General features: G+C 34.8%; 3 protein-coding genes across 3 annotated transcripts; 1 reads left to right on the top strand and 2 right to left on the bottom strand.

Moving 5' to 3' along the window:
- Window positions 1–10620: 10620 nt before the first annotated feature.
- LOC123685957 lies at window positions 10621–12711 on the bottom strand. The gene has a single exon (XM_045625857.1). The coding sequence runs from the start codon at window positions 12481–12483 to the stop codon at window positions 11581–11583; it is 903 nt and encodes a 300-aa protein (XP_045481813.1). The 5' UTR covers window positions 12484–12711; the 3' UTR covers window positions 10621–11580.
- Window positions 12712–19858: 7147 nt separating this feature from the next.
- LOC123686216 (secreted RxLR effector protein 161-like) lies at window positions 19859–20338 on the bottom strand. Its single transcript, XM_045626231.1, has one exon. The coding sequence runs from the start codon at window positions 20336–20338 to the stop codon at window positions 19859–19861; it is 480 nt and encodes a 159-aa protein (XP_045482187.1).
- A 7475-nt stretch (window positions 20339–27813) lies between these two features.
- Window positions 27814–28800, top strand: LOC123686218. Its single transcript, XM_045626234.1, has one exon. It carries the CDS (start codon window positions 27814–27816, stop codon window positions 28798–28800), a length of 987 nt encoding a protein of 328 aa, XP_045482190.1.
- Window positions 28801–72089: the final 43289 nt, after the last annotated feature.

Raw genomic sequence — 72089 nt, forward strand, 5'->3', positions numbered from 1 at the left:
TGAGAGGTGTAGCATAAGTGGGAGATGGAAACATCAACAGTGAAATACCACTCAGCGTGACCAGATTGAAATATGGTGAATCTACTAAACTTTCCGCAGAAATCTACTAAAAATCTACCAACACCGTTCAGAAATCTACTAAAAATCTACTAACACATTTGTTGACAAAATTTCACAGATGGTACTGCATTAGATTTCAACATTATTCAGAATACACTTTATTCTAATATCTCTTATGGTTGAATTTTACTTCATGAATAGGATAGATAGTACAGATGAGGAAAAAAGGAAAAAAAACGAACAAATACAAATAGGATCAAAATAGCAAATATGAACAAACAAATTTATATATTCATATAAACAAAAGGATATAAATAGAAATAAAAACTAAAATCTTTCAGATAAAGATAACATTAGATGAAAAAATGAAATACTACAGTTGAACATAAAAAAAATAATTGAAAAATCAGTATCATTCTACCTACATCAGTCAAATCATCTTCTTTAACATATCTGTATAAATTTTCACTATCCATCGCATCGAGCATATTTTTTGTAGGTTTAAAACGACAACAATCACCTATCTCTTTAATTCCTTCTTTAGCATGTAATTATAATGCTATATTTTTATTTAGAAATCTGTTCCTATCTTTTGTTTTTATGCGGTTAATAGCCGAAAATATTTGGCATTTGAAAGGGGTAGGCACAATAGTTTTTTTGCGAATGCAGAAATATTGGGATATTTTGGCCGATTTTCGCAATTCATTACTTTACCCACAACTACCCAGAACTGTTCCACACCAATCAAATCAGTCTCATCGTTTTCTGATTTCAATAAATTTAAAACTTCTGAATCCAACTTCAAAGTTCTAAATTCATCGTCGATAAACTGTGGACTGAGGTGAGAAATTATACTTGGGAACTTCTCGAATAAGGGACAAAGCGAACTAAATTCATGGTAATAAGCTACCTGCGGATCTAAGAAAGATAGAAATTTGAATAAATCATCTGTCGGTAGTCTTGACATCAATTGTTGACAGAGCTCAATGAGAAATAATTGACATTTACCCAAAAAATCCTTTTCCATTTCTAACGTTACCTTGCCATCGTCTTTTAAACTCTTCAAATGTTGAAAAACATTTATTCCCAAATATAATTTCTCAATTGGTAGCATGAACAAATTATTTTTAGGGTAAATTTCATAAATAGATGTTGAATTGATATAGGATACTTTCATATAACAGCCTAATAATGATTTTAATAAATCTGTAATATCTCTGTGGACTCTATGTATAACCGGATAATCTCCTTGAAAAATCAAATTGAATTTATCGGTTATGGGTAATATAAAATCGAGAAAATAAAAATATAATTTTAAATATTCATCACTAAAACAATTGAATAAAAATTCAGAAGACACTTTTTGCCGTTTGTCTTCTAAATACTGACCCTGAAAAAATAATTTTAAAGCAGGCCATTGTTCTAGTATCCTATTCACACAACTATATAACGAGAGCCAACGAATGTCATAATGTCTCAAAATTTTATGTTTCTCTAGATCCATAAAATTTTGAAATTCCATGAATTCTCTCTGTCTTTTGGAACTCTGTGAAAAATAATTGTGAACATCCCTAACCAACTGATCAATACTTCTGGGAAAAATTTTGCAAGCATAACTCACAGATAGAGCAATTGAATGGCATACACATTTTATAAAAATGCAGTTTTTATTGTGTGTACGTATTTTGCTGATAACGCCAGCTTTTTCCCCAAACATAACATTTGTGGTGTCGGCAGCAAAACCAATCATATCTTCAAAATCAATATTCCTTTCAACAAGTGCAGACTGCAAAGCATCAAAAAGATTTTGTGCTGACTCACCCTGTATATCAATGGCACATAGAAATTTCGTTTGCAACGATTGATGCTTCTCAGAGAAATATTTAATGGCTATAGCAAGAATTTTTTTCATGGTTATATCAGTACTCTCGTCTATAATTATGGAATAGGCTGTATTACCATTAGATGATGATCTTATATCCTCCAACATCTGTTTTTCGAAGTGATGGCCAATTACATTATACGAAACTGCAGCCGATTTCGTTCTTTTACATGAGAAATTTTTGGCTATTTCCGAATCATGAAAAACCTCTTTCAAAAGATCACTTAGATGATACATTACTCGAAAAGGAATATTGTGCTCCAAAAGGAAAGCTGCTAGTTTGATTTCAGATTTCTTGATCTCTTGCGAAAATGTGGATTGCTTAAAATATTTATCTATCTGAAAAAAATTGCGATTAACACTAATTTCCACATTATAAAGATTACATTGAAAAATTGTGATTTTTAGAACTTCCTCTTGAAGACCCTCCAGAAACACTTAAATTTTTCAGATGTTTTTTTGCTACTGAATGTTCCATAATGGAAGCCAATCTTGGAAGCAAGTTGCAATTACAAAACTTGCAAAAGGCGATGTCCTCATCTTGATTTCCTTTCTTTCGACAAAGCCAGGATGAAAACTGAGGGATCTGTTCCCATTCAGACCGATAAGTCTGTTTATATCTTTTGTCAGTGTTATTCATTTTGATCCTTTTTAACAGCGAAATTCGAATGAATTTAAACTTTTATAAGAGAAAACTATGGCAAAAAACTAAGAACGCGCAACAACAATAACTTATCAGAAAATGAAGATTTCAAAAATGGCCAGGAGTATTTATAGGTATTCAGGTACAAAAAGGTGATAAGAAAACTTAAAAAGGGCTATAAAATGTGTCAAAGAAGGACCAAATATTTTTGACCATGTCTGGAATTTCGGGCATAACTTGAGCAAGTTGAATGTTCAAAAATTCTAATTTCTATATATTTTCGGTTCACTATCTTATAAATTTCGATGAATTATAAATAGTTGAGTCTCCTGCCTTTTGATTTCACATGTACAATTTTCATGTTGTCAATTGTAGGAAAAAGGTGATTATTATTTATACAATATGTATTGCAAAGGTGAAAAATCGCTTATTTGTGGTGCAATCCATTCGATGTTCATTAAATCTGATTTTAAATGATCATCCTGTCCAACCTGTTATGTATTGCAGAATGCAGGAAGTTAATTCAAAACTAGATTTAGGTAATGAGCATCGGAATCGAGTGGATTTCACCAAAAATAAGCGATCTTCCAGCTGCGATCGCACAAAAACTCCTGACTTCATGACAGTGCTTTTATAATTTTTGACATTTATTTGCGCCATCTCTTATATAATATATAGCATTCGTTTTTAAGGAAATCGTGAAAGAATCGTCAAAGATCAACAAGAAACCCAATAAAAAATAACCAAATACAAAATTCTTTGAACAGGAGTGTTCGAGGTACTAGATAAAAGATACGTTCCGAAATTGAATCTGAAATACTAACAAAAAAATACGTTTTTTTAATTCAAAGATACTTTAATTCAATGATATAAATAATATATAAGATTAAATGAAGTACGATTTCAAATAACAACAATTATTTTGATAATTTTATTTGACTCCAATAGTATCTGAATTAGATTTAACCAATTCGATTCATGATTAATTGCGTATCTGCAAAAATCACTTTTGGGATATTTGACTTTAAGTTTAAATACTTTCATTTGTGCCATCCACAGATTAAACCGAATTAACATATACATGTGGGATCCAAATTCTTAACACCCGACTGAATGATACGCTACTGACTTTACGGAACGAGAACTACACGATCGACCCTAAAAGGTTGCACCATGCAGATTTATCGATATAGGGAGACGTAAGGGGAAGAGGTACTTGAGACTTAAAACGGAGACTGAAGTACCATACAGACCAACGAGGGAAGAATTCGACGTAAGAGAGTAGACGGACATAGTTAGGATTCGACGTTACAGATTAGACAGGAAAAGGTTGAAGAATTCGACGTGATAGACGCATTTGATTCGACGTAAAATATATGAGACGCAGCTAGTTAGATAATTCGATAATTAGACTATTAACAATTAGACGGAATAAAATAGCTTCGATAGTTCCATAGACGAAAGTTCAGTGGCTGTACATTCAATTGAAGTTGAATTGTAAATTGTGTAAATAAACATTAGTTAAGTTCCGGCGGCCTTTTTTATATAAACCCCTAGACAACGATATAAAAACCCTACATTTTGGGGGCTCGTCCGGGATAAAAGTGGAAAAACCTTTTCATCGACGGGATAAAAGAAGATGTACCCCTACATCGTCCGGGATATAAGAAGAAGGAAACCCTCACCTCGTCCGGGATCGAAGAAGAAGGAAGCCCTATCTACATTGTCCGGGATAAAAGTGAAAAAAAGTTTTCATCGACGGGATAGAAGAAGAAAACCCCTACATTGTCCGAGATAGAAGAAGAGAACCAAATATTTTGAAGAATCATTTGGAGAAGACATCGAAATCGACGTAGAAGTGTCCAGAATTGGCGACGAGAAAGAATTGCCTGTGATACATGTCAACAATTGGGAATACGGAAGAAGCCAGTACCAGAGGTGTAGACGAGAGAGTTTTGATCCAGTAGACGAAAGGACCGAAACGAGATCAATTTTCCGAAGTAATCAGAGGATGAATGGTAAAATTGTATGCAGACTTTCAAGGTAGGACGTTTATCTTTCCAATTTCCATATTGAGAGGCTTGTTGAAGAAGACGACCAAAGAAGAGACTTTATATTTGTTTTTTTTGATATTTTTGAATTTTGAAATTGCATTTGAACATTGTCGATATTTGTGATTATCGATTTGATTTATTCTGTGAGAATATACAGCCATTTTACGTTCGCTATTAGTTCGAATTTTTGATAATTTCAAGTTGAGATAGCATGGTCGAATTAGTATTGATTTTAGAGTTTACTGTTTTAATTTGGCGGTTTTCGTTCATTTGAATTTTCAGTTTTTCGTTGAATATTGACTGAGTACTTTTATTGAAAATGTCAACTTTGGGCGATATTACAATTATTGAGAATCAAATATCTAATGCTAAATTATCCGCTGTCAAAGCATTGCATTTTATTTGTTACGGCGAACCGCATAAGGTCCGTAGAGCGCAACGTAAATTTTCGGGTTTTGTGTGGGACAGAAACTCAGACCAACACTTGACGAAAGTACAAGACGTTCATAAACAACTAAGACTCCCAGACCTGATAACCGTTTCCAATATGCTTGGCTTGGATTATAGTGGAACTGATGACGTAATTATCGATCGTGTATGCTCATTCTTAATAAAATTCGAATATGGCTTTGAACAAAATGATGACGAAGTAGATGACGGAAATTTAGAAGAGGATTCCAACGAATCAGAGAGAGATGACGAAAATGACGACGAGACGGAAAACAGTGACGTCGAGAAATATTCTTTGAGACATGATGAATTGAATAGACGGAAAAGTATGAAAAAGAAAACTTTTTCATTGACCTTTCGAGACGTAGAGGATAGTATTAAGTCATTTGACGGAAAAGACGATTATCCGATAGAAAGGTGGATCGAGGATTTCGAAGAAATTGCAGAAGTGACGGGATGGAATGACTTGCAAAAGTTGACATTTGCAAAGAAATCTTTGAAAGGTCTCGCGAAACTATTCATACAATCTCAAAAAGGTATTAGAACTTGGAGTATTTTGAAGAGAAGATTGATTCAAGAGTTTGAAGTCAATGTAAACAGTGCACAAATTCATAAAATTTTGATGTTTAGAAAGAAAAGATATGACGAGAATGTGCAAGAATATGTATTGATCATGAGGGAAATAGCTAGTCGAGCCAATATAGAAAATGAAGTTGTAATACAATACATCATAGGCGGGATACAAGACGAATCATCAAATAAAATTATATTGTATGGTGCCAGAAACTTTCAAGAATTCAAAGAAAAAGTGAAACTCTATGAAACTATTTCCAAGAAACAACCTGTAAGAATTATCAAACCTTTCAAAACGATAAGAGACGATATGAGACCCGAGAAAAAACATGAATTTAAGAAGGAATATAGAGATAAAATTAGTTATCAAAATAGAAGTTATAAGCAAGAACTATGTTATAATTGTGGAAGCCACGGTCATAAATCGAAAGACTGTCCAGACAAAAGTAAAGGCGTGAAATGTTTTAGTTGTAAGAAATTTGGTCATTTATCATCGAACTGTTCTGACAAAATTTCACAACAAACTCATACTTCTACTAATGTAAATACTATGAATATAGTACCGCGAAATGCAATAACATTGACGTTTGACGAAATTAAATTATTAGCATTATTTGATACCGGCAGTGACATAAGCGCGATTAGACAAGACGTGTACGAATTATATTTCAGAGACGATTTGCTTTCGAAGGATAATATCTTAGTTAAAGGAAAAGGATCAAATCGAGTCAAAACATTAGGTTCAATCAGGAAAAATGTTGAAATAGACGGCGAAGAATTTGATATATTGTTTTATATTTTACCCAAACAGACGATGGATTTCCAAGTTATAGTTGGAAATAATTTATTGAAGCAAGCAGAAGTACTCATAAGAGAAGAAGGAATAGTTGTACACAAAATAGAAGAAATATTTTTGATGAGTATCAGAGTTGATGACGATGATATTGATTTGACGCACGTAGACGACAAGTTAGACAGAAAGTTAAAGGAACAAATTATTGGGGATGTTAAGCCAAAAAAGACGATGTCTACCAATTTTGAAGTATGCAAAGATGAAGAACCGATATGCATAACACCGGAAAAGGAACAAGAACAAAAACCACTTGACGAAAATGGATTGTTAGGGAGAGTGAAAATAACTCAAAGGAATAAGATCAGAAAAAAGAAAGATATTGTGTTATCCGATCTTATAGAAGAAAAAGTGAAGAAACAGTTTGACGAAGCCAGAGAAAATTTGAGAGGAGAATTTCATAAGCAGCACTTAATGAAAGTCGAAAATAAAAATCGGAAAAATTTTAACGGAAAAAGGAGTAAAGCCGTATTTTTCAAAGAGGATGACCTAGTTTCGATTAGAAGAACTGAATTTCGAGCAGGATTAAAAGTGCATAAGACATTTTTAGGACCATACGAAGTGATCAACGTGAAGAGAAATGATAGATATGACGTAGTTAAGATAGGAAACCACGAAGGACCCATCCGAACATCGACTTGTTCGGAGTATATGAAGCCTTGGATACAGTATGAATCCGAGTCGGATTCTCAGTAGGATGGCCGAGTGTGGGATCCAAATTCTTAACACCCGACTGAATGATACGCTACTGACTTTACGGAACGAGAACTACACGATCGACCCTAAAAGGTTGCACCATGCAGATTTATCGATATAGGGAGACGTAAGGGGAAGAGGTACTTGAGACTTAAAACGGAGACTGAAGTACCATACAGACCAACGAGGAAAGAATTCGACGTAAGAGAGTAGACGGACATAGTTAGGATTCGACGTTACAGATTAGACGGGAAAAGGTTGAAGAATTTGACGTGATAGACGCATATGATTCGACGTAAAATATATTTCCAAGAACAAATAGCATGCCCACTCTCTTTCTTTCACTGGACGGACTTCAAACAGCTGCTATGCTGCGTCCTCATTCGCAGCAATATTCAACTTTTTAGAATTCGACAACCGGGATTCTGGACTGATTTTTCGCAGGCAACCCTATACCACAGTGTTCATAATAAAATAATCTTTAATCATATGGATTTTGATTAAATAGTCAGACCGTTGCAAAATGCTAGTATAGATTGACCTGTTTATACCTGGCAACCGAGAGTTGTGACCGGAAAAAAATAGGCAACCTAACGTTTGAACATTCTATGGGCTTCATACTTTCGATTGGTATAGAATTTATCTAATAAGCAAACCGGTGAAATGTTCGAAAAAAAATTTTTTTTAATTATTAATTAAACCTAATCTGGACTGAAATTTGTTAGGCAACCCATATGTGATATATTCATTGACATGTTAAATTGAATATAAAATACGTTTTATCAAATAAGCATCTCGGTGAAGGTCGTTCTATATCGGGATCTTAGACTATAGTTAGATAATTCGATAATTAGACTATTAACAATTAGACGGAATAAAATAGCTTCGATAGTTCCATAGACGAAAGTTCAGTGGCTGTACATTCAATTGAAGTTGAATTGTACATTGTGTAAATAAACATTAGTCAAGTTCCGGCGGCCTTTTTTATATAAACCCCTAGACAACGATATAAAAACCCTACATACATTGTCATGTATTTCTTTCTCATATTAATTCAATTGAATCTGTGAATGAAGTGAAAGTCTTCAAAGACAAATACATATCTTTGATGAGCTTTTTTGCAGATACGCCCTTTTTCAATTGAAACGGCAGTATATTTTTGAAGGTCTTTTTTATTTGCTTTCATTAAATTCAATTGAACATTTGCTCATAGCCACGTATTATAAAATAATATGAATCTGAATAATTGAATTGATTGGAAATACAAAAATTTATCATCGTAAAAATTTTATATAATATTGAATAAAGGTCATCAAAAAAATGATTTTGTTATGTGAAATGAATATATTTAAATCTGAAATATCCAGCCACCCGAATTTGTCGATGAAATTCCAGTTAGACATATTTTTTTCCACTAAATAGAATACCAAATGTGAGATAATGGTACCTATATTTTCAAGGGAAGTTTACACACCATCTGTTTTTAATGAGGCACCCTTCGCATTCTTTGTATTCATTCTCAGCCGACAACCACCAAAGAAGTTTTATGATTTTATTATGTTTAAGTAGGTACATCCTTCTAGAATCACGTAGAACTTAGAACCTCAATGAGAATGAACAATGAATTGATTCATAGGAACAGTCTAGACATCCGAATTCCCATATTCTCAACCGTCTCGGTTAGATTTTTTGAAACTTCCAAAATCTACCAAAACCTACTAAAAATTACTGAAATCTACTAAAATCTACCAAAGGATTTCTTCCTACTAAAAACTCCATGAAAATGCGAAAAATCTACTAAACAAGTAGATTTCTACTAAATCTGGTCACACTGATTACCACTACTTCATCGTTTCTTTACTTACTCGGTGAAGCGGAACGCGTGCGTCGTCTGCTCTAGTGGCTGCGACTGTCACGGTTAGTGTTGCCAATGGCCTTCCGACAAAAAATCCGAAATATTGGTCAAAAACTCCGAAAAAATCCGAAATATTTGTCAAAAACTACGAAAAAATTCGAAAAAAATCCGATCTCTCTTCTATTGACAGAACGCTGACAGACCACAGAAAAACATGTTATTCTGTGGCTAGACCACAATAAAAAAAAGGGTTATTCTGTGGCTAGACCGCCTAACGAACATCAATTAGGATCATAGAACTATTATTCTATTGTTATGATCACAGAAACCATAGTTATATGAGGTAAAATGTTCTAAGATATGTGGTAATCTTAGAACATAGAACTAGTATTCTTTATTCAAACGTGGTAATGCGCAGATTACAGAACAGTACGCTTGAATTTTATGGTAAAAAAATTCAAATTTTACCGGAATTTCTACTGTGATGCCATCGGGCGGCAATGAAAAGTACTAAGTTTCGTTAACAGAGGCTACATTATATAGTGTCCTACAATTTATTCTATCTCATTTTCTGGGGATTTACATTATTTTGGTGGTGGGAAAATCAAAAATGCCGCCAATTTCGAATTGGGTAGGATATCGTTTATGCAGAACTGTTTTGAAAACCAAACTACCAAGTATAATAATGTTCATAGTATATTACAAAAACATAACAATAAAACCAGAATTTTCAACAAAAAAACTAGACTAAACAATGAATAATTCAACATGGTTACATGTTATGCAGTCTCTTCATTTCGAATAAAATACATGACGCTAAATAGATTTGCTCTCAACATAATATAAAATGAAAATGCTCACATGCCATATGAAGAAGTAACTAGAAAAAACAATAATAATAAAAATAAAAAATAGGGGTGTTTTCAACTCGACACAAAATTATGCGACACGAAATCCACATTTCAGTCTATATAAATATATGAATAGAGATAAATATATAAATAGGCCACAACCATTTTAAAGTGTAGAGGAACAACATGAAATGAAAAAGAAGAAAAATAAATAAATATAAGATAAAGGAAATAACAATTCACTTACTTCACAGACTATACAGAAACGTCTGGATAAAAATTGTAATAAATATATAAATAAGACACAACCATTTCAAAGTGTAGATACATTTGAAAAACAACATGAAATGAAAATGTATAAATAAAAATAAAACCACTAATCAACTTCTCAGTCCATGTGAAAGTCTTGGTGAAAATAAAAATAGTAGTGAATAAATACAACACAATCATTTTTGAGTTCATCTCCAAGAATAAAAGTCAGGCAAAAACAGAAATGTAAAATATAAATAATAAAAGTGTAAATAAATGAAATTGCAACATGAAAGGTTTAAAAAAAATTATTAAAAGTAATAACGCGATTTGGCTACAAGGATTGAAATATAAAATTTATAGGAACAACAAAATCAATCAATATTCTTCTTCCATATATTGGCTTCCAACATATCTTTAGTTGGAGTGAAATTCCTTCATTCTTTTTAATTCCGTCCGCTTTTGCCAAAAGACCTCTAATTGTATCCGTGGATAACAGATTTCTCTTATCCGTTTTGATATTGAAAAGGTCACTGAAGACTCTTTCAACACTGGCATTTGAAAACGGTAGAACAAAGAGTAACGAGAAAGTATTTTTTAAATTTGGAAATAAATCAACTCCTGCTTCATTTTTTAGACTGAAAATTTTGGACCAATATTTTTCAATATCATGATATGCCTGAAGGCCGAAAGAATCAAAATCCAAAAGAGCATGAGCCCTCCACTCATTATCCAAATCTTGTAGATTTACGTACTTCTTAAGTACAGGAAATCTTTCCAAGATAGGATAAAGTGATTGTGTTTCGAAGGACTGTGCCACTTTTGGTTCCATTATATCAATTAAATTGAAAATTGGATCACTAAAATTGAACCTTCCTTTGATGTCGCCAATTAACTTTAAATAAAATGATAATATATTGTTCACCACAGATTCCCAGTCTTTCTTATCAATGGACTTACTTTTAATTTCTGCTAATGTTTGGCTAACAGCAACACCTAAATATATTTTGTATAATGGCACAAAAAAATCAGGATTCACATGATTCAATTTCAAAATGTCTTTTCCATATTGCCTTATTATAGGCATTTTCATATAATAAGAGCTTAATGTCTTGACTAGTTTTTCAGTCTCAGGCTTGACTTTGTATAACAGCGGTTTTTCTGACTGAAATACCAGGTTAAACTCAGTCATCAGGCCAAGAACATGAGACATGAATTCTAAATATAATTTGGTGAAACTATTTGACAAAGTGTCCAGAATACTGTCAGTTATGTATGATAGATCATCAAAAGAATTTTCTCTGAAATAGGCTGATAAAGGCTCGTATTGTTCGAGTACTCGATCAACACAAGCCTTTACCGAGAGCCACCGGGTATTTGATGGAGAAAGAATTTTGTGTATATCCACCTTGAAAAATTATTGGAACTCTTCAAACTTTTGTCTACGGGAAGAGCTCCTGCTGAAATGGCTACCTATGTTTCTAAGCAGATCTTCAACATGTTTAGGTAATACCAAACATGCCTTTGAGGCTGCTAGATGGGCCATATGACATGAACACTTCACGCAAACAATATTTGGCAATTCTTTTCGCAACAGCGCAAATACAGATTGGTGCTCTCCAACCATCACATTTGCGGTGTCTGATGAAAAGCCAACCAAATTTTCAAGGGGGATATTTCGCGATAGCAGGCTACTTTTCAAGACATTAAACAAATCATATGCCGTGGAACCTTTGGTTTCAACTAAATCAAAGAATTGAGTTTTTGTGCACTTATTTTCTGTATCATAAAATATGACAGTGAACGCACACTGCTTTTTAACAGATATGTCCGTGGTTTCATCCAAAATTAGGGAAAAATATGTTCCGGGAGTTTTCAACTGATTATTCAATTTGTCCAAAAATATTTTTCCCAAACTTTCTGAAACTAAAGCAGTGGCCTTACTCCTTTTTAATTTTAGATTTTGTGCTATTTTAGAATCAGGAAAGATTCTTTTTATAACAGGAACTAAAGTGTCCATGAATAAGAAAGAAAGATTGTTTGTGGCTAACATACCAGATAATATTAATTCCGCCTCCTTCACAGCATTATCATGAGGTGTTGAATTTTGGAAGATCTGATTGATTTTAAAATTTTCCGAAACTTTTTTAAAATTTAATTTGTGTTTGTTGGTCTGTTCATGATTTAATAACAGACTCTTATAACCTACAATTTCACACTGACACACCTTGCAGTATGCATAATTACCATTTTTTTTCGACCTTTCAAGCCACAATTTGAATCTCCTGTCTTCAAGCCATAACTCTTGAAACTTGCTCATTTTTTTGGATTTATTCTGCTCCGATACAGAGCATTCAGTTCTCTTCCTCTTCCTGTCATTTGTTGTCGACGCTGTTGTGGATGACGAAGAGAGTGTATTGGAAGTGCTTACGAGAACCTAGAAATAAAAAAAAAAAAAATTAAATCAGAATCCGTTGAAATTCGCAGTTTCTGACCAGAAATTATACTCTGATTAATCTAGATGAACAAAGTATTGAAAATTTGAAAGTTTCCCAGCAATCTTTGAGGTATACAATTCTTTTCAAAATATTCAAATAATGAGCTGAATTTTTATGAACAAATTGCGAGTCTATCGTTAAATTTCCAAGAAAATTAGAGTACTTTGAAGGTACTCGAATTCAAGCGAACTGAAAATAAAGTTCATTTTGACCCCAATACATTCATACGTAATACGATATGTGGAACATGAAGCTGCGTATATTATAAAATAAATTAATCCATTAGGTGCGTACATATACAGGCTGTCCCACTATGTTCCATACAGCCAATATCTCAGCTCTCAGACAAGGTAGAAAGTTCAAACAAAAAGTATGTTAAATGATAAAAACAGCAAATGCATATCATATGCAGATGATACAGTCGTTTTGGTAAACGGAAGGACTTGGGAGGAACTAAAAATTAATATGCAGAGATCTATGAAAATCATAAAAAACTGGTTCGATATCAACCTTCTAACACTCAACTTGGAGAAAACGAAATGTTTGCCATTTTTCATAGACAGCCGTACAAAGCCAAATTTTAAAGAAATAATCTTATACAATAATTATTGCATTGGCGATATGGATCCAATATGTAGTTGTGCATCAAAAATAGAAGTAGTTGAAGAAATTAAATACTTAGGAATCATCTTGGATGCGGGTATGCGATTTGATAAACACATAAAAAATAACTGCATCCAAGCTTCGAAGTAGTATATTCATCTTGCGAAAATTGCGAAATTTCATGAACAAATCAGACTTGAAAATTGTATATCATGCTTTATTTGAATCCATCATGCAGTACGGTATATTAGCGTGGGGTAGTGGGTAGTAGCTATCAGAACACAATTAATCCGTTGGATATTTTACAGAAAAGGGCTATAAAACTTATACTACAGAACACTCAAAGATATTCTTCTCAACAATTGTACCAAGATCTTCATGTCCTTCGATTGAGGAAATTGTACGCATACAAAGTCCTTTTGAACATTTCCAAAGATCGAAATTCAATACAGTCTGTACGTACGGAAAAATATAACACTAGACAAATTTCACAATGCATAGGAGAGATTCCTAAAAAGTGCAAAAGAATTTCCCAGAAATGTATTTCCTATGTAGCACCCAAAATATTCAACTTACTCCCTCTACACATAAAAACAGAAAATTTCAAAAATGCACGATTCAAAAAGGAATGCAAGAAATGGCTTTTCTCTAATTCTGTGGTTATTCCGTTCATTCTTCCACATCTTGTAGAACAAAATTGTGCGAGAATATATCAGAAACGCACAGTTTTCATGGTTATATTTCATTATTATATGTTGGTACTCCGAACTTTCCGCCACGGCTTTATCTGTCAAATCATCAATCGGCCTTAAATAAATCAGTTCTGCCAACCAATATTTTTCAATGCAAAAATTACTAATTGATATTTATGGAAATAATTCATTAATTTCAATAAAAATGCAACGAATTAGAGAAAATAATGTATAATACTCGTACAGAAAGCTCATTCTACCACTCGTTCATTCGAAAACTCGCCACTTCGTGGCTCGTTTTCGAATTTTGAACTCGTAGAAGAATATCAATGCCTTCTGCACTTGTATTATAAATAACTATTCGCACTAGATATCTCGATATTAAACTGAGTTTTTATTTGATATTCAATCTACACAGTTCAGTACAGAATAGGAAGAAAACTCAAAATCAAATCCAACATTATTATTATATTTACCTGATACTGTATTCTAATTGAAATTTTAATGTCATTTTGATATGTATGTTATGTGTCACATCTCTATAGGTTAGGGTTGTCATTCATAACACGATTAGTGGAAGACTGCTTTATTGAACATATTCTATTTATCAGTCCATGTGCAGGTACACTCCATATAAGAAACATATAATATAGTCAAAGCAGCTAAGTTATTCTAAGAACAAATACAACTTCATAATATCTCCCTTTTTTTTTAATTAAAACATAAATCTAAATCTTCAAATGTATCATCAGCACAAAAATGAGAACCATCATCTCCCCTTTCAACAGGAAAAATATTTTCATTTTCAGAGGAGTTTGGTAATGTTTCAATAAACCTACGATTTCTAGTAATCGTTGAACCATTTGATTTCTGCAAGATGTATGATCTCTCTCTTGGTTTATCTATGACTTTACCAAACTGCCATTTAGTTTTAAATTTATCCTGATATCTGACATTTTATTGATTTCAATAGGTTTTAGAATTTCACAATTTTTATCATAATTTACTTTCTGTTTCTGCTGATCAAGTTTTATTTTGTCATCAAATTTTTTGAACTTTACATTTTTAGGCTTCAGATAGTTGTCAGTGGTGGGTATTATAACTCTCAAATTGCGGGACATCAATAATTGTGCTGGTGAAAAACCACATTCTAAAAGACTATTTCTATACATAAGCAAAACTAAGTTTAAATCTTGTTTTTCATCTAAAGCTTTGTACAACAATTTTTTTACCGTTTGTTTTTGTCTCACTACCATTCCGTTTGATTGAGGGTAGTTAGGACTAGAAGTTATATGTGTGATTGTGTGAAATCATATACCTCCGCAAAATTCTTGAATTCCAGACAATTGAACTGAGGTCCATTATCTGATATTAATATTGCCGGAATACCCAAGCTACCAAAAATTGATTTTAAATTTTTAACAACTGTTTTTGAATGTGCATTATTTTCTAACAATACCAATTCAACCCATTTCGTGTAGAAATCAGTTACAAGTAAATACATAGTATGACCTAAATATAATATGTCACATCCAATTTTGTACCAGGGTATTTTTGGTATATCATGGTATATTAAGGGTTGCCTTTGTTGAGACACCCGGTGTGTTAAACAAATTCGACAATTAAGAATAGTATCTTCTATTTGTTTACACATGCCTGGCCAATAAAAACAATCTTTTGCCCTACTCTTACATTTTTGTATGCCAAAATGTCCAAGATGAATTTTTTGTATGATATCCCTCCTCAATTTGTTAGGAATAATCAACTGCTGCCCCTTGAATAATAAGCCGTTTCTTTCGATAATTTCACCCCTGAATTTAAAATAATTTTTTATTTCTGAAGGAATTTTAGAAATTTTTAAAGGCCATCTGTCCTTGATCACATTTTTTAATTTCATTACTTCTGAATCTTTCATGTTTCTCCGATCAACTCCTTAAATTTTTTATTTGACATTGAAAAACTCATATTTATAGCACAAACTTCTAAATCATTGACAATATTTTTTTCCTCGCCAGTATTCAAAAATGCTCTAGACAATGCATCAGAAATGAAAAGATCTTTACCCGGTTTGAAAATTATTTCAAAATCGTATTTCTGTAATTGGATCATTATTTTCTGAAGTCTCGAGGGACATAAAGTAAGAGACTTTTTAAAAACACCTAGCAAAGGCTTGTGATCACTTTCGACAACAAATTTACGACCAAAAACATACTCATTGAATCTTTCACATCCAAACAAAATAGCATAAAGCTCTTTTTCAATTTGAGCCCAATTTTTCTGTGTTTCTGTGAGTGCCCTAGATGCGTATGCACAAGGAAGATTGTTTTGCAAGATACAAGCACCAACACCATCTTTCGAGGCATCCACAGAAACAATTACAGGTTTGTTCACATCATAGAACTGTAACACTGGAGCTTTAATCAACAAATTTTTTAACTCATTAAATGATCTCATGTGCTGCTCGTTCCATTCAAAGATCACGTCTTTTTTAACAATTCACGAAGAGGGTAATTCTTGTTTGACAAGTTAGGGATGAAACGACCAACATATGTTATCATACCTAGAAATCTCTGAACATCATTTTTATTTTGTGGAATAGGAAAATTTTTAATAGCTGAAATTTTATTTTCGTCTGGAAAGAATCCATTACTGGTAATTTTATGTCCAAGAAATTTAATCTCGTTCAAACCAAATCTACATTTTTCTTTATTGAAAGTTATATTATTTTCTCTTGCAATTTCAAAAATTTTATTCAAACGTTTATCATGTTCTTCCTGTGTACTCCCCCACACTATTATATCATCTACGTATCAATCAACACCTTCTATGTCAAAGATATTTTTGAATCGTTTATGAAAAACCTCAGGAGCTGAGCGAATTCCATAAGGAAGTCTCAAGAAACAGTATCTTCCATATGGGGTTGAGAACGTACACAATTTTGAACTTTCCTCATCTAATGGTACTTGCCAAAATCCAGAATTTGCGTCTAATGTGCTAAAAATACAAGCACCAGTCATTTTCGAAATTATTTGATCAATTGTCGGCAACGGAAAATATTCCCTTTTTATTGCCCGATTCAAATCAGCTGGATCCAAGCAAATACGTAATGAACCATTACTTTTTCTCACAACCACTACCGAATTCACCCAATCGGTGGGTTCTTCGATTTTTCTAATAATATTCTTTTTTTCTAAGTCAATCAAAGTTTCTCTGAATTTATTAAGTATTGGAATAGGTATTCTCCTCGGAGGATGTACTACAGGAATCGCGTTTTCATTTAATTTAATGTGATATTGTTGTTTGAGACAACCCAATCCCAAAAAGAGATCTAAATTTTTATATACAATTTTTCTGTAATATATTGGATTATTTATTTCAGTATTATCATTCAAAACATCTATACGTTTCTACAAATTCAAATTCATACATGTATCCAAACCGAGAATACAAGGAAAATCTTCCTCCACCACAAAAAATTCTAATTTATGAATGTTTTCTTTATACCGACAATTCAAGAAACACTTTCCCAAAATCCCCAAATTATCATTTGTATATGATTTAAGAATTTTATCATTTTTCAATATGAGCTCGGAACGAAAATTAATTAGTTTCAATATTTTCATTGATATTAAATTAGCTTGTGCTCCAGTGTCAAGTTTGAATTTTACAATTTCATTATTTATTTGCAGCAAAACATACCATGAATTATCATTTTTATCATCACCAATTTTTCCTTTGTATAAGCAATCATCATTTTCGTTTGGGTCACTTTGACTTAAATTCACTGTATTTACCTTTTTCTGTTGACACATTCTAGAAAAATGATTTAATTTTCCGCACATGTTGCACTTTTTTCCGAACGATGGACACTGGTTTTTCATATGTACTCCACCACATCGATAACAAATTCCATTATTTTTGCTGAGTCTGTGTCCTTTACCAGAAGAATTCGTTATATTCTGTTCTCTGGATTTTTGCCGCTGTTCATCAATAGGGTTGGTGTATTTTCCTAGCCGTTTATTGACGTGTTGATAGTTATTTGATTTTCTTACTGATTTGACTTCCAATGATAACGAAGAACTGGTCTCTTGTGTGATGACACTAGCCTGTCGTTTAGAATTTTCAATCGTTACACAAAATTTAATTGCTCCATCTAAATCTATTTGATCATCCTGTAGTAACTTTTCACGAAGTGTTTGATTTTGTAATCCACAAGTGAAGATATCTTTTATGAGGCTATTTTTCAAATCACCGAATTCACAGGAACGTGCTCTGTTTTTCAGATCAGTTGCATATTGTTCGATGTTTTCATTTGTCAATTGTTTTCTCGTGAAAAATCGGTATCGTTCGAATGACAAGTTTTTCTTCGGCAAAAAATGACATTCAAACTTGTTTATGATGGTTTTTATTTTGTTTTTTTCATCATCATTGGCAAAGGTGAAAGTATTGTAAATTACGAAACCTTCCTCACCTATATAATGCAGTAATTGTGCAATTTGAATCTTTTCATCTTTTTTGCCTACTTCCGTAGCAACCAAATAATTTTCGAACTTCTGTCTCCATATTCTCCAATTCTCTGAAATATTTCCGGAGAAGTCCATTGCGGGTAAACCTCTATAATCACCCATATTTCAATTTATTTTGATATTATACCACAAACTATTATTCAATTCCTTAATACCGACTCTATCTCTTGGTTAGGGTTGTCATTCATAACACGATTAGTGGAAGACTGCTTTATTGAACATATTATTCTATTTATCAGTCCATGCGCAGGTACACTCCATATAAGAAACATATAATATAGTCAAACATTTAAGAAGATTATATTGATTAGTTTGAATTCTTCGTATTGCCCAAGTAAATACAGCTGTTTTTTTTTCTTTCGACACTTTTTTAACTTCATTTAACCTTGTTTGTGAGCACGTTTGATAAGGTGCCTGCGTAGTATCTTACCTCTTTTCAATGAGTATAGATAGTCCCGGTGTGCCCCCCCGGGTTTTTGATTTGCTATCTCCACGATCTCAACAAGCTGTCGATCGTATTCTAAATCAATCTTCGAACAATAGGTTAGAATTATTTAGTATCAAGGACGATGTTAAAAATATAATTAATAGAGCCTCTGTTAATGATTCTGTTCTGGCTGAACAAGGTAACTTTTTTATGGATAATATTCAAAGGAGGTTTGAAATTAACCTGGATAAGAGACTTTCATGCAATGAATAAAAGATAACAGATAGAAGTCCTTTTCTTGTTCATGTTGAATCCAGGGACAAGAATATAGGAAATCTGAATCCAATTACTTTAGGTGAGCTTTTGTATACATTTCCCAACTATCATAACTTTAAAATAGTGAAAATATGCAGAAAGGGATTGAAGAGGGTTGGTGTTTACTTTGATTGCCCTAATAATGCAAATTTTTTTTTGTTGAAAATGTTAGGGTTTATGTTTTGTGGAAGCAAAGTAATATTTTAAGATATTTATTATTAACAAACTGAAGACTTATTACAACGCTACGTCATTACATTACTGAACCTCCATCTTGTTGTTGTGTCAATTGTCAACAGTGTCAACCATAGAAAAATATATATCACTGAATTGTCTCTTCTTCTAACACTCCCCCTCGATTTAAACACTTTTCTCAACAAAAGTTTTACAATCGTACCTAGTATTCTATGATATTTAACAATTTGCATATGTTTACAAATTTTTCTTTACATAAGGGTTTTGTCAGAATATCTGCAAAGTTATCATTTGTGTTCACATATTCTATTTTGATTATCCCTTTAATAGTCAAGTCCTTAATGAAATGTTCTTTAATGTCTATGTGTTTAGCCCGTTTTGAATTTTCGTAAGTTTGCGCCATTGAAACCGCACTCAGATTGTCCATTTTCAATGTCGCTCACTTCCCTTCACTGAACTCGGAGAGAACACCCTTCAGGTTGACCAATTCTTGAGCACTGACTGCGGCTGCAACGTATTCAGCTTCTGCTGTTGAAAGTGCAACGCAAGTCTGCTTCTTGGAGAACCAGCTGATTGGATTTCCCCCATACAGTATTAGTGATCCACTAGTGCTCTTTCTATCACTTCGATCACCTGCCCAATCTGCATCCGAATAGGCTTCCAGTTTTTCTGGTCCCTTTTTGTATACAAGTCCTTTGTCTGCTGTAGATTTTAAATATCTCAATATTCTTTTCCCAGCCGTAACCAACTCTTTGTTGGGCTTATCCAAATATCTACTAAGATATGATACTGAGTACATAATGTCAGGTCTTGATGTACAGGCTAAATACATCAAAGATCCGACTAACTTTCTGTAGGGAAAATTTGTCGATTCTGTATCAGGAGCACTTGAAGGATCTATATTGAATCCTGTAACCATTGGTGTGGATACACCTTTCTTCAGAGTTCTTCAGCTGTTTTAGTTATTTCCATTCCAAGAAATCTTTTAACTTGTCCCATATCCTTAGCATTCAATAAACTCTTCAAAGATTTTACTGTCTTCTCAATTTCTACATCTTTTCCGGTTATAATTAGGTCATCAACGAATACAATTAACCAGCAATCCTTCTTGCAGTACATGCAAAAATCGAAATTTGATCTTTGAAAGTCCAAGTCCTTCATAATTTTGTCGAATTGATTATTCCAACATCTTGGACTCTCCCTCAATCCATATAGAGCTCTGTTTAGTTTGAGTACTTTGGATTTCCCTATGTCTAATCCTTTAGGTGTCTTAATGTATACTTCGGATGTGAGCATACCATTTAAAAAAGCTGTTGGAATATCGAGTTGTCGTAAATTCCAATTTTCTTGTAAAGACTTTGCTAATAACATTCTTACGGTAGACATCCTCGTAACATGTGCATATATGTTATGTGGATTCTCTTCTTGAATTTGGAAACCCTTCGCAACTAGTCGAGCCTTCTTTGTTCCATCTTCTTTGGTTTTGAATACCCATTTTGTATCAATGGCTACTTTACCATCCGGCAATTCGCATGTTGACCATGTTTGCAACTTCTCTAGAGATTTCAATTCTTGTTCAATTGATTTTCTCCACTCTTCATCAACAATTGCTTTTTCATATGTCTGGGGATCATCTGAAAGTATAAGGTGATCATAAGTAGCATAAATTTCAAAATCTTGTAAATATTTGGGTTTTTTTACTCTTCTCCCTCTACTTGATACAATTTCTTCTTCACCTGTTGATGAGCTACCCCCTTGTTCATCTGTCGTTTCTAGTTCATCTTGCTCAGATTCTTCGTGGACTGAATTTTCTTCAATTGTTGCTGTATCTTGATTTATTTTCCACAAAAATGTGTTGGATTCATCCTTTATTTCATCTGATTTTAATTGTTCCATTTTATCCTCGAAAAATACAACATCTCTACTGTATATTACCTTATTTGTATTTGGGTTGAGCAACCTATAACCCTTTTTGTTTTCACCATAACCAACAAATATGAGTCTTTCTGATTTAGCATCCCATTTTTGTCGTAGTTCATCCGGGACATGTGCCATTGCTTGACAACCAAAGATTCTAAGGTGTGCCAGGTTTGGCCTCCTGTTATACCAGGCTTCATATGGTGTTTTCCCTGAAATAGCCTTTGTTGGGGAACGATTCATCAAATAAACTGAAATGTTGACTGCCTCAGCCCAATACTTCTTATTTAAGTTTGCTTCTGATAACATGGTTCTTGCCTTGTCTACAATAGTTCTGTTGGCCCTTTCACTGACCCCATTCTGTTGAGGATTGTACCTCACTGTGGTTTGGTGAACTATACCTGAAGATGTTAAAATTAGTTTCATTTGTTTATTGACATATTCAGTACCATTATCTGTTCTTAAAATTTTGATCTTTCTATCAGTCTTGTTCTCTACTAAATTTTTGAATTCTTTGAAAGCTTCTATCACTTGACTCTTTTCTGCTAAGAAATAGATGTGTACATACCTCGTATAATCGTCAATGAAAGTCAGAAAGTACCTGCTACCACCTATGGATATTGTCTCCATGGGTCCACATAAATCACTGTGTATTAATTCCAGTGGCCTTGTAGATTGTGTTTGACTTGTTTGGAAAGGCTGTTTTCTTTGTTTTCCTTCAATGCATGACAAACATGATGTTGTTGACACCTTGAAGTCCTTATCCATTCCAACTGACATTTTGGTTAGCAAATTCATAGATCTTAGGTTGAGATGTCCTAACCTGCGATGCCACAAATTTTTCTCTGGTTGTGTACAGAAGTATGCTCTGTTTGATTGAACTGTGTTCAATTGATAAATTCCATTTGTCTCAAAACCTCTTGCTATTAGATAGTTATTACGATTGAAGATTTTCGCACCATTCCTATCGAATACTACTCTGTGTCCCTTTTCCACAATTTTATGTATGGACAATAGATTTACTGCAGCTTCGGGGGCATACATAACCTCTTTAACCTCAATTGATTCTTGTTTACCGTCTATATGCACTTGAATTGAAGCAGTTCCTTTTTCTTCGATAATCATATCATTAATATTAGCAGTTTTAACCTTGGCTTTAATGTTTGTTGCTTCATTTAGCCATTTTCTGTTTCCTGTGATATGTGTTGATGCACAAGAGTCCAAATACCACACATCTGTTTTGACGTTTTCAGACGTTAGAAATGCTGCATACGCTGTGGAATCATTTTTGCTTGTTTTCTTATCCACCTTTTTCTTTGAACGGCACTCTGTCTTAAAATGACCCATCTTTCCATAATTGTAACATTTAACGTTTTTCTTTAGATTACTTTTAGTTATATTACCTTTAGTGAACATTGCCAGATTACTATCCACTGACTTTGGATCTTGTTGAGTTTTTACATCTTGCAATAGCTTTACCTTGATGGAATCTCCACTTATTTGTGTACCACTGCTTTCTAGTCCCATTATCATCGGACGATATTCTTCGGGTAGACCTGCCAAAAGTAAAGTTCCAACCCATTCATTTTCCACTTTGAAATTCATCTCATTCAGTTTGTGAGCAGTTGATATTATTCTATCACAATATTCTTCTGTTGATTTGCAGTCTTCCAATTTTGTGTTGATGAGTGATCTCAGGAGTCCTACTCTTCTTGTCAGTCCTGAGTCCTCGAAAGCTTTTTCGAGGTTGGTCCAAGCTTCCTTCGATTTTGTGGCAGATTTGATGTGGGAATAATTTATTTTGTCGACAGAAAGTATTATTTTGGACAGAGCCTTTTTGTCCTTCTTTTCGTCAGTTTCTGTACCACTGACTACATCCCACAGATCATCTAATTCCAGAAGAGCTTTCATAGCAAATTTCCACTCACTGTAGTTGTCCCTTCCTATTAGTTTCTCAACAGACATGTATTGAGAACCAGCCATTTTGTCTCCGCGTGTTAGCACAAAGATTTTATTTTTGAACAAGAACAACTTCCTTAATTACTTTTACTTGCCGTGTATGTCTGGGCACATAACCTGTTAGGGTTTATGTTTTGTGGAAGCAAAGTAATATTTTAAGATATTTATTATTAACAAACTGAAGACTTATTACAACGCTACGTCATTACATTACTGAACCTCCATCTTGTTGTTGTGTCAATTGTCAACAGTGTCAACCATAGAAAAATATATATCACTGAATTGTCTCTTCTTCTAACAGAAAAGAACAATCTTGATATTACTAAATACTTTGTCTACATTCCATCACGAATGATAATAATAATAATAATAATAATCCCTTTATTTCTTAATGCAAATTTACAATTCTGCGGTAAGAGTGACGTCATAAAATTTAATTCACATAATGAAAATTACAATGAAACATACTTCCAATAAAGGTGAAAATAAACATCAAATTTCTCAACTATTTGTGAAGTCTGCACACTTCATAAAACTCTTGTATGTTATATGGTTCGCAGATTATCAGGAAATCAGCTAGCTCTTTTTTCAAGTCTTTTAAATTTCTCATCTCATGGAATCTCCTTGGTAAAGCATTAAAAATTTTTATACACATATATGTTGGGCTATTTTGTGTCAGGGTCAATTTGTATTTCGGATATATATATATGGGTTTGTTTTTCTTGTGTTGTTGTTATTTTCATACTCCTGGAACAGTTCTCTACGATTGAACAAGAACATAGCACATCTCATTACATATATTGCAGTGACGGTCAGTATTCCCTCTCTCTTGAACACACCCCTGCATGAATCCCTATATCTCATACCACATATTGTTTTTACTGCTCGTTTTTGAGTTGTGAATATTTTGTTCTGTAATACACTATTTCCCCAGAATATTATTCCATATGACATGACAGACTGGAAAGTGGCTGTGTACAGAATGCTTATTGTACTCTTCTGAACATGGTTTTTCATTACATTTAATGTATAAATAACAGAATTTAGTTTTTTGTTGAGGCTCTCTATTTGTTTTTTCCATTTCAAGTTTTTATCTATCCAAATTCCTAGAAATTTTACACTATCAGAAGGAATAATTTCAATATTATTTAGTATTAGCTGTTCAGGTATTGTGTGGCCAGTTCGTTCAGTGTGAAAGATAGTACATTCCGTCTTGATCATGTTTAATCTCAATATATTGACTCTACACCATTTTTCTACCTCGCCTAAGATGGTATCTGCTCTGTTTATTGCTGTCTGTGGTTCCTCAGCTGTTATTACAATGTTTGTGTCATCTGCATAAATGGTTGCAAAGGTTTCGCAAGGACGTTTGACGCCTGGTTGAATTTTTTCTGTGCATATTTCTGGAAGATCATTTATGTACACTATAAAAAGCAGTGGTCCCAAAATACTTCCCTGTGTTACTCCCATCGATACTTCTAGTTCCTTGGATGTGCATGTGTACTCATTTGTTTTCAGTAGGATCTTTTGCTTTCTATTTTGCAAATAACTTTTCATGAGTTTCAGCTGATTATTTCGAATGCCATAATTTTCTAATTTTTCCAGTAGTATCGAATGGTTCACACTGTCAAATGCTTTGGTCAGATCAAGAAATAGGGCTAGTGGTATATGGCCATTGTCAACAGCGGTCATAATTCCAAGAGTTACTTCATATATTGCTGTTTCCGTACTTTTTTTATTTATGAATCCGTGTTGATGAGCAGATAATACTTTATTTTTGTTGAAGAAAGATAATAACCTATTTGCTAATACCTTCTCGAATATTTTTGACCATGATGATAACATGCTTATTGGACGGTAATTTCCTAGATCATCCTTATCTCCTTTTTTATAAATTGGCTTAACTATTGCCATCTTCATTGCTTCTGGAAATACACCTTCTATGAATGATTTATTCATTATATGTGCAATTACTTCCGAGATTAGATGTATTGTTTTCTTGATGACATACATGGGAATTTCATCGTAACCTTTGGAAAAATTTGTTTTTATTGTTTTTATGGTCTTTATAATTTCTTCAGGTGTCACTTGGAATATAAACATCGACTTCTCTACCCTCTTGATTATGGTGGACTTCTTTTCTTCAACCAGCTGATTTGTTGTGTTGTTTGGAGTCATATTTACATAGAACTTGTTGAAGTCATTAGCAAGTCTGATGGGATCCCCTTGTTGTATGGCTGGATAGGTTTCATCCTTATTTTCTGTTGTTAGGTTCTTTATTATTTGCCATGTAGTTTTTGTTTTGTTGTCTGAGAAATTGATTTTGTCTGAGAGGTATTTTTGCTTGTATTCCTTTATATTGTTGTCATATTCCTTCTTAACTTTTTTATAGGTGTTCATTAGTTCTGGTTTTGTTCTAGATGCTGTGTATAATATATCTAAATTCATTTTTATTGCCTGGATTTTCTTATCATTTTTATATGGAATTTTTTGTGATGAGCTTATTTTTATATTGATGTGTGGAAAATGTTTTTCAAATAGGTTGTTGTAAATTGTGGAAAAAAACCTCCACTTACCATCCACCTCATTATCAGTAAATTGATATAATTCCGACCAGTCAATATTACTTAGTTCTATGCCAAATTTTTCAAGTGATTGTTCGTTCACATTACGTTTTGTTATAATTTTGTATTTAGTTGTTACATCTCCTATCATGTTGAATCTGCAGGTTATGGCAAGATGATCTGAAAGATGGGGTTGTAGTATTGTTACAGTTTCATCTTCGATATTCGAAAAAATATTGTCTATGCAAGTTTTAGAAGTAGGTGTTATTCTTGTGGGTTGGATTATTAAGGGTCTTAGATTGTACATCTCTAGTATTGACGTCATAGTTTGGGTGTTCTTATCTTGTTGATTTAACATGTCTATATTAAAATCACCTGTGATCATGAATTTGATGTTTTTTGTTCTTATAGTAAGTGTCTTTAGTATTAAGTTCATTTTTTCAAAGAAAATATCTACATTTTCAAAGGGAGGTGTGTTTGGTCGATAAATGCATATGATAATTAATTTTATGTGATTGTTTTCTTCATATTCTAGAGCTGTGCATTCGATCACACGAGGGACATTGAATTTGTCCATTTCTTTTCTTTTTTTGCATTTGTTATGTAGTTGTTCTCTGACATATATTGCACATCCTCCATGCCTATTTATTTCTCTGCAGAAACTTGTTATGAGATTGAAGCCATTTAATTTATAAGCCATTAGTTGTTCATATGACTGCCAGTGTTCAGTTAATGCAAGGAAATCTATTTTATTTTCATTGACAAAAATTTCCAGTCCATTTAGGGATGTTGATAACGATTGGATATTTAGATGTGTCAATGTTAAGTTTTGTTTCTTATCAACTTTTTTATCGTTAGTCTTTGTATTTTTGGTTGGGGTGTGGAGTTCTGACAGTTGTGTTTCTTTTGTTATAAAAAATCCTTACCTTGCTGTGTGAGTTCTTTGTGTTTGGAAAAACTAAATCTTTTTATACCAACACCTGAGGGCCAAAATTCTGGTTTGTACATCTCGTCTTTTTTAGCTATTGGAGCTGTTAAGACAAATCTCTTCAGGCTGTTCTCTTCTGATGGAATTTCTTTTACCATAATTGTTTGTTTATCAAATCCTTCTTTCGTTAATATATAATCTTCGATCATATTGGTAGTTGTATTTCTGTTTACTCTGTATATGTATAGCCAAACTTTCCTTTCTTGTCCAGAAAATCCTTTACTTTGTTGTCCAGTTCCAATATTCTTTTCAGGGTTTTTGAATCGTCTTTTCCTACCACGATTGACTTCCACGAAATCCTCTTCTTGGTTTCGTCCTGTATTTCGGTGCTTTGTGATTTTATCAATGTTTTCCTTTCCATAACCCGTTGTTGTTGTTTGTTTATCGTCCAAGAATGACATATCATCGGAGTTCTGTGGTCTGGGCGATTTGAGGTTTGCTGGTGCTGCCATCTTCTGAACAGTAGCAGAAGTAACCTTAGCATAGGAAGAGGTTTCTTTATCATTTTCTTGGGCTTTTTCAGTTCTGTCATTGTGAATTAGAATTGGTGATACTTTTTTCTGAATGTTTACTTGCGTTTTTGCTGATTTTTGACTTTTTCCTTCCATATATTGTACTTTTTCCAGTAATAAACCATTATTTTGTTTCAAGATGTTGTTTTTATCTCTTGTCTCTTCTAGTAATTCTTGTAAATATTTAAGTTGCAAAATTAAATTATCAGTTTTCTCTGCACTTCATGGATTTTCTTGTTGTTGTTTTCCTTGTTTGTTTATAATTTCATTTAGTTGAATTTTCTTCCTGAATTCTTCAACGAAGTTAATCAATATTCCATTTGTCACATATTCAGGTAATGTAGCACTCATTATCAAATCTACGAGTTCATTTTTCCGTAATTTATTTAGCTCGGCTGCCACGACATCCGCACTTTCCGACATCTTGACAACATGATATGACATGATATCTACAATGGGGGTTGTTAGAGATATTGGATTAGACATCAGCGAAAATGACAGGTTAGAATATGCCAAAGGAGTTAATCCTGACTGTAAAATAACTAAAATGCGCAGATTGAATAAAAGAATTAAAACAAATGATATGATTTCATATGAGCCTACAACCACAAGTGTGGTAACATTTGAAAGTAACACCCTACCTAAGGAATTAGTTTTATTTAATACATTATCCCCGGTTTCTGTGTATATTCAACCCGTAATTCCATGCCTGAAATGTCTTCGATATGGCCATGTCAGAGCTCTTTGTAGAGGAACATTCAGATGTCATAAGTGTGGTGAATCGCATACTGATGAACAGGTCTGTGAGGGACCCAATTGTGTTTATTGTCTTGAACCTCATTCTTCTACTGATAGGACGTGCAAAGAATACCTCAGACAAAAAAAAATTAAAGAATGCATGGCATTTTATAAAATTTCATTTTTGGAAGCAAACAAGAATTCCAGAATTTCCCCGAATTTAACTTCCGCCAATTTTTCTAGCCTAAGTCAGGATTCACAGAACTTACCTCAGATTACACTCTCCTCTCCGTTTCTCAGCAGTCAACAGTCATTCTCTGCATCAATTAAAAGTAACGTTAACCAAACATCTAAATCTCCAAACCTTCCAAGAAAATCTAGTTCGGTGATTCAGAAGAGAAAGGTCCCAACTGGTCCTGGATATGATAGGAAAGCCCATGAAAACTGTTTAATATCTTATAAACCCTCTAATAGCAATGTTTTCCCGACTTTCTCCCAATCTAATTCCCAAACGTCCCATCCCTCCTCTGTGGATCTTTCCCCCCCTAAGAGGATGATAACATCAGCACAAGTACACCACAGCGCAAACCAATTAAATAATAGGAATGTAATTACAAGAAATTCAGTCCAAACTAGAGAAAGGGTAGAATCTATGGAAGAGGAAGACTTTCCTCTCCCTTTCACAGATTCTGGAGCCCTCTAAACAGTTTATAAGTTAATTTTACCAACTAAATGGCTCATAATAGTATAAGCCTTTTTACTGTTCTACAATGGAACATTCGTTCAATTAGGTCCAATTACAACAACTTACAAATTCTAATAAAAGATTTTGACCCCGATGTCATTGCTCTTACAGAGACATTTTTAAAATTTGAAAATACCTTCACCATACCTGGATATAAAATTATTCGCTAGGAAGGGGCTGATGGCTATGGTGGTCTTGCTATTGCCATTAAGTACACACAGAGGCTATGTCTGTTAACTCGTCTCTTCTGCCGGATAGGTGTCAAACACTGGGTGTTACGATTGAAAATAACCTGTCAATAATCCTGAGCTACTTTCCTCCGGATGTTTATGTTCCTGGTTCGGCCTGGGATACCTTTCTACCTTACATGAATGGTCGTGTCATTTGGCTGAGTGATTTTAACACCCAACATCCTGCATGGGGATCTGGTACGCCAAACCCAAGAGGTGTGACATTCAATGAGTTTCCTCTATATAATGATTTGGTGCTGTTGAACACGCCGATGCCAACAGACTGACAAGTCCTTATCAGCACATAAGTGCCCCCGATGTGTCTGTCGCTACCCCAAATGTCGCCAGGAAGTGTAGATGGACTGTCCATCATGATGCTGGTTTCAGTGATCACTTTCCTATCCTGATATATTTAAATGATGAGAATCTTAAATGTCACAGGCCCATGTATGTTTCTACCCATAAGTTTGATCTTAAAAGAGCAGACTGGACCCGTTATCAGACCAACCTAATAATGTCTCCTGATAAAGACATAGTTGAAAGTGCGGAAGCTCTTATAAGGATCATGGAGTGCAGCGCTGAGGATGCCGTACCTCGAAACGGAAAAAAGCTCTGGAGTAGATACAGGGTACATTGGTGGAGTGAGGAGGTGGAGAACCTCATTCGCTTGAGAAGGAAAGCCTTCGCAAGATTCGTCAAACATCCGACGTTAGAAAATTGGATTGAAGCTAATCGTTTGAAAGCTCAGGCTCGCAACAAGATTAGGCTCTCAAAGAAAAATTCTTTCAGGACCTTTTGTGAGAACCTCAAATTTACCGGCTCACAGAACTCGTGGAGAGTTATGAAAAAGTTTTCAGGGAGATGAAATCCACCTAATTCTCCCCCTATACCGGATAACCTTTCCCTCCGTATCCTGGGTAGTTTTCAGACGGTGTCTACAATAACTACATACCCGAATTTATCTAACCCTGTGGAATTTACGTTGAGTGCACTTGATCTGGTACTGAAGAGTACTAGAAATTCTGCCCCTGGGCTGGATGGCCTGGGTTACCCCTTTTATAAAAATTTCCCCATATCATATAGGCATAAATTGATATCCATCTTTAATAACATCCTCGCTACGGGAGTTATACCACCATCAATGACCAAGTACAGAGTGATTCCATTTCAAAACCCAACAAACCGGTCCTCCTCCCAACTAGCTATCGCCCAATCTCCCTTGCTCTTTGTTTGACGAAGATATTCGAGAAATTGATTAAGATTGCAATCGAACCTTTGATCGAATTGAAATTGGGCAATGATAATATCTTCGGGTTTCGCAGAGGAAGGTCTACTAGTGATGCTATCACCAATTTTACCACTCATGTTTATGCGTCGTTCAACTCTGGTGACTATGTGATGGCTGCTTTCTTGGATATAAAGTCAGCATATGATCATGTACTTGTGGCGGCTTCTCATAAAGCTCCACATAGCAACAATGAACACAGCATTCGGTAGCCTAGACGTTAAGAGGTAGACTCACTCACCGAGATGCGACAAGGTGCCGGGTTCGAGTCCCGGCGGCTCCCGATAATAATAAATTCCCCAAGCGGCTGTGACACGGCACACACAATTATACCAAAGTCATACTGATGAGTCCGGTGTGTGTGCCAGGGACGAAACGCATAAGTAGGTATACGTGAAATCCTACATTGGTGACCCCGAAGTGATGGCGGAAAACTGCGGCGTTGGAGCGCAGAGGCGACTCACTGCCCCGCTCAACGTTACGGCTACTGGGGTGTCCGTCGGACACTAGAGCCGATGGCACGCCGAGCCTCGTGTTTCCGTCGTCACAGCATGCAAGCCCGACGTGATGGGAATGGCCATCTTAACGGTGTGTCCTGGAAAGCAGAAGGTTGATGCATAGCTCCCATATATCTGCAATTTCCAACGAAACTCTAGACGCCCATTCCCATGAGGTGCAATACGTGCTCCTTGGTCTGCCGCGGTATAGCGGACCTGAATAGGCGGCATTCACCGTCCGCACGATGCCGCGAGGTGCAGCTCTGATTAGGCGGCAATCACCCCGCTGCACCGATGACCTCGTAACACGCAAAGTTTCGTTCCTCCGTCACTGGGGAGGGAGTCATGTGGCGGCTTCTCATAAAGCTCCACATAGCAACAATAAACACCGCAGTCGGTAGCCTAGAGGTAAGATTGTAGACACCCTCACCGAGATGCGACATCGTACCGGGTTCGAGTCCCGGCGGCTCCCGATAATAATAAATTCCCCAAGCGTCTGTGACACGGCACACACAATTATACCAAAGTCACACTGATGAGTCCGGTGTGTGTGCCAGGGACGAAACGCATAAGTAGGCATATGTGAAATCCTACATACTCCTTGAAGTGCTTAAAAGGGATATGGAGGATTGCTCTATTCCTCCAAGTTTGATAAGGGCTATCTGTGAATTGTTTGGAAATAGGGAACTATACATCTGCAGTGCTATTTCCGAGGAATTACTGGGGCCCCACAAACCCCATAGAGGTCTACCGCAGGGATCGGTCCTTAGCCCAATCCTTTTCAACTTATATATCCATCTACCAGGTTACCTGTTCCCAATTGGAGTTATATGTATTGCTGTTGCAGATGATATCGTGATACTGATCCGAGGTAAGAACATCATCAGGATGAGGGAGACGCTCAATTCGACCCTTAGTAATCTCTCCCAATGGATGAGAAAACGAAATCTTGTCATAGCTCCAGAGAAATCGTCAGCTATGATTTTCGGAAAGTCCAGACTGCCTGATTATCCGATTCCGTTATCATTGAACACAGTACATATCCATTGGAAAACAACCGTCAAATATTTGGGTGTGGTATTGGACCCGAAACTCAGGTGGAAACCGCAAGTAGATTCTGCCTGCCTGAAAGCAACAAAAGCATTAAATGTTTTGAAATCAATATCTGGTATATATTGGGGTTCTCATCCGAATTCCCTTTTACTGCTATATAGGGCCCTAGTTCGTCCTCATTTGGATTATGCCGCACTAGTCTATAGTAGATGTGCCAAGGCCACACTGAGCAAGCTTGATCGTGTTATAGGCCAATTTCGGTTATCAATAACCTAGCGAAGATTTTCGAAAAGTGTTTGAGAGATAGGTTTGTCCATTTTTTAGAAACCCACAAGCTTATATATCCAAGACAGTATGGGTTCCGGAAAGAGAGATCTACTGAAGACGCTATTTTCGATCTAGTTAATAACATCGATTCACACTATCAGAGTAGTCAAAAAAGTCTAGCTATTTTTATTGATCTATGTAAAGCCTTCGATACGGTTTCCCATAAAAATTGATTTCAGCGCCTAGAAGAACATGGTATACGTGGGGGTCCGCTTGCATTAATTGAGAACTATTTGCAGAATAGAAATCAAAGAGTGAAAATAAATAACACAGTAAGTGACTTTAGAATTATAATATGTGGGGTTCCACAGGGTACAGTCCTTGGACCTATCCTATTTTTAATATATATAAATAATATAGGATCCATTTCTTAAGATCTGAATGTTGTTTCTTATGCGGACAACACGGTTCTTCTCTTTTCGGGGGAAACATGGACAGAAACCTATCAAAGGGCAGAATTGGGTTTTAACAAGGTGCTCCAATGGCTGGATGCGAACTTGCTTAGCTTGAATTTCTCAAAAACGCTTTTTATTATTTTCTCACCCACTATATCTGGTCAACCGCCTGAAAATAATATTCGGGTTCAGCTGGGGAGTGCTCTGAGAGCTGAGAGTGTCAGATACCTGGGTATTATACTTGACAGGCATCTCAGATGGAATGAACACGTGCTGTACTTGAATAAAAAACTCAGGAATACATTCTATAAATTTTACCAGCTCCGAAATATTCTTCCTAAAACAATGTTGATAAATGTTTATAATTCACTTGTTGAATCCCTATTGCGTATTGTATAATTGTGTGGGGAGGTATGTATAACAGTAATATCAGAAGACTTTCGATTTGTCAGAACGCAGTGTTGAAGATCTTATTGAGTAAAAACTCGTTATATCCAAGATGCTTGATATATTCTGAGAATAATCTGCTGAGTGTAAGGAACCTTTATGTATGTTGTGCGCTAGTATATTTGTTAAAGATGGAAAAGAAAATAGTAGCTGAAGAGCATAATCATTCAACGAGACTTGCTTCAAATGAAAATATTGTTCCGCTTATGACAAGTTCATTCTCCCAACGTTTCATCACGTATTTCGGCCCATTACTTCTCAATAAATTACCAAGTGCCCTAAAACAATTTAAGAAAAATAAGAAAAAGTTCAGAGATGAAATCAATCTTTTTCTGCATAAAAATCCAAACTACTTCTCGGACGTTTTCGCATAGGTAACTGTTGGTAAATGACCATATACTGCTCTCGCCTTGCGCATGTCCCTGCCTTCGATTTTGATTTTGATGAGTTCAACCTCTTAAGTTAAATTGAACCCTGCTATTTTGGTATTTTTTTTTCTCTTTTTCTTTGGAACTGCGCTGTGCCTAAGCTTATGAGGGGGCACTTGCAAACAAGACATTGTCTTAGGTAACGCCCTCTCTTTATACTATTTATAATGGATTGAAATGTATACTGATTTATTTTATTTCAAGTTTTGTAGAAAATTATGTAGAAACTGAATGAATAAAGTTTCATTGATTGATTGATTTCATCAAAGAGAAGTTCAAAGTCCAAAACCAAAATCAATTAATATTCCCATTTGACAAATGAAAAACTTTATAGTAGGTACCAATGTTATGTGACTTTTTTGATTCTTATGAATTCTCAGACTATATAAAATCAAAACTTTCAGATTCACCTACTCGTTCGAAGATATCCGAATCCGATATAGTTGTTAAAAAATTACCTCAACAATCCGTTTATATTATATTTCTAAAAGAATTTTATGATGAACCCGTTCTTTATGAAAATTTATTCGAAACATCATTCAATCTTCGACTTCTTTTGAAATATAATGGTGTTCGAAAATTCGTTATTCCAAATATCGCTTTATACGAACAAAATTCAGTAAACCGTGAAGAAACTTATTATAGTCTTTTATATTTCCTATTCCGGGATTTCGATTATGAAATTTTATCTGAAGAACGTATATACACTCATGATGCGAAAACAGTAGCAATTCATTTTCTTAAATTTTGTACACAATTCGGATTTCCTGATAGAATCCTCACTGATCAAGGTGTAGAAGTTTCTTCAATTATCTTCAAATAAATCAATCGACTAATGTCTATCAAATATAGTACAGCACGTGTTCATTCCATCTGAGATGCCTGTCAAGTATAATACCCAGGTATCTGACACTCTCAGCTCTCACAGCACTCCCCAGCTGAACCCGAATATTATTTTCAGGCGGTTGACCAGATATAGTGGGTGAGAAAATAATAAAAAGCGTTTTTGAGAAATTCAAGCTAAGCAAGTTCACATCCAGCCATTGGAGCACCTTGTTAAAACCCAATTCTGCCCTTTGATAGGTTTCTGTCCATGTTTCCCCCGAAAAGAGACGAACCGTGTTGTCCGCATAAGAAACAACATTCAGATCTTAAGAAATGGATCCTATATTATTTATATATATTAAAAATAGGATAGGTCCAAGGACTGTACCCTGTGGAACCCCACATTTTATAATTCTAAAGTCACTTACTGTGTTATTTATTTTCACTCTCTGATTTCTATTCTGCAAATAGTTCTTAATTAATGCAAGCGGACCCCCACGTATACCATGTTCTTCTAGGCGCTGAAATCAATTTTCATGGGAAACCGTATCGAAGGCTTTACATAGATCAATAAAAATAGCTAGACTTTTTTGACTGCTCTGATAGTGTGAATTGATGTTATTAACTAGATCGAAAATAGCGTCTTCAGTAGATCTCTCTTTCCGGAACCCATACTGTCTTGGATATATAAGCTTGTGGGTTTCTAAAAACTGGACAAACCTATCTCTCAAACACTTTTCGAAAATCTTCGCTAGGTTATTGATAACCGAAATTGGCCTATAGTTGTTAATATCCCGTGTACATCCGGATTTAAAAACTGGAGTTACAATGGAGGTTTTCCAGTCATATGGAATCTTGGATGAGGAAAATGTCAAATTTATTAGGTGAGACAGAGGCTTTAGGATGCTGAGATGAACATTCTTTATGAGAACAGAAGAAATACCATCGGGCCCCGATGAAGAATAATTCTTTAGAGAGTTAATATGCGTAATTAGTTCGTTCTCTTTTACAGGTTGCAAAAATATGGAATGGTTGCTGTGTATTTTTGTTTGTTTCCCTCTAGAAGAAGAAGAAAATGCGCGATTTCGTATTTTCTTTTGAATGTTTTGTCCGCTGTTTAGGAAAAAATCATTAAAAATTGAAACCACTTGAGTTTCATCGCTCACACTTCCCTCCGTGGTGTCAATTTTATAAGTAAAATTTCGTTTTTTCACAGAATTGGTAGCCTCATTTACTATTTTCCATGTTTATCTATAGTCATTTTTCGCTTTCAGTAGTTCCTTCTTAAAATAATCAACTTTAGCTATCTTTATAATCTGATTCAAACTATTTCTGTATTTCTTATACTCCGTTAAATATGTCGATGTGCAGTTTTCTCGCAAATTTCTTTTCATCTCATCTCGCATATTTATAGATATTATTATCCCTTGGGTAATCCAAGGCTTTCTTTTCCTAATTTTACTACTAGATTTGATTGTAGACGTATGAGATTGTACATAATCTATAAGCTTATTTTTGAAAAGAGTATACGCCTCCTGAAAATCCATGCAAGAGATCACGTCCATCCAATCTTCATTCAGTAATTTTTGATTCAGAGCACAATAATTAATATATTTTCTTTCTTTCATTACATTTTGAGGTTTTCTAATACATTCGTTATTTTCAATAGACAGACCGATTATGTAATGATCAGTTAAAGAAGTACGGAGGATGAAGGATGTCATATTTTCAAAAAGATCATTCTTACTCCTCACAAAAATGTGGTCTAAACAAGCCGTAGACATTGCTGTTTCTCTAGTTGTTGAATCTATACACGCCACAAAACCACTTTGAGCTAAAATGTTCGAATACTCAATCACTTTTGGATCCATTTCATCCTGAATATTCACATTTAAATCCCACACAAAAATCTCCACATCCTTGAAAAATAACCCCAGGAGAGTCGTCTCGAGATCTCTCAGAAAATTTTCTGAATTCGTAGAAGGTGGTCTATAAACTCCCATTATTCCGAATTCTCTATCACTCACCCCAAATGTACATATCAAAATATTTGTCTCCGTGAGATGAATAATCTCACAAGTGGAACATAAATTATGTCGAACATATACCACAACACCATCGTTTCTATTGAATTTTGAATCACTATAATATATGTCGAAATTCGGTAAAGAATATCTTGACTTATCCTCTATCACAAATGTTTCAGACAAAACAATAATATCAATCTTCTCTAAGTTCAATTCATTCAGGTATATAGTTATCATAGTTCATCAAAGTTTTTCTGCATACTTCTAATGTTTAAATGTAATAAGTTAAATTTCCTCTCCCGGCCGAGCTCATTCCTCAACGTACCAAGATCATCAAAAATTTTCGCTGCCGGATGCTTACATATCCCTGCCTCATCTGCTCCATCCAAAAAACCGTTAATGATGAAGTCTCATTTATTTATTCAATCAATAAATTAAACCAACCAACAATTATAAAATAATGAATCTGAAAAATGAAAAACTTTAATCAGTAAAGAAAAACAACTTATTTATTCAATCAATAAATTGAACCCAACTAACAATTATAAAATATTAAATCTGAAAAATAAAAAACTTTAATCAGTAAAGAAAAACAACGTAACAGAAAAAAAAACCCCCGCTCCCCTTTGAAGCAAATTTAATATAAACTTCTATTCTAGGTAGACAAACATTGATGTTATCTGAAATATTTGCAGGTCAAGCATTTAAATCTTGACCTTCTAAATCGGAAAAGTCATGAACACTACTTATCTTCTTCCTCTTGTCACCCATTTTAACATAAATATTACCATCAAAACTATAAATATTTCTTCTTCCAAACTTTTTCCCTAATTTCGAAAGTAGTCAAAACAAAAAGCTTCTTTTTGTTTTGATATCTGCCAAGTGCATTAATAGTATTTCCATAGTGTTGCTGAAGGCTTACAGTTGTTATCTTAGAAAAATATTCAGCAAAAGCTGCAGCTATAATAGGAGACTCAGAACAGGGACTTCCATGCAAAGTAAGAGACATGATATTTTGATTCATATTTTTCGTACCAGTTTCCTGGTTTACAATATTCCAGACACTCCTATTTTTGTTGAGTGAATTTTCAATAATATTTGCATAAAAGTTAGATTTCGTTACTTTTAATAGATTATTATAATATTTCTTAAATTTACTATACATCTCAAAAGACTGTTCAGATTTGATTTCAGAATGTAACCAATATAAATTCTTCAAATGAAGACTTGCCTGCTTAACTTCTGGTGTTATCCAGTTTTTACTCTGGGTGATTATGCGCTTGTCAGGAAAATTCTCGTGAATCAAAAGAGTAACAGTATCCACGAATGCTCGAAAACATGAATCAACATCACTGCTTAAAAAAATTTCATCGAAGCAAACAACAGAGAGATTTGTCACATAATTCTTAATTCTATTTTCAGAAAAGGATCTAACATATTTTTTATTCGTCAGTTGGATGTTTAAACGATCCACTGGAATTTTGAAGTCAACTGATAAAACTTTATGATCACTGAGGTTAGCTTTTATGACCCTTGATTTACAATATTCCACGGAGACAAGGATACATTTTTGATCAAATTGGAGAAATTACTGCTTAAAGCTAGATTGACATGGCTAGTGGATCACAGCTGTGGTTCAAGAATACATGGAAAACGACCCATGTCAACGGAACAGTCGTGCAAATATTCACGAAATGAACGATTTATCCTAGTTGACACGGCTAGTGAAGCACAAGCGAGGTTAGTTATGTGTGGAGATCGACTCGTGTCAACGGAGGAGTTGTGAAACTATTCTCGAAACGGACGGTTTCGAAGGCGGCACGAACGTAAAATGGTATATCAAACATGTTAGATATTTGACGTGTTCCGTGGTCTTGGAGCGACCATAGTGGAAGTAGACAAGGGTTATTTTCGATTTTTTTTGTACTGAATTGAGCTGTACAAGGTTTGTGATATTTTGTTAGATTGATTTTTTTTTTTTTTTGTTACATACGACTTTGAAAATATCTCCCAAAACATGTCATTGGGATTCAACGGATGAAATAAATTTTTACTACATGTACTGAATATTACAAAATTCAATTAAAAGCTAGGCCAGCACTCATTTCATATTTTTTTTTGGTTTCACAGGAATACTCAAAAATTAGAAAAATCTCATCCCAGCACATCTGTATTTCGATTTTTCTTATGAAAATATGTGTAAAAATTGTGCTGCAGTTATGGGAAGTTGTGCCCCTGACATTTCCGTAAAAAAAAATTGAAGAAAGGTAGTCCTGCACTTTCGTTTTTCTCCGGCAAAAATTGCTTCAGATACTTTTGCTACATTTGTGCAGTTGTCTTGTTCTGGTCAGATTTTCAGAAATAACTCTAATTTTTCTCCAAAGGATGGAAATCAGTTATCAGTAAATTGTTTGAAAATCTGACAGACATCAGTCAGCAGAAATATGTATATAGCCCAAGTATACAGGGTGAGTCTTTGCTGGTACATATATTTGAACCGAAGATTCACGAGGTCGAAAGAAATACTTTTTTTCTTTACTATTCCTTCCGATTCGTTTTTTTTTCTCACTTAGTATACCGGACTTTGATGGAATTTCATGTTCGGAAAAGATTCATCATGTCAGTAAAAACCATATTCATTTCCACCAATTCCATTCCATTCTCGAGATATAACTGAAAATAACATTTTTTTTATGGATTTTCAACAGCTCATATTTTTTCAACCGAGTCGATTAGGAAAAATGATAAAGGAAAAAAGTATAAAACAATTCTCGGTCAAAAAGACCAAAACTGGTTCAACTTCTTGTGATTTTTTTGTTTTTGATTAATTTCTTGTGTTAATTTCTACGGAATACCTATCTTTGCATGGGTGTAGCACAATTTTTCGATGTGAGTAAAGTTGACCCAGCACATTTGGATTTTCGATTTTTTTTTTTTTTGAAAATCAAAAGGTGCTGGACCAACTTTCCACACAGTGTTGCCAGTGATTTTTTTTATTTTCTGCATATGAGGGAAAACTTCGATTAGTGTTTTTTCTCACTTAGTATACCGGACTTTGAGGCGATAGTAGAGTGGCTACTCTTCAAAATTTGAAATTATTCGGTCGATTAGTTAAAGAGTTATTGAACTGTGAAATTTCACTTATGAGATTAACATCACCCTGTACTTAGCAAATGGTGATCTTGATATGAGTCCTCCATGATAACCTCCATTTATGTATCCATTTGTCGCATTCTTCCCGGGATACCCTGCATATAGCCTAACTATATAAAAATATTCTCAGACAAAAACTTTTGTGAAAATATTAACGGCAAGAGAAAACGAAAAAGCGAGATTCCTTGGATGAAAAATGTCCTATGAAAATAGAGCCACAAACGTTTTGCGATTGATCAACAAAAATCACATGTTTAGAAATTCGGAAGGAGATTTAATTTGGTCATAAACAACAGGCAGGAATACCAACAAAGTTAATTCCCATCCAAAAGGAGCCGCATCATAGTCATAAATATCTAGATTGACGCAGAAAGACATGTGCAGTCATCCGGGCTGGTCGGCATCCCTTTGTGTCGACGAAGAAATAACAAATTTGCCATATAGGTTATGAAGATACGAATATACGTCATTTCGTCGCCCGTGAAAAAGGCGTGCAATCATCGAACGCAATGCACTACCCATGTCAACCTAACTTAAGATACATGAGGAGAATAAAATAATAATATTGGGAGGAGATTTCAATATTGAACTAAAAAATAAAAAAAAGACAGAACTGACATCACTTCTTAGCTCGTTTTCTTTAGTAAAACATATCCAAGATGATACAAGAATTATGGGTGACTCAAAAAGCTGTATCGATAATATTTTCTCAAATCCTAACTGCCCTATAAGGAGCTTCGTTGTTTTTAATCATATTTCCAATTACAGTTCTCAAAAAATTTCATTTGAATTCAAAATCGGTGATTCCAGTTCGGTCAGTCGAATGCGTACATTTCCTGAATACGCTCGTCAAGAATTTCTACAGGAATTAAAAGATCAAGACTGGTCGAATGTATATATGGAAGAAAAAGCAGATGCCAACAAACAATGGCAAATTTTCTCAAACCTTTTTTACAGATACTACCACGGAATGTGTTCTGCTGCCATTGCCTCCATGATTCCACCAGGGGCTCAATTTGATCGACGAACAAGGCTAGCCGATAATAGTCACTAGTTTGTCGTGCATCTTTCTACAGCTAGGACATCGGTGTATCAGAAGGCTTTTCTTTACCGAACTGCAAGGCTATGGAATGCCCTACCTCAAGATGTATGCCCCCTTAGTTACAACTTACAGCAGTTTAAGACACGCACAAACCGATTTCTTCTAAATTCATCTCGGGGCGCTTGAAAGGGCGTTATAAGCTCAGTCTTTTCCCGAGAGATGCGTATAAAAAAAAAAAACTATTTTATCACTATATTGAATAAACATTTTCCATTCAAAAAAATTTCAGTAAAAAATCGGAGAAAAAAGGATTTTCTTTACGATAATCCTGTAATCATTCAAATGAAACATAACTTAGATTTATTATTCATGCTGAGTAACTATCAAGAAAACTATAAATGTACATATAAATTTGAGAAAAAAAAATATGATCAGACACTCATCGATCTTAGAAAAGCATACTACAAAAATGAAATTATAACATCTGATAATAAAACTAAAGCCATGTGGAAAATTTGCAATAAAATCCAAAGTAAAACCAGGTGTTAAAATTCATATATCCAACTTCAAAATCACCAGAAGAAACAGTGTATTACTACAATGAATTCTTGGTTCAAATGATCCCAAACATGATGGCAAATTTCAATAAATTAGAATTTGTTTGCGGTATTGAGGCGAATACATCCTTTTATTTGAAGCCCTTTACTGTAGAGGAAATTGTAGACATATTCACTAAATTGAAAAACAAATTAAGTTCTGGAATTGATGAGATTCCAGTTCAAATAGTAAAATCAAGTGTTGATGCTATTTCTTCTGTGCTGTGCCATATTGTCAATAATTCCCTGAAGTTTGGTGTCTTCCCAGATCAGCTCAAATTATCGGTAATAATTCCAATATTCAAAGCTGAAAATCCAGAAGATATTTGAGTTAGCAATGGTAACTTTTATATGAAAAGACAGGAATTGAACAGATAAATGAAAAAACCAAGAGACTCAACAAGATGTTTCATTCTAAAATCATTAAACATCAGAATATAATTGAACAATACCATGACGATGGAATAAATAAGTCAACAAGAAAACACCCTACACAAATTCTATTGAAAATTTTGAATATCAATTAAATAATTATTTCATGTTATAAATTGTATTATATTTAAGTATAAAAAAATGTAAATTTAAAGGCTGAAGGACCCTAGGTCGGTGGCCATTTGTTTAACAATAAATAACAGTTACTACTACTACTTACATAAAAATTCGCATTAGACCGGTTGTAACTATAAACTGTAACTGACATCGCAATTGTTCAAACACAGTTTCTTATTTCCGATTGTGGTCTTCTAAAGACGAACAATAAACTACAACATCATCAAGATAACAAAAACACATATTTCCTTCAAGTCCAGATAAAACAATATTCATCAATCGTGCTGAACGACTTGGGCTATTTTTAAGTCCCATAGGCATTCTAGTAAATTCGAAAAGTCCTGAAGGATTTGCAATTGCGGTTTTATATTTATCATTTGCTTTTAATTCAATTTGGTAAAAGCCTGAAGCAAGATCTAAATTTGAAAAATATATAGCATTGCCTAATTGATCTAAAATATTCTCAATGTTTGGAAGTGGATAAGAATCACCGATTGTAAATTCATTTAACTTTCGAAAATCATCAGCAAGTCTCCATTTTTGTTTTCCCGAAGCGTCCATCTCTTTAGGTACTATCCAAATAGGTGAATTCCAATATTCTCAAAATATTTTGATCATTTTCTGAATATGAGCTCAGCTTCTTTTTCATAAATTTTTGAAGAAATTTTAGTATTTGTTGTTGTTGGAATACTATATTTCATAGTTGATGTTCAATTTAGAGTATCACCAGGTAAAAAGAATATCTCAGAATAATTTTTATAATAGATGGTTTTTCTTCAGAATTTAAATGATCTAATCGAAGAGTTTCTTTCAATAATTTATGACGTTTGGTTGTCTCAAATTTGAAGGAATTATAAGATTTAGAAGCAGTAAAATTTATGAATTTTTCTGGTTGAATTTTTTCTAATTTGAAAAAAGGTTTATCAATTGTTACAGGTTCAGAATTCAAATTCAGGATAGGTATTTTCGCTTTCGAATTTTGATTATTGACTAGAATATTAGGAATATAAACGTTTGGAGAAATTTTGGGTCTTCCAATAAGTCCGTGATGTAGATTATTAGAAACATTAACTTCGGCGATATATTCTAACTTTATCGATAGGGAATGCCATTTGAAGAAATATACTTATTGACATTATTTAAAGATCATTTGTTAAAATTGCAGTGTCTTTCGGACCACTTCAAGAGTGATCCGTAAATGTGCAGAAGACTTGAAATCAATTCGGTAATTCAATAAAAAATAAATCGTACAATTATCTCGAACGGTTTTCAAGATATGATCTTTATTAGTTCAAACCTCTATATCATCCATGAAATTTGTCCAAGAAAGTGGCATATGTCAAACACTACCACATATGAAAATGATGTCAAGTGGGGATTCCATGAAGATTATGAGGATGATATAAAAACTGAAAATAATACTAAAAAGAGAGTGGTATCGTGTTTCACCACTTTCGGATCACCCTGTAGAGTCAAAAATAATTCTCCTAGCCCAAAATTTGCACGTGTTATCGACCGATCGAGCACTATTGATTCACCGTATATATGCGAAATTTTGTGAAAAAAAATTGCATGATTCCGAATTTGATGCTTTTCTCATTTTTGAACTGCATTTCATGCATTTAGCTTTAAGAGTTTCCTGAAGAAAATCCGCAAGGAGGGCAAGTATTTACATAATATTGGATATAAAAGATACTGTCGGATTCAGGAATGTTTTCTCATCGAAATATTCCGGTTCATTGAGAAAAATAATTACACAGCCATCAAAGCTGTCCCAAACCTCCAGTCTTACGTCCACCGCTTGTAAATTGGAAATATCGATCTCCTATTCAAATACCAGAATTTCCTCATTTATTTCTGATAATGACGTGAATCTTTCAAAACCTGATGTTGTAAAGACGTAAAACTCCACTGAGAAACGGATGAGTGTAGGTGATATAAGAATTAGCCAAAACTGAGCTGTACCTGCAGCTGAAATCACAATAAATGGAATTTACATTCAATCAATTGCAGTCATGAATACGTAATTGATGGAACTGGTCTGTTAAATATCGATTGTCGTTGCTGGAGCAACTGGAATCTGGAAAGCCGATTCAGTTTAATGGATGTGACGTCTGGGTCTGGTACACTTCGATACAGGCGGCCAATAAGGAAGTGAGCAGGTGTTGAGGGTGTTAAATCATTGGGATCGGAAGAGAGAAATTACAAAGGTCGGGAATTTAAGACGGATTCTATTTGTGTCAACACAGTGCTAAATTCTTCGATTATTAAAATGGTTTCCCCAATAACTTTATATAAATGTGTCTCAATGGACTTCACATTTGCCTCCCAGATACCTTCAAAAAGAGGTGAGCTAGGAGGAAAAAAATGCCAATTAATTTTATTTTCAACAGCGAAATTAAAAATGGCAGATTCATTTTGTTTGAGGAGCTGATATAATTCTTGAAGAGTGTTATTTGCACCGACAAAATTAGTTTCGTTATCAGATGGAAAACCTCTTCGTGAAACAAATCTTCTCAAACAAGCAATGAAAGCGTCTGATGTCAAATCTGGAACCAATTCAAGATGTATTGCCTTAACACTTGAACAAATGAACAGGCAAACATAAGCCTTTGATATTTTGCAATCTCTCGATTTCCTGTCTTTTATCAAAAACGGACCCGCGTAATCGACACCAGTCTATTGAAATGGGAATGAGCGCGTTATTCTGCAATCAGGCAAATCACCCATGATGACTGATTGAGACGTTGGGGAAAACTTGAAACATTTAGGGCAATTTCTGATCTTTTTTGCCAGATTCATTACGTTTAGTGGCCAATAAGTTTGTCGAATATTGTTCAACAAGAGTTGTGGACCTGCATGCAACAATTCAATATGCTCCGACTGAATATTAGTGCAGTCAGAGGATGTTTGCCGTCTAATATGATAGGATGTTTAGCATCATAATTCAGGTTAGACAAACGTAATCTTCCACTTACTCTAATGAAACCTTTGTCATCTATAAAAGCGGACAACCCTTTGAATCTAGTTTCCACATGTTTTCTATCATTATTCAACAAGAAATTATATTCTTTCGCGAAATTTTCTTGTCGACTTACTTTCACCAAGCAATTTTGTGAATTTTGAAGTTCTCCACTTGTCAATTAACCTGATAACTTTTGTCCGCTTTTTGACGAATTAAAACAAAATCTGCGACAAAATGCAACTATTCTTATTAATTTATTCAAACTAGAATACCTATTGAAAATATCGAAAACTTCAGTAATTGTGTGGAGAATATATTGATCCTTTGATAGTTTTAATTCCTTTCAATGAGGAAGTGAACTTAAATTGAATATTTCCCTCCTGTCAAATATTCTATGTATCTGGAGAACAATTATCGAAAATTACAGCGATAATTGCATTGTAGGAAGCGAAACTGCACTGCGATAATTGTTCTGTTCATAGATGCTTAGTTTCTATGCATCTTACACAGTTCGAATCTATGGCAATTCCATTCTAAATCAGTTTGACAGGTAATGTAACAGTTTATTCGGGAAATATTCCCCCGAATTACACTCGTGCATCAAAATTACCGGATAATTTCGCATTCCAGCGTGTTTTCTTTGAAAAACTGCATTCGGTCATTTTCATTTTTGGAGAAAGAGCCCTCCACCTTCGGTGTCGGGCTCTTTCTCCAAAAATGAAAATGAACTCATGCAGTTTTTATGACAACACGCTGTCATGCAAAATTATCGGTAATTTTGATGCACTTGTGCAATTACTTACGATAATTTTCTTCATTGAAATCTTTCATCCGATTAGGAACGGACCACCTGAGTTCACTCGACTGTAACGTTGACGGAAATAAACCTCTAGATGCGATATCTGCAGGGACTTCGCTAGATTGCACATAGTTCCACTTAAAATTGCAAGTGAGCTCCTGAATTTCAGCAATTCTAGTATTAACGAATTGCTGCAATTTGACGGGTTCTGTGTTTATCCAATGCAACACAATCTCAGAATCCGCATATAAATAGCATTGTCACCGTGGTCATGACTTCGGTGAAAGATTTCACTAATCGAGAGAGCATCAAAGCAGCGAGTAATTCCAACCTCGGCATAGCTAAAGGTTTCAGAGGAGAAACCTTCGTCTTTGAACAAAGCAGTGACACCTTTACCTCGCCATTTTGATAATAATAAAATAATAAAAGGTAGCGGTAGGAAATCCCTAGCGATTCACCTATCAGGAGAGTTGAATTGACTCCTGCCCACCGCAGATTCCAGGAGCTCCCAGACCCAGGAAGCTGTAACATGTCGAAAGGTCCCTGTCCAGGTTGACGGACGAAGCCGTGTAGAAAGCAGCTCAAGAATTCTTCCACCGTAGCTCTGCGGATCGTTAAAAGCGATCAAAGGCCGTCTCCCCCACGACACGGAGGAACCCATGAATGATGGTGAATTTAAGGAATAGAAATATAGAGCCGCTGCCTGAGGTTCGTCAGGTCGTGTCTGGAGCCGTCGCTGGACATGACAGTATGCCGGACGTCGGTGGCAGAGTGCTAAGGAGACGGGCGTCTGTCGAACAAAATGCTACGCCTCCACAATCTCAACATTCTAGGAGAAGAAAAACACGAGTTTCTCCGACTGCTGAAGGTGCTGTGCAGGATCCCCAACCAGCACTCACCCAAGCAGGTCTACCAAGAAGACGCGTGAAATGGACAAGCTCGATAAATGAAACGATCATGCGCATATACTATGAAGTAACTAATATGGAAGAGGATTAAATAGACTACCGGCAAAAGCTGTTTGCAGGATTCCACAGAAACTATCCCGAACTTCCAGTTTCTGAACAAAGAGTAGCCGACCAATACCGGGTCATATTCAGAAATAAACATGTTCCCGATGAGAGACTTCACACCATAAAAAATGAAGTCCAACTTAGGCTACAGAATGGGAACCTTACTAACAACGAAGTGACAATTGAAGAAAACTACGATTGTGCTGAACACCAACACAACATCAATGCATCAATTAATACTGAGGAACAAAACAGCGGAGATTTGGCACTAGAAAGAGATGAGCAATGGCGGAAAATACAAACTGCAACTATGGAAAACCGAGAAGAGAGTTGAAGAGATCTATTAGAGCAATTATCTGTTACAATGAATAGATATTTCATAGAATTCGAGGGTACTGATCCTCTTAAACGACCAATTCTTCCTAGACTGAAGACATCGAAAAAACTCTCACATATTCTGCATATAATAAATAAAGAGATAATTCTACCGTTTTTTTCGAATGACCAAAACCTAGAGTCATTGCATCTTATTACCTAAACAGCTAAACGCTACTGGAAAGGGTTCCAACATTAAAGGAAATAATAATACTACCACCCTCAATCATTTGCTGTACATGGATGATTGGAAACTGATAACAGGCAATAAGAACCACCTAGAAATTAAGGTCAAACTAGTGGAACATTTTTCGAAAGATGTAGGTATGGAATTCAGAGTGGACAAATGTCGTACTCTCAGCGTAGTGAGAGGAAGAATACAAGATGATCCGATCACTCTCGCAAATGGACAGCAAATAGAAGCAACGAAGTCGGACGATCTTCATAAATATCTTGGAATGAAACAGAACCGACGAATCAACCACCAAAGAATGAAGCAAGACTTAACGACAGAGTTCATTAGGAGAACTAAAAAAATCTTAAAAACAAACCTCAACAGCAGGAACATGACGAGAGCCATCAACACATATGCATGTTCAATTCTAACATACTCATTAAGTATAGTTCCATGGAGCAAAACAAACATCGAAAACTTGCAACGTAAAATGAGAACGTTGATGACAAAAGCAAACAAGCACCATCCGAAAAGCAGCATTGGGAGGACTACACTGCCGAGAAATAAAGGAGGCAGGGGTCTTACGGACATCATGGAACTTGCTAGTGGGTAGATAGAAAGCCTACGGGAATACTTCAGAGATCAAGCAAGTACATCAGAGTTCTACAAAATACTGTGTGAAGCAGACGAATCAACACCTTTACAACTCCACAAGGAGCAATTTTCATACAACCACCAGACAAACCAAAGAAAACTGCAAAGATGGAGAGAGAAGCCTCTGCGTGGAAGACATTTCAACGAGGTGAACCAGGATCATGTCGACATTGAAGCGTCGAACTATTGGCTCACATCAGGTGCAATGTACCCAGAAACGGAAAGTTTTTTTTTAGCCATCCAAGATCAAGTGATCTCAACTAGAAATTACTGCAGGCATATCATAAAGGATCGAACTATTACTGACGATCGATGCCGATATGGGTGTCCAACAAATGAGACAATACAACATATCACGGGAGGGTGTCAAATGTTTGCAGGAAATGAATATAAAGAGAAACAAGATGCAGTAGGAAAGATACTCCACCAAGAATTGGCAACCATATTGAAACTATTGAGTAGGTGAAAAAACTTTTAGTTTGTATTTGGTGGAGTTTGACTGAAAGTTTTTTCACCTACTCAATATCATCACCTCCACTGTATGTTATGGATCGCCTCCGTTGGATATATTAAAACTAATTCATTCTGAAAAAATGCTATATTACAAGTACCGACCGGAGACCATCCTGGAAAACGAACGCTATAAGCTGTACTGGGATCGTACAGTTTTGACTGAAAAAACAGTCCCTCACAATAGACCAGATGTATTACTAGTCGATAAACATCAAAAGACAGCATTACTCGTTGACGTAGCAATACCAAATAACAACAACCTGCGTCAAAAGGAGGTCGAAAAAATTTCGAAATATAGGGACCTCGAATTTCAGATAAAGCGTCAGTGGGGAATGATATCAACGAAAACTATGCCAATTATCATCACAACAACTGGAATAGTGACCAAAAATCTCAAGAGGAATATCCAGCAACTGGGACTTAGTGAGTATACAGGGTGGCCACTTTTTCAATGGGATTGTATTGGTAACTTTAAACCATAAGAGTTAGAAGGTCGGTCAAATGGAGAAAAAGTTGCATGCATAGAAGCATTATCAAGCAGTTCAAATAAATCAATATTATCGGGTACGGTTATTGAGATATCATAAGAAAAGTGAATTCTGTCATTTTGATTTTTCTTTTTTTCCCACTTTACTTCAAATATTATCAAAAAATGTTACAGGAATTTTTAAATCGACAGTAAATTGTTTTCAATTTGACGTAATCAGATTTCGTATCCAAAGTTTCGTGCTCTCTGGGCCACCCTCAACCTCATTTTTTTCAATGCGGACCTGTATATTTTATGACACTTTTCGAAATAACTTTTAACGCCGAATTCAACGATATATCATACAATGTCATTCAAAGTTGATTTTCAGGTGATTTTGACCCTTATCCAATTTTCTTTGGGTCGGATCTGTAGTGAATGCAATTTATCAAAAACTGCTGTTAATAAAATAGTCAAGAGACGCGAATACAATGATTTTAAATTTGAATACCAAGCCTTGCAAAACTTATATCGTAATGATATCAAAATAAAGTTCAATTCTGTAATTTGTTTCAACGGAAAAAATGACAAATCCAACAATAGTCAAGAAGACCAAATAAACAAATGTATAAGAAGTATGGGTTCCAGAACCGTTAAGTGCATTTTATAAAATGGTGGACATTTCGAACACTTATTTCATTCATTTTCATTTACTTTCGAATAATCATTCGATTTATCTTTCATTGAGTGATAATTCGTTTAATTATTATGAATTGAAATATGTAAATAATTATTACTTGTTTCTTGATTTGATTCTGATATGTTCCATTTAGTTCAAGATGAGTAAGTTGATTTTTTCATCGAAATGTATTGCTTGTTGTTAATTAAACTAAAGGTACCTAAGTGTAATACACATCCGACCCAAAGAAATTTGGATAAGGGTCAAAATCACCTGAAAATCAACTTTGAATGACATTGTATGATATATCGTTGAATTCAGCGTTGAAAGTTATTTCGAAAAGTGTCATAAAATATACAGGTCCGCATTGAAACAAATGAGGTTGAGGGTGGCCCAGAGAGAACGGAACGTTAGATACGAAATCTGATTACGTTAAATTGAGAACAATTTACTGTCGAATAAAACATTCCTGTAACATTTTTTGATAATATTTGAAATGAAGTGGGAAAAAAAGAAAAATCAAAATGACAGAATTTACTTTTCTTATGATATCTCAATTACCGGCCCTGATAATCTCGATTTGTTTGAACTGCTTGATAATGCTTCTATGCATGCAACTTTTTCTCCATTTGACTGACCTTCTAACTCTTATGGTTTAAAAGTTACCAATACAATCCCATTGAAAAAGTGGCCACCCTGTATATGTAATATAATGCAAAAAGCTGTTCTTTTAGGCACTGCAAGGACGGTGAGAAAATTCCTAGGAAGCGAAGGACAGGTCCAAGGATCACGTGTAAGAGGACCAGAAGTTCGACGAGAATCAGGGGGACCACCAGGATCGGACACGACCGAGCTCTACCGTTCTGATTGAGTGAATGTTTCTCTTAGCAAGGAGTGAGAAGCCGACGGCGAGGAGAAATCCTACGCGTATAGGCAAAAGTAGGATAATATTTCTTTATTACCCAACAGGAATATCCCAATTACAGGGTAAAAATAATAATCAATACAGTGCAGAATACACAAAAATAATTCAACACATCAACATGATGCATTACCCACTGAAAATTCACTTCCCGAAACTCAACCAAAAACATTAATTCTTAGTTTACCAGCAGATCGTTCAGAAATATTAGTCCGAGCCGTAGGCAAATAGAAAACTGGTGTCGACCTCGCTGCTAGTTTCGGTACATTGAAAGACATCTTGGACAGAAGATATGATGAATCTATCCTGTTGGCTAACAATCTTCGGTCAAATCTGGCACATTGTTCTTCCTGTCTATCAAGTAACGAGGATATCCTCAACTCCTCCATAACATCAGAAAGGTCTGCACCACGCTCAGGATACCGCCCTGTTCTCTTGAAAACCACGTATTTAAAAATCTCCTATGAATACGCTCCAATCGCGACAGATGACAGTCCTAAATAGGGAACCACACCAAGTGAGCATACTCCAACTTACTGAAATCCAGCGCGAAATAGAGATTCCTTAATATCGACCAATTCCCGAACTCACTGCTGCATTTAAAAACAAAGCCTAAAGCTCGACTAGCTGATACACAAAGCTGATCTACATGCGGGATAAAGCTGAATGAGGAGTCAAATAAAACTCTGAGGTCATATATTTCATCTTTATTGCTGGGAAATCTCTCAGCAATATGATAGCCATACGATAGAGGAGTTGACTTTCTGGTGTATGTGATCTTGAAACATTTGTCCATATTTAACACAAGCCTGTTACATAAGCACCAACCATGAACATATTCCAAGCACGACTGGAGAAACAGCAAATCAGTCACATCACGGATTCTCAAGTAGAGCTTAAAGTCGTCTGCGAAAGCCAATGCTGGACATCTAAGTGAGGTGAGAAGATCATTGATGTATATAACAAACAACAATGGCCCTAAATTTGATCCCTGGGGAACGCCACATGAAAGAGCATACTCAAACGATTTCAAGCCATTGTAAAAAACATAATTTATTCTTCTCCTGAGATACGATCGTAGAAGCCTCACATATGCTGGTCTGAAACCCAGTGATGTTAATTTCCTCAGCAGAATATTGTGGTCAACAGTATCAAACGCTCTAGATAAGTCAGTGTAGTTAACATCAACTTGACCACCCTCGTCCAAGCACTCCGTGATGTAATGTGAAATTGTTGCTAGATTAGTTACGGTAGATCTTCCTCGAGTGAATCCGTGCTATTGTATGGAAAAATATGAATGAACACTAAAATATATGTCCTTGTATAACACCTCCTCGTACACATTTTCCATCGAATGATCTTAAATGCGGATCGAATGCTAGCGTCAGAAAATCCCAAAAGTTGTACCTTCAAAGAATTCAATACCAATGAGAATCAGGGAACACGAAGAATTAATTTTGCCATATCTTGTTGAAAAGCCAGCCACCTTTCTCTCAATTCATCAGGAATCTCTTCATCCCAATCCAATCGAAGAGTCCACAACTTCTGAATTAACCTCTTTGCAACAATAACCGTAGGGGACAATAAACCTAAAGGATCAAAAACCTTTGAAATCTCCGACACGACATGACGCGTAGTGCATTGAGGAGAAACAATGGGTTTAGGAAATTGAAAGGAAAGTTCATCACCCATTATTAGTATTCTCTCCATAATGAGTAGACGTGTCTTTTGGTGCTCCTTATGATATTTATCGAGGCGAATAATTGATCGAGGTTTTCAAGTTGTTTTGAATCGGAAAATAATCTTGTTGATTATTTTTCAAGACAGACGAAATATTCATTTAAAAACAGTAAATGTTCCAGTGAAAACCACCTACGCTGATTATTATATTTTATGGCAAATTGTGTAAACAAGAACAATTTTGCTGAATTCTGAATATGCCAGCCAGTGGCGCACTCAAGAAGTGTTTCCCACAAAGTAAATCAGATGAAATGGAAATGAACTGTGATAAATGTGAAAACAAATTGGAGGACTTCGTCGTGTTATGCGATGGATTATGCAAGCGGAGATTTCATCCAAATTGTGCCAATTTAACGGATGATGCGTGGACAACGATATCAGATGCTACAAATGCGAAATGGTACTGTAATCAGTGCCTGTTGTACATCGAATTGATTTTGAAAAATGGTATAAACATAGCTGAAATAAAAAAACTATTTGAAGAAAAAATTGTTGATATTGAAAACAAGTTAACTGCTACAAAACATGCTAAGCAGAATGCGAAAACAAAAACTTATGCGCAAGCTACGGGAGAGGTGTTGGTGATAAAACCTAAACGAAAGCAGGAAAGTTCAATTACTAAAGAAGCCCTAATGAGATCTTGCAACCCTGCTACCTTAGAGGTAGGAATAACCCAAGTTAAAAACATCAAAGAAGGTGGAATCCTGATCAAATGCAACAGCAAAGAAGAAGTTGAAAAAATAAGATCTGCAACTGAGAAGAAATTGAAAAGAAGTTACGATATAAGACTGCCAAACCAAATAAATCCAAGGATTAAAATAGTAGGAATAGAGGAAGATATGGATAAAGAAACAATTGAGGAAATGATTAGAAAACAAAATGCGTGCCTTATCAAAGAACATCACCTTTTAGATGTGAAAATAATCAAGAAGATGAGAACTAGATATATGGCCATTGCAGAATGCGATCCTTCGTGTTTTAGTCTTCTTGTCGAGAGTGGAAAATTGAGTATAGGATGGTCCAGATGCAGTGTGTATGAATATTACCAGTATTCAGATGCTACAAATGTGGAAATTTTGATCACAAGGCCAGTGAGTGCACAGAAGAAGATAGATGCCTACTTTGTACGTCAGTAAGTCACAAAACTGAAAATTGTAATGAGAAAGTCAAGTGTCATAATTGTGTATTAATGAATGAAAAGTTTTCACTAAAATTGAATGTAGAACATAATATATTTGATTTGAATTGTTCAGTATATTTAAGGAAAGTTGAGGCGAAAAGAAAATATATCAAATTACCTGTTAATAATAGTCAATAACAATTAAAAATAACCAAAACGGACAACCTCATCATAATGCATCAAAATGTAAATTCTCTGAGAAATAAATTAGATTTACTTGAAATATTTCTGATGGATGAGGAAATTGATGTACTCTGTCTTACAGAACATCATTTAACAGAGGAACTGTCAGGGTATATATCTTTAAATGGCTATAAACTAAGTAGTATGTTTTGTAGAATTCTGAAAAGTTGTGGTGGTAGTGCCATATTCTGTAAAGAATCTTTAATAAACAATGTTAAAGAATTAAAAAAGATAAAGGAAATGTCAACTGAAAATATAGTAGAAATAAGTGCAATCGAGGTATATTTGACTAACAAAAAACTGTATATTATCTCTATATATCGCCCTTCTCACGGTGAGATATCTCCATTTCTCAGGTCATTGGAAATTATTCTAAATTCAGTCTGCAGAAACGCCAATAATGAGATCATAATTTGTGGAGATCTAAATATCGATAACCTAGGCGACGCTACTGCTAAGAGGGAACTAACAGATGTACTATCATCTTTCAACATTTCTAAATTGATAAATACTGAAACGAGGGTCGCAAAAAATTCAAAAACAGGTATAGATTATATTTGTGTGAATAATTCAGGAAATGTTTTGAAATGCAATGTTATTTTTAATGGGTTATCTGATCATTCTGCACAAATCTTAACCATAAGCGAAAATATTAATAAACCTGTATTGACGCAGTATGCTAGGTCATTCACGGAACAAAATCATCATAGATTTCGATCTTATTTATTAAAAGAAACTTGGAGTGAAGTTTTCACATGTCTGGAGGTAAATGAAGCGTTTTCGAATTTTGTTGAAACTATGAAATATTACACGGATATAACATTTCCACTCAGAAAATACGAGCCAAATCTACACAACAACAAAAAATCTTGGATAACACCTGGCATTCGCACGTCATCAAAACACTTGAAAAGAATATACCGTGAATTATTAGACAGCAACTATGACGATAATAAACTAAATTACTATAGAAATTACAAAAGAATTTATTCCAAAGTTATTAATGAAGCAAAAAAGAGGCAGAATATCAGCATATTTCAACAAACTGAAAATAAATCAAAAGCGGCTTGGAAGGTCATCAGCAGTAATATTTCACATAAAAGTAACAAAAATCGTAAAGTAAATAAAATAAGAATAGAAAATCACACTATTTCGGAAACAAAGGATATTGTCAACTATTTTAATGACTATTTCGTGAATATTCCAGTCGAATTGAATAAAAAACTGCCGCAAACGCCTACTAATTGTGATTTGCCCTCAAGGTTGACTCATTCAATGTTTCTTACGCCAGTAGATGATAAAATTGTCAGGGATGTACTGAAAAATCTAAAAAATTCGAATAGCGTTGGAGTGGATGGCATAAATACGGAAGTTTTGAAAAGATGCGCAGATTTGATTGCCCACCCATTGGCATACCTCATAAATTTGATGTTGGATCGAGGTGTATTTCCGGAGATTCTTAAATTGGCGAAAATTGTTCCAATCTATAAAAAGGGAGATACAGAAAAAGTTGAAAATTTTAGACCTATAGCTCTACTGTCCGTCATATCTAAGATAGTTGAAAGAATTCTTTTCGATAAAATTATTTCATTCCTGACCAGTAACAATTTCCTTCACAGTGCGCAACATGGATTCCTGAAAAATAGATCAACAACTACAGCCATTCACGACTTTTTGAGCAAACTGTATGACAGTGTAGGTAATAACATGAAAACTCTAGGAATATTCATGGACTTGAGTAAAGCTTTCGACCTGGTTAATCATGAATTGCTTCTCGAAAAATTGATAGCCTATGGATTAAGAGGGCAAGTAAATAATTTGCTGAGATCCTACTTGACCAACAGAGCCCAGGTAGTGGAAATAGATGGTGTAAGATCTAAAGAAAAAAATATAGAGTTCGGTGTTCCTCAGGGTTCTGTATTGGGACCCCTATTGTTTTTACTATTTGTAAATGACCTACCAGATATAGATGAGAGAAATTCGATTGAAATGTTTGTCGATGATATCAGTTACCTATGTAGCCATAAAAATAAAGAAGAACTCATAATGTATGCACAAAAAATGTTAGATGGATTCGTTAAATGGTTTAAAGATAATAGATTGTACCTAAACATAGAAAAAACGGTATTTATCAACTTTACCCCTCGAACTAAACTCAGCATGGAATCATTTCTGATAAAAATTAATAGTAAAAGTATACAGCAGGTTTCAGAAACTAAATTCTTGGGGGTATGGCTTGAGAACAACTTGGGATGGGAAAGCCATACTAGTACTGTATGTAAGAGCTTGGCATCTTCTTGCTATGCTTTGTATAGATTAAGGGAATTAACTAATGCGAATGTATTAATGACCTATTATTGTTCTCATTTTTATTCCAGAATAAAATATGGTATCATTTTCTGGGGATGTTCCTCTCTTAGTTTAAGAGTGTTTAAACTTCAAAAGCGAGATGTACGCATAATAGCAGGTGTTCAAAGATATACTCCATGTAGGAACATATTTATTGAGTATAGATTGCTTACAGTACCCTGTATTTATATTTTAGAAACTCTTGTATTTGTTAAATCTAATTTGGATAAATTTCAGAGGAATAGCGATTATCATAAGTATTACACACGGCATTGTGAGAAATTTTGTATACCTAGGCATAATCTCAGTATTTGTGAACAGAATCCAGCTTACTTCGGTATATTACTATACAATAAGCTACCAAACTCCATTGGAGAACTGAAAAATATTTCTGCATTAAAAAAAAACGTGAGAAATATGTTACTCGATAAATGTTATTATCATGTTAATGATTTCTTGAATGATAGTGAATTTAATTAATTGTGTACCACCTATAATATAATTGTTCAATGACTTGTCCTATATTGAATGTTCTCAATCTAAAGGATTAATAAAGATTACTTACTTACTTACTTACTTACTTACCCTCAGAGAACCATTGGATACCTAAGCATTTTGTGTCCTTATTATACGGTTAACATATTTGAAGATTGCAATTTGGTCCAAAATTACTCAAAAAGTTTCGGTTATTCGATCTCCATTTTCGCAAATCGAAGTACCCCGAATTTAAGAATTTTGAAATGTCGCCACAAACTTGAATAGTTTCGGATTCACTATTGAATCCGGCAATCAAATCATCCACATAAAAATCTTCCTGAATAATTTTAGAAGCAACCGGATACTGATCTTGCGAATCGACTACAAGCTGTTGAATGCACCTCATGGCTAAGTTAGGCGCACTCGTTAGACCATATGTGACAATGTTAAGATTGTACACCTAAATATCCTCCTCTTTGTCTAATCACCAGACTATTCTTTGCAATGGTCTATCATCTGGATGAACAAGTATTTGCCCATACATTTTGGTTATATCTGCAGAGACGGCAAGGGAAAATTTACGGAATTTAATTAACATTTTAAGAAGTTTGCCTAGAATCGGAGGTCCAACATATCGAAGGTCATTCAATGAAAAACCTGAGGTAGTGGAAGATGATCCATTGAACACCACTCGGATTTTTGTTGTGAGACTATCCTCATGAAGAACAGGATGATGTGCCCCAACTCCAGATATTCTTTCATGAAATCATGATATTGCTCCTTAAGGACAGGACCTCCCCTCTTGAGACAACAACCTTATAATTACTATTGCCTTTGAATCACCCAACTTACAGATGTCATCTTGAAAAGGAATCTTCACTGCAAATCTACCGTATTCATTACGAGAGAAAGTTGATTTAAAACTTTCTTCACACGCAATATCTTCCTTAGAAGAAAATACCTCCTTTTCGTTATTCACCTCTTCAACCAACCAAAACCGTTGTAGTAATTAATTCAAGTTATCATTCTCAGAAGTTGCCAATAAGTTCAGAGACCTACAATTTGGAACATTGTTAGTGCTTGAACAACCTGAAACTGTGAAGCCAAAATCAGTATTTTGTAACATCGGATATCCCCTCTTCAACTTTATCTGCTGCGGTTTTAAGCAATCCCAAAAGTGCAATCAATCAATCATTTATTTAAAAAAGCATCGCAGAACAGAAGGTAATACTTAATAGTCAACTTTACATGTTATAATTACAGTAATAAAAAAGTCAATAATAAATAGTCAATCCTACATGTTAGAATTTCTACGATAAAAATACAATCCAAAAATACACATAAAACAACAAATCAGAAAACAAATGCACAACAACTCAGCTGGACCAGCCGGTTCCATTCAACAGAGGAATTCATCTACGGTGTAAAAAGTACCATCGACCAAAAATTTTCGGAGACTGCTTTTGAAGCTTTTCGCTTTCCTCACAGTTTCTGGTAAGTGGTTGTAAAACACAACACCCCAATAATTAAAACATTTTCTGGCAATATTAAGTCTTCTGTACGGTATTTTCATGGCAGCTCGGTTATGAGTGAAGTACTGATGTCGGTCTCCACATAACTGATAATTTTCACTATTTTTATGCACGTAAATACAATATTCAAATGCCGTAAGACATTAGTCTATGGAAAAAGGAATGGTAAACATTCAGCATTGTGCATTCATTAGTCATCTTTGCAAGCTGTGTCATAAGAAACAATATAGACGATAGTGTTTTCACAACTACTTCTACATGAATGTCGAACTTAAAATTTTCCTGAATATACACACCCAGGAATTTAGCCCCTTCAACGCTATCCCTTTTAATCCTTGTGTCAAAGGGCAGTATTACCGTTTTTAATCTAATAAGGTCAGTGGCAAGTCATTGAGGTAAACCAAAAACAAGAGAGGTCCCAATATTGAACCTTGTGGTACTCCCCTGAGAACTATATGCTGACTCGATCTTCCACCCCCAGCTTCCACATACTGATATCTACCGCCCAGATAAGAAGTAAAAAGTTTCAGCGGCAATCCTCGTACACCATAATATTCAAGTTTTCGGAGCAGAATAGCATTATCGAATGCTTTAGATAAATCACAGAGAGTAAGTTCGACCCTTCCCCCATCATCTAACGCCTCTGCCACTCGTTCAATGATCGCTACCAATGCTGATATGGTAGATTTCCTGTTTCTATATCCGTGTTGATTTTCCGATAACAAGTTTTTTCGTTCGAAGAAATCGATCAATTGCTTCTTTAAGATGGTCTCCATTATTTTTTATATCGATGGTAAAATGGATATCGGTCTATAATTGTTAGGTGAACGTTTGTCTCCTTCCTTTTTGTAGATAGGAATTATCTTACCAATTTTTTGCGATGATGGGAATTCTCCTTCGGTGAAGCACATGTTGATGACACATGACAAAGGTTCCGCTATCCCTCTGATAATTCTCTTTATTATTTCAGTTGGATATCGATTGTCGTTGCTGGAGCAACTGGAACCTGAATAGCCGATTCAGTTGAATGTGAATCATGTGTTTGAATCAGCTGTTTTGGAGTTTTTCAGCGATGCGGCAATTTCAATAATTTCATGCGGTGTTGTCGGTTTGAGAAAGAACGAGCCCGAGTCAGCAATCTTGATCTTCCTCAGTTCCTCCTGAAATTTATTATTTGTATCGTCAGTTTTATTTGTGATTTCTTTCAGGAAATTTCCATACAATTCTGGATCAATCTGATTATCATTTTCTTTTTTGCCTTTTCGAAACTTATTTACTATCTCCCAACTTTTTTTTGGAATGTTATCAGTTGACTCAATTTGTTTTGAATAATAAGCTCTCTTTGCCCTCTTCAATTCATCCCTGTATAATCTCCTATGCTCCTTATATCTTCTCATGTCGTTTTCATCCTTTCGTACTTCCATTTTTACACACAGTGCATCAAGTTCATTTTTTATTTTCTCTAAATTCTCACCATACCAAGGCTTTGAATTCTTTCGGTTTGTTTCAATTTTTTTAAGAGGGGGTAGTAGATATTGTCTGCCTCCAAAACACCATAATGGAAGGCCTCAAAAGCATTTGATCCCTTCTTACTCGACAACGTCATCTCCCAGTCGATTCCGGACAGATCTTCAAGAGAAGTTGAGTGTCTGCTCCGACATTTTTCTTACATATTTGTATTTATCCATCCTATTTCCTTCAGGAATATTCAACATATAATATACCTTCTGTGCCATATGGTCGGAAATATGAGGGTTCAAAGTGCTCGAGTTGAAGACTCTGTTAACTCCGCTAACGAATATATTGTCTATGCATGTAGCTCCCGTGCTTGTTATCTTTGAGGGTGAGTTGAACAGTGGACTGAAACCATATTCCTTCATCTGATTTATCCATCTACGAGTCGTTCCTGATGGCTGTCTTACATCAATGTTGAAGTCACAGGACACGAATAAGGTGTAAGTATAGCATTGATATTGGCAATCTTAACTGCAGTGATTTCAAAATCCTCACAATTTAAGCTCGATATATCACTAAGTTGCACTGCACTACATCTTTCCTGCTTCAAAATGGACACTCCTCCATATTTTCCATTAGGCCTAGAGCAACTCGATACAACCTCATAACACGAAAATGGCAACAACGGATACATATGTATCCGTTGTTGCCATTTTCGTGTTATGAGGTTGTATCGAGTGCCTGGTGAGGCAGCCATGTCTCCGTTATTATAGCAACATCAACCTGTTGTTCGAGAAACATACATACAGTTGGACGATCGATTGATCCTATCGATCCTTTTTGGTTTGTAGAATTCCGTATCCGCTAATTGTAGATTGTGAAGAATATCCAAATTCGAAATATTCAAAGGTTCATTTGGAAGTCGGTCTGCTATTTTTGGTAAGACGAAACAGTTTGAATTAATTGTATGATTTTTAGTCAGTGATTCCACCAAAACATTGCATTGTCTATTCAAATGTGAAACTGAATTTATTCCTGTCACACTTATATGTGCATTTGACAAATTGAAATTTGATTGTGATCCCGAATCCAAGAATGCAATGCAAATATGTTTATTTCCATAATTGGAATTAGGTGAGTCTATGACTGGCAATTGTACTCTTGACTTTACTTCAGATTTGACATCGTTATTGAGAACATTTCTCTTATTCAACATCAAAGTAATTTTACTTTTACACCTAATCATATTGTCAAAAAATTCTTCCCTTTCACTCATGCGACTATCAAGTTGATCGCTTTCACAAGATTCTTCAATTTGTGACTGAACTTCATCGAAGTATTCATCAATTAATGATAATTTATCTTCAAAACCTCTAATAACAACATCTTCTTCGCTCAAAGAAGATGAATCTTTTTCAAATTTCTCAATGAATGATTCAAATTTCTTTGCAATTATTCTGAACCTTCCTTTTACAATAGCACGTTCTCTAACAAGCATTCTATCCATAATGAATACATATAATTATTTTGTTCCTCTTTTGAATCACTTTTTTAAAAAAACTCAAGAATCTTCTGAAGCAAGTTTATTGTTCGAAAGTCTAATTAACAATGAATCTAACATTCCTATTTCTAAGCGAACTTTCCTAGGAGCATACATGCTGACGTTGAGCTATATCATATTACTTCTTGAGGAAGTCTAGCGTTACTATTGCGTAATACCTCCCCCTTTTAAAGAAATAAGTTCAGCGTCTTGGGCTGAATTATTTTTATGTTTTTCAACAATTTTGCAAAATCTGAATAAGAAAGTTTTATATAATGCAAATATTATTATAAGGAGCAATACAATCGTTATAATGACATAAATGGATGAAATATGATTTGGATGAATTTTCCAATTGAAAATTAATTCTTGTGTGGTTAAATTATCGAATACTAATTCAGGTATGGTTAAATTATCAATGTTTTCGGTCTTCATATTTGAAAGCATTACATGGTAAAATATTGTGGAGACCTTATCGTTATAAAAATACTTAAAATTATTAGTTATATTGCAGGGTGTTTCAATATAGTAAATCCCTGACAGTTTATAATATTTGGTGTTCACTGCACATTTCACTTATTTTGGCATTGTTCACTGATAAAAACTTTCCTGGTGATTACATCAGGAGATCGTCACTGGTTTGGGTACGTCTTCTAGGGCAGTCCTCGTACTTGTGGGAAATTAGTTTTTCCATACAGACAGGAACTGGTCGTAGGGCATTTTGTGGACAAATCCACCAATCCTCGATCTTTGGACATTCTTCTGTTATGGACCATCGGGCATGTTCCTTTTCGGTTAGCAGATATGGAGACTTCTCGATAAGGGTCACATTTTTATAAGGAATATAATGAAGGTGGTAGGTGTCTAGTGGATTTGGAAAAGTGATGGGTATTTCGATGATGAAATAGTATATTGTGCAACAAGTGGGGAGAGTTCAACTTTTCTCGCGAGTGTGGAAGTTTGTGTCACGTGCCTGAAAGGCGAGTGCCACAAACACACGAGCGAGAAAAGGACTTTCTCCACATGTGGCACACTATACTTTTCCTACAACTGCACAAATTTCAATAATTCAAGTAATAGACTTGATTCAAATCAAAATGGCCTTCGTTGACAGTATTTGCTAATTTATTGCGTTTCCATAGAAACGACTCAAAAGCCCATTTTCATTGGTCTACCAAGCGAGGTGTTGGCAAAGTGCCGTGGGGAATAATATTTCCCACATTATGAGCAATACATAGTTTTGAAATTGAGTGAGCTATGAAGAAAACGCTACTTTCCATAGCAGTTGTAGGAAAATTACATTTCCACTATGGAATTTTATAGAAGTTTAACAGGTAGAATAGAAATCTTTGAAATATTGTAAATGATTTATAAAATTCGTTGATTTCACAAATTCTTGAAATATCTTCATAGGCAGAATACTTTCATGTAAAACATGTAATCTGGCAAAGGTAACTGCCGTATTTATTTCATTTAAGATTGTATTAATGCTTAGCTGTTCAAAATGTATTAGATTTATCCGATTAATATCATTTTGTACTAATCGATATTGATTATAATTTCTAATCATCTGATTCGTTACATTCGAGTATTTATCCGTCATGGATCTGATAATATTTATTACTCTGTTTTGATTAATTTTCATTATTTGAAGATCTCTCTGAATGGTCTGAAAGTAATTTGAATACAGGGATTCATCTTCACTATCCAAAGTGCCAAATAATACTTTTGCTATATGTCCACCTGCGTTTATTAAACCTCTTTTACTTCTGGTATATGCCAAGCTATCCAAAATTATATGATTTCGCTGAAGTTGATGCTTTACATTTTCCACATGTGTTTTCAAAATCTTATTTGAACTGACTGCGTTAATCTGGTCAATTAAAACTGAATGAACTTGTAATATTTCTCTAAAATCTGTTAAATTGTAATGATACATCAACCTTTGCTTTGAATGGCTTATGTAAGTTTTTCCTACGTAAAATGGAAGAATAAATAATAATAATAATAAAATTTATTAATCCAATCAATCATTTACATGATATAAGACAAGTCAAAAATACATTATATACAAATATAATATATCACATATAAAAATAATAAACTTAATATTATAATAAATAGAACGTCAACATCAATTTATCAAGCTATACTAACAACAGAAATTATCAGTCAAATATGCCCTCACTGTATAATATGCCTTCTCACATAAAAGATTTTTTAATTTGTTTTTGAAGCTTCTATGACCGCTCTCATTTTTTATAAATACAGGCAGAGAGTTGAAGAGTCTTATTCCAGCAAACATAGGACAATTTTCATAAAGTTTTGTTTTATGTTTTGGTGTCCTAAATAATGCACCATGTCTCGTTTGGTTTGAATGAGAATCAGATATTTTTGGCACTTCATTTACCTTTTTTTAAAGAACATTATACACCTATATATATAAATACAGGGTAGAGTTAGAACTCGGTACCTTATAAAATACGGCCTGCATGAATCGTGCGATCCCACATTGAAAATAAGACGCATTACTCGTTTCTGAGCAATGAAAATGCGAGATGCAAAGGTGGAGTTACCCCACAAAGTAATATTATAAGACAAATGTGTATAAAACAAGGCATAATACACCGAAAGCAGCTGTTTAATATTCAGTATCTGTTTCAATTGCATCACTGCATAGAAACTCTTATTCAATTTTGCAGAAATGTGATCAATATTATCTTCCCAACTCAGATTGCCGTTGATATATATTCCCAGAAACTTCGTGTCGGTACTCATCTTGACAACATTGTCGAGGTTATGTTATGTCGAGGTTAATTGCTTTGAACGATTTATTTTTTGTGTAAAATTGCATGAAAAATGTCTTGTTGATGTTTGCTATCAACGAATTACATCTGCACCATAACACGAAACTGTTAGCAATATTATTCAATTTAAGTTCTAGTTCCTCCTGAGTTGAAGCGCTAACAGCAATCGAGGAGTCATCCGCATACAAAACCGTGCACTCAGAGTCAGCAATAAGGGCAACCACGTCATTGATAAAAAGGATGAAAATTAAAGGCCCAAGAATTGACCCTTGCGGAACTCCATAGTCTACGCTATAAATCTCGGATTTAGCTTTTTTATATTCAATGATCATTTTTCTCCCCTTAAGAAAAGAAGCAAGCCATTCATGAAAGTTCCCTCTGAAGCCGGAGGCCCACAATTTATCCAGTGCCCGATCGATGCCCACCACATCAAACGCCAACGATTGATCAAAAAAAGTGCTCCCACATATTTGCCTCCATCCAAAGCCTTATATATATAAGACAAAAATTTAACTGTTGCTAACTCAGTGGATCGCTCAGGCAAGAAGCCAAACTGATGTGGAGTTATTACAGTATGTTTTAAAATGAATAATATCATCCAATTGTAAAGACATTTTTCAATAATTTTTCCCATAATACATGAGAGCGTGATGGGCCTGTAATTATTGACATCCACAGGGCTGCCTTTCTTGAAAACCGGAATAACTTTGCCGATCTTCAAGCTGTCCGGAAATCGACCTAACCGAACAGACATATTCACAACGTAAACTAAATGGGGAGCCATGATGTCCGCTTCCGCTATGGATTTAATAATCTTCGTTGGTATATCGTCTATGCCGACCGATTGAGAATTCTTAAGACCACCAATAATGTTTAATATCTCAGACTCACTCACATCCTCAAAGTAAAAAGAGTTCAAAGGAATATGTGTCATCACCATATCAGGCAGCTTATCGTCATTGTAGAATTTTTTTGAGGATGTCTTTGCCACGGTCGAAAATTGCTTACCGAAAGTATCTGCAATATGCTTGCTTTCCGTTATACTACTACTATTCAGCTCTAAATTGATTTTTCTTGACTTCGACTTAGATTTACAATTTCTTCGATCGTTTACAATACGCCATAGACGTGAAGATTTATGACTGCCATCTTCATAGTCAATACGTCGCTGATAATACATTTTTTTTGTTTCATTAATGAGAGATTTGTTTTCTTTCGGGCATGTTTATATTGATCCTGCAAGCCTACGCCACCCGAGTCCTTCGCAGCCCAGAACAGCTGCTTCAACTCCCTAGACCCATTCACAATGTCATCCGTAATCCATTCTTTTTTAGTACAAGTCGGTCGTCTAATATTTTTTGAGATTTTCGGACAATTACTGTTTACATGATGTGAAATTAAACTAGAAAAAACTTCGTATGTTGTATTTAAGTCATAAGGTGTTTTATAAACATCATAAAATGTTTCACCCAAAAGTGACTGTCTAAGTTCATTTATCCTATTCTGACTAGTATCCCGCCATAATACCTTCTCCACAGGAGGCTCTTCTATCTAAGTAGAGCCCCTGAGGTATAAAATATTCGCGCAGAGATCTGCAATGTTTAGATTTTCAATTTCATCAATATAGTCATCATCTTTAACATTTGTAAATACAGACATCTATTGCAAAACGGCGGAAGCAAAGTTGTACAGTGCATCCCATTTTGGGTGAGACAGCCAGGTTTCTCGCTTGTTATTTAAGATAGAGCCTTGCGGTTTTCACGTTCCAGTCCTACTTTTTCGTGAAACTCAAGTTGGTCTAATCAGATTTTGCATAACTGTTTCCGTTCAAGAGATACAGGGCGATTCAAGAAATTGATACTTTTCGGACACCTCCTTTATCTCCGAAGTTATTAGAAATAATGCTAAGGTAAAAACTACGTCTGAATGAGAATTCTGCGTTGAATCCAGTGGCGTACTCAAATTTTTTTTTCGGGTTAAACCTATATTTTTTTTTAATGGAACACCCTATATATCATTACTTTGTTGAATTCGTTATTTTTTTCCCTTCAAAATGATATATGATACTATATAGGTAGGAAGTTCAGAAATGTTAAAAAAACACTAAAACATCAAATAATGATGATTTTTTTGTTAACGGGCAATGGATTTCTAATATAAAAAAAGAATTAATTGGATAATTAAAATTGATTAATTATTAATTTTTTTTTTTTTTTTTGGTTAGTATATAGTCAACCTTTGTAGCTGATATACGGCCTTTTCTGTCGATAAATACTCGGGTTGGCTCTAAGTTGGTTACAATTAGTTTGAAACAGTCTAAAAAATCATTGAGGAGCGATTTCAGTCTGGAACTATCCTTCAAAAAGTCTATATTTAGATCACCACAAAGGAAGATGTGATTCACCATTGACTGGCACTGCTGGAGAATATATGAGGTCTCTCCTAGAAATACCTGGATATCTCCTGTAGGCGGCCTATATACACTGATGACACCAAACTTAACCCCACCAAGAACGAACTTCACGGCACAGAATTCGCATTCTAACTCCTGTGACACTGCCGATATGTTCAAGTCACTAACCTGAAGACCGATTCTAGCATAAATCGCGGTTCCACCATGCTTGCGTGTAGTTCTACAGAAGAACGACACCAACGTATAGCCAGGAATCACCACAGTAGTCATCCCATCGGGATCTCACCAGTGCTCAACTATGCTCACTATGTCAGGTGAACTTTCAGAAAACAGAAGTGAAAGCAGATTTATTTCATTTGGTATTGACTGAACGTTGAGTTGAATAATCTTTAAAGTCACTCCAGCATTGAGAACAGTCTGTTCAGGCAACGGTTCAGTGTCATCCGGTGACTGTGCATCTGGACTCAGGTGAGAGTGGCATCCAGACGAAGTTTCACAAAAAAACGTTTCACAGCACCTTCAGGCCAGAATGATGGTTTCATAACCTGATCTAACGACTCAAATGGTATAACGATTTTGAAGGAAGAATAAATGTCAGGTTTTCTGGAGTTCAATTTCTCGCAAGATATACCAGGTATACTCGAACCAACATATTTTTCCAGGTCTTCAATGTTTGTTGTTGGACTTAATCTAGATACGTGAATGAGTGCGAGACGCTTTTTGGACACCGTAACCAGGGATTTAGATTTCATTGTACCCACAACGGGTTTGTAGAGCTTTACAGGATCTGCTTGTAGTTTTTGTGTTGAAATGGACTTGCCGTCAACAGTATCCACCGACTTAACAGGAGGTTTATTGGATTTCACTCCTCTCTTCGATTTCACCAAAGTCCAGTCAGACTGAGATCTCGTTCCAGTATATTTTGCATTATTTACAGACCCAACGTCCTTCTCAATGTAGATCAAATCATTCATAATTTTTTTCTCTTGCATGAAATTTGCAGAACAAGGATCACTTGGAGATACTCTCTCCGTAGAATTCGCATGTGGAGATGCTGATAATATACCCGAATTTATCACAGGTCGACCGTGCGGTTTGTCATTTCCAGGTTTGTTTGTTTTGAAATCATTTTCGCGTCTTTTTAACTCGTTATTTTCAGATAATAATTTTCGAATTAGTTTTTCTTGAGCAACCAACATCTCTTTCAATGAAACAATTTCTGAGGAAAATAATCTAGTAACATCCTCGACAATTTCTTGTTTCAATTCCAATAAGTCGTTTTTATTTAAACACCCATTAACGCTTTGCTGGCAAGATAGATTTGGCTCTGGGTTAGAATTTTCCCGTATTCTTGTACCTACTGAATCATCCAAATTGTTATGAGTTAGGACATCAGTTTCGCTCGAAATAGAACGCCGAATACAGGCCTCACAGATCCATTGATTCAACTTCTTTTCATCCCGTAATTTCAAATAATTTTCCATCGATGGGAACACACACTTACTATGGAACTCATTTTTGCAAGATAAACATTCAATAGAGTCATCAGATCTATCGACTTTCAAATCACAAGCAGAGCATTGAATACCACGTCCGCGCGACATGACTGATAATTAATATAATTAATTAATTATGGCTTTGTAAATCAGTACCTTGTTTTCGAGGGATAACTTGGATTTTCTGCCTATCAGACAGTATATTTGCCGGAATTTAATATTTATTGGCGCCTTTTTAGCTTGAATGTGTTGTTTCCAGGTGAGGCGTTGGTCTAAGTGGATTCCGAGGTATTTCCATATTTCCATTTCTGTTTCATAATTTGATGATATGTTCATTGGCTCATCAACATTATCATTATTATTATTATCAACACCTTAAAAAGAATTGATCAGTTAAATTTGTGGCATTATATATTTTGAAACATCTACAATTATTTAAAATTTAATATAATATTAAGAAACTCACCTGGAGTACCCAATGTAGGAACTGCATGAACTGTGAGGCCTCTCAAACTTCCAACCAGATGATAGCACTTCTCAAAATGGGCATGACATACTAAATATTTGTTATAGATTTGCTGCACAGATAATGTTTCCCAATATTTGGGTTTTATATTGTCTATCCATATCTTGAAAAGTGTTGGATTGTTTTTGGGAAAACGATGTCTCATGCTGACAACATCTTCACATCCTTCCACACAACATGACTTCTTCGTTGCCATTACGGTTCTTGTAAAGCACACACTTATTTTTCACTTAATGAATTAAGAGCTCTTCTTGAGTAATCTGATTTAAAGAAATAGGATGTAATTTTTATTTCTAAGGTGCACAGTAAAGTTAGTTAAAAATGGCGACGATAACAAAGTCACAGTTGGTGAGCGAGTTAAGTAAGTGGAAAAAGGATGAGCTGATTGAATACATAGTTAATGAAAGAGTAGAGTGCCGAATAACGTTAAAACAAACAATGTTTTATGTGCTACACTCGATATGGAAAATACGGATACCTGAGAAGAATCCCAGGCCACTAGAGGATGTTCCGGGAACTGTCAAACACTAAAGGACGAAAATGAAAAGATACGTCACTCGAATGTATTAATGCAAAAGTTTCAACATCAATCAGAAAAGAGAACCGAAGAGCAGGAGTTGCTAATAGGAATACTTAGGAGACAGGTTCGGAAATATATTCGATATGAGGTCTGATCAGTCTGAAAGTGAGGTTACCAAAACAAAAGAAAATACATCACTGTCACAACAGAAGGATAAAAATACTGGTGACACGAAATCGGAACTACTTCAATCAGTGGCGGCGGCTGAAAGTGATTAGAATGCGGACTGGAAACAAGTGATATCGAAAAGAAGTAAGAACAAGAAAGCAAGAAAGTTAGGAATAATGAAATCATAAGAGGTAAAGCAAAAATTGGAGAGGAAGGCAGCTTCAAGGGAGTCTGTTTCTATGTTGGCAGAGCCTCAAATGACTCGAATCCCACTAAATTGATGGACTATCTAGTTTCTCTGTTTCTAGGTGCACAATTTGAGGTGGAGGAGTTAGCGAAGCACACTTCAAATATGAGTCAGAATAAGTCTTTCAAGCTTGCATGTGACTATTCTATGTTGGATAAAATTAAAAATCCTGAGACCTGGCCTGAAAATATAATCATTCGTCCTTTTCGGTTTTTTGGTGGCACAAGGACTGAAGAAGCAGGTAAATTTCGATAGAAAAATTGGTAAAACTTTCGATATCTTAAACTATAACATACAATCACTGCAACATAAAATTGAACAATTGAATTTGCAAGTCATTGAACATAATATTGACATTATTGGCCTCACTGAAACCTGGTTGTGCGAGGGTCAATTGGAGTTTTTGAATCTTCACAATTACAAAATGGACTAGTTTTCATTTTTTTGTTAATGATTAATTCTAATAATTTAAGTAAAATGAAACAGAAATGTGGAAGATTCATTGAAATATCTCTAGAAATGAAAAAGTTATGGGACTTTGAAGTTGAAAGAAAAAAAAAATTCCTACAAATATTGTATTGTGCCTATGTGTGCAAGCACGACAATTAAAAACCCCAATAAATTGTCTCTCTCATATTTTAAAACATAAACAAGACGATATGACGCCCGTCAATATCAAGTCCACTTAGATAGAATTGATTCATACCGGATTTTATACGGGCAGTAAACATTACTTTTTTCTCTTCTTACTTTTTAATCCTCACATAAATATGTTTTGTCATTGATAATGGATAGACTTCAACAACCAGTACTCAACTACAAACTGTTTATGAAACATTTTTTAAATAAATCATCGTTATAAGTTAAACCATGATGAAGTAAACTCAAAAGTAGATACTTACTTGAAAAATTTAACTCCTTTCATTTCAGCATTGACATAAGTTTTTATGATAAATTGTTCGAAATCATAAAAGATCATGTACCTACTGGAACTTATACCTCTGGGAAATGCTGCTTTCCAGTGTGGTTCACTCCTGACTTGAGGCGCAACATACGATTAAAGAATTATTATCGTTCAAGGTGGCGGTCCACAGGAAGAACTGAATATCTCCGAGATTTCAGGCGTTTGCGGTCGTTGGTCAAGTCTGGAATTTCTTCGGCGTACGACGATTACTTGGCTGAGGTGCAGGGCGATTTAGAGTCAAATCCTTCCACTTTCTGGGGATACATCAACCATAGGAAGAGTGGCACAAGAATTCCTGGTGTATTTCATAGCGACGGAAGATCTAAGATACTCTTTTTGTTGAGAAGATTGAAAAAATGTGGTACTCACGAAAAGGTAAGAACTGTCTATTTTGCTAATTTTCAGAGTGTGTTGCAGTATGGTATACTCTTATGGGGCAATGCTTCAGAGGCTTCCAGAGTTCACATTCTGCAAAAAAAGGCCATTCGCATTATGTATGGGATCAGAGGAAGAGACTCATGCAGGCCAGTATATGTGAAGTATGGAATACTTACCTTTCCTTCACTTTATATAAAGGAGTGTTTGAAATATACTCACCAAAGAAGAAACATCTTGATGCGGAATGGATAATGCCACTCTTTTGACACCAGATACAGGAACGACATTATAACACCACTACACAAGAGGAAATATACACAGAATTTCTCGACCTACTGGGAAATCGAGATGTTCAACAAACTGCCGGAGGATATGAGGAATCTACCGGAAAAAAGGTTCTTGAAAAAAAATAAAAGATCTGCTGGTCAATAATGCTTTTTATTCAGTGGAAGAATTCCTGAGTTATAATTTGTTTTGTTAGAGCTACATTTTGACTAACCATGTAAATTATTAATTGGAATAAATTACTTACTTACTTATAGAGTGCACGCATAATTTGTTATCCGTGTTCATAGTTACGCTTGAAAATCTTCCAAACATGCATAGCAATTAGATTCAAATTTAAATTTACCATTTGTAACATAAAAAATTGTCTTCTCAAATTGCAAATAACAGAGTGTCTCAAATGCATGTTTATATTATTGTCAATGTCAAAAAATGTTTGACAATCCGTGAACAAACCTTAGAATCGATGTGTGTGACTTGCTAGTTACATTGGTGAACGTCGTAAATGGTGGTTTGAACCTTTGTCAGGGACGGGTCGCTGAGAGAAATCCTAAATCATTCTAGTGTTGTTATCGAAATATCCTAAGATTTCGTCTAATACTGGGGTTATCCTTTGTGGTGAGTTAATTTTTTTTTTACTGAATAAACAAGATGAATAATAATAGCCCGGGATCCAGTGGATCCCGGTCTTCATTCAACCTAACACCTAAAGCAAATAAAACAATTGAAAATTTGCATAAAAATACATTGTCTTGGGCAGATTTAGCAGAATTGGGATTAGAATTAACACAATTGAAAGAACAGGCTAAAGTAAATAAAGATTTTGAAATGTTAGATCAAATAGAATCACTATCGCAGAATATTGAAACTGTAAAAAACAACATAAAAACTAACGAAAACAAACAAAAAACTGTTTATGAATATAGATTAACGGATTTAGGTCCATATGTTGTGTACATTGAGGGTACCAATGGTTGCATTGGTTATGTTCATCCTTTAAAACTTGGAAAACATCTTTATGAAAATAATAACCTCAACCTTGATATTAAAAATATAAAAAGGAAAGGGAAAAATATGATTGGAATTCAATTTACTAGTGCTGGCCATGCCAATTTATTTGTCAAACATACCAAATTCGAGAATTGTAATATTTATATTCCACCTATAAATATTATCAGTATGGGAGTTATTTCAGACATCGATGTTAGTATTACGGCGGAAGAAATTAAAGAGGGTGCAGAATCAAAATATGAAATATTAAACGTAAGAAGGTTAAAAAGGAGAACGATAGTTGAAAACAAAGTAAAATACATAGATTCAAAATCATGTGTAGTAACATTCAGAAATAGAAATATACCGAATAACATAGCATTATATCATAATATACTAGAGGTAACACAATATGTAAGCTCAGTTGTTCAATGCTATAACTGTCTATTATATGGACATACCTCAAAATTATGTAAAGGTAAAAAGGAATGTAATAAATGTGGAGATGAACACGAGACTAATACCTGCGACAGTGAGAATTTTACATGTTATCATTGCAAAGGTCCGCATGCAGCCACATAT

The sequence above is a fragment of the Harmonia axyridis genome, chromosome X (assembly GCF_914767665.1).
Source record: "Harmonia axyridis chromosome X, icHarAxyr1.1, whole genome shotgun sequence".
Lineage (NCBI taxonomy): Eukaryota > Metazoa > Arthropoda > Insecta > Coleoptera > Coccinellidae > Harmonia > Harmonia axyridis.

What these genes read in the sequence shown, in the direction of transcription:
- LOC123685957 (XM_045625857.1), bottom strand. Translation starts at nt 12,483, where the DNA reads ATGAGCAAGTTTCAAGAGTTATGGCTTGAAGACAGGAGATTCAAATTG.
- LOC123686218 (XM_045626234.1), top strand. Translation starts at nt 27,814, where the DNA reads ATGGGGGTTGTTAGAGATATTGGATTAGACATCAGCGAAAATGACAGG.
- LOC123686216 (XM_045626231.1), bottom strand. Translation starts at nt 20,338, where the DNA reads ATGGTTACAGGATTCAATATAGATCCTTCAAGTGCTCCTGATACAGAA.